The 72,089-nt window shown below is 41.8% G+C and overlaps 4 pseudogenes; 3 read left to right on the top strand and 1 right to left on the bottom strand.

Moving 5' to 3' along the window:
• Positions 1-31,528: 31,528 nt before the first annotated feature.
• Positions 31,529-41,445, bottom strand: LOC100614072 (angiogenic factor with G patch and FHA domains 1-like; annotated as a pseudogene).
• Positions 41,446-52,999: 11,554 nt separating this feature from the next.
• On the top strand, positions 53,000-55,796 carry LOC100613363 (protein FRG2-like-2; annotated as a pseudogene).
• A 3,469-nt stretch (positions 55,797-59,265) lies between these two features.
• On the top strand, positions 59,266-64,611 carry LOC134809766 (endogenous retrovirus group K member 8 Gag polyprotein-like; annotated as a pseudogene).
• Positions 64,612-67,159: 2,548 nt separating this feature from the next.
• Positions 67,160-69,258, top strand: LOC129144324 (endogenous retrovirus group K member 113 Env polyprotein-like; annotated as a pseudogene).
• Positions 69,259-72,089: the final 2,831 nt, after the last annotated feature.

Here is a 72,089-nt window from a genome sequence, read left to right as displayed (position 1 = left end):
TTAAGAAAACTGAAGTCACACAATGTAAATGAAACTAGAAATCAAAAGCAAGAAAAAGTGGCAAATATGTAAATAAGAGGAAATTAAGCAAAATTTTTCATATAGTCCTGCTCAAGTGTCATGTGACTTAATATTGTTAAGATGTCAGGGACGGTGCGTTGGCTCATGCCTATAATCCCAGGACTTTGGGAGGCCAAAGTGGGTGGATCACTTGAGGTCAGAAGTTTGAGACTAGCCTGGCCAACATTGCAAAACCCCATCGCTACTAAAAATACAAAAGTTAGCTTGATGTGATGGTGCATGACTGTAATCCCAGCTACTCAGGTGGCTGGGACTAGAGAATTGCTTGAACCTGGGACGTGGAGCCTGCAGTGAGCACAGCTCACACCACTGCCCTTCAGCCTGAGTGACTGACTAAAACTCCATCTCCAAAAAAAAAAAAAAAAAGTTGTCAGTACTACTCATGATGATATAAAATTGTAATGTAATTTTTATCAAAATACCAATGGTATGTTTCTTTGCAGAATTTTTGTGTATAATTCTAAAAGTTGTTTAGGAACTGTGACTAACCAAAGGCCCTTTAAAAGAACAAAGAGGCATTACACTTTCTGATTTAAAATTACGATACAAAGCTACAAAAATAAAAACAATATGGTGCTGCTACAAAAACAGATACATAGATGATGAAACAGAATAGACATCCCAGAAATAAACCCTTGCATACGTGATAAAATAATCTTCCATAAGCTTTCCATGACCACACAATAGAAAAATAAAATTCTCTTTAACAAAGAATTTTCAAAATTTAATATTTATAGAGAAAAAAAGTTGGATGCTTCCTTTGTACCATATATAAAAAGAAAAGTTTTTTTAATGGATTCAATACTTAAACATAAAAACTAATAAAATGCTCAGAAGTAAACATAGGGGAAAAGTTTATGACATAAGTCTTAAAACTCTTTGCTTAAGTATGACATCAAATTCATAAGCAACAAGGAAAAGAACAAAAAAAGGGACTACATTAAGCTTCAAGTATTCTACACATCAAAGAAAACATTTAGTGACATATAAATGTCACCTAATAAGTGGGTGAAAGCTGGGCATGGTGGCTCATGCCTATAATTCTAGAACTTTAGGAGGCCAAGGCAGATCAATCACTTGAGGCCAAAAGTTTGAGACTAGCCATGAAAACATAGCAAGACCCTGTCTTGTATAGGGTTATATATGTGCATACATACATACATACATACATACATATAACCAAAAAGAGTAAAAATATTTTCTAATCATCTATTTGGTAGGTGTTAATTTTCAAAATATATAAACTCCTAAAACTCAACAACAACAAAAAGTTAATACCTTGATTAAGAATGGGCAAATATTTGAAATGACATTTCTCCAAGGAAGACATACAAATGGCCAGGCATTTAAAAGGATAATCTATATTACTCTTTTAGAAAAATGCAAAGCAAAGTCACAATAATCTATCCCCTCAAACTGATTTTTAAAATAGTATGAAAGCTCTTCAAAAAATTTAAAATGAGATTATTATATAATCCAGCAAACCCCCTTCTGGGTATGTATTTAAAATATGCAACACATGGTCTGGAAAAGATGTTTGCATACCCAAATTTATTGCAGCACTATTAACACAAGCCAAAAGGCAGAAAGAAACCCAGATCTCCCTCGACCAATGAACAGATTAATAACAAGTGGCACATACACAAAGTGAAATATTATTCAGTCTTTAAAAAGTCACATTATATGATAATTCTTGAGAATATCATGTTAATTGAAATAAGCCAGGAACAAAGTGACAATGTATGATTCCATTCATAATCAAGTATCTTAAGTAGACAAACTCTTAGGAACAAAAATTAGAATGGTGTTTGTGAAGGGCTGAAGAGATGTTAAAATGGGCAATTGTCTTAACAGGCATTTAATTTTAGTTTTGCAAGACATAGAAGTTCTACAGATCTTTTGCATAACTATATGAATGTACTTAACACTACTGAAATATACACTTAAAAAGAATTAAGATGGTAAATTTTACATTATGTGTTTTTAACACAATTACAATTTTTAAAAGAAAAAAATATAGAGTTATACAGCTTTCCAAAAATTACATTTTGTTCACAGAAGATTTTCTCTCACACAAAGGAAGTATAGATTTGTAATTCTACATACGGTGAAATTAAGACTATTTTAATGACTACTCATCTACACAAGATAAGACAATCATTGAAAATCAGCCAAAAAATATAGAAGATAAGCCATAAGCAAAGTTGGGGACATATTTATAGAGACAAACAAACACATATATAATTTAATTTTGAAAACATATGACCAATTTATATTTTAATTAAACCCAACATTAGTTTCTTGAGAGAAATTTGGTTTTCAATTTGGGCAAATGAAGACCTTTCTGGGGTTAAAAGGATTCTTTCTTCTCTGTTTCTTGATATGGGCCTGTGCTGGGGACTGGTCAGCTGTTCAAGTGCAACACACTCAGTTTTGGTTCTGTGCCAGGATTAAACCTACGATATTTCACATTTCATATATAAACCCCGATGAAGTGTTTCTAGGAGATGGCTGCCCCATAACCTATGTTTTGCCAAATGTTTACTACGAGTTTCACTGTCATCCTCTTGAATGTGGTATTGTAACTAAAAATCTTCAGGAAATTCTGCTTGAAACTAAAATCAAGTATATCTCAAAAAACTTTCCTCTCTGATCTGAAATGCCTCTGTCATGTGTTGTCTGCAATCGGCATCCTCTTTTAAAGAAAGTAGAAAGGACAGATGAGGAAACTGATAGTGTTACAGAATGGGAGACAGGTGAGGATACACATTGAGGGTGAAAACATCGAAGTTATTTCTACAGTACAATCTTGTAGGCATCTGACTGCTATGCTCCCTTGTGTATCAAATGATGTACCTTTATTGCAAGAGAAAAAACTGTGCTGTTTACCTTGACACTGAGAGGCATTTTGGAATCTTCCGTGATTGCTTAGGACTGAGGATTTAATGTGCTATTTTGTGGAAATCTTAGAAGCAGGAATGGGATTTAATGACCTTAACTCTCATCTATCTGAAAAACCTACCTTGCGATTTTAAATAAAATGCCATGCTGCCTTCGGCTATTCCCTTTTCAAAACAGGAGCTGCCCCTGCTTTTAACTTTATGAAGTTTAATCTATGAATAGTTTGTATTATTAATTTTTTTAAAAAAATCCACATTGACTTGAGTGTACAGGCAGAGTTGGAAATTATAACATCCAAAATTATAATACATAGGTAAAACCCAAAATAACCTCAACTGCTGCCCTGGAACCTATTCTAAACAATTGAGACAGTAATATGGAATTGTAAAGAAAATTAAGAACAAATTTACACATAAAATCTTGTATGCAAACTTTTTTTGTTTGTCTGTTTGTTTTGAGACAGAGAGTCTCACTCTGTCACCCAGGCTGAAGTGCAGTGGCAGGATGTCAGCTCATTTCAACCTCTGCCTCCCGGGTTCAAGCCATTCTCCTGCCTCGGCCTTCACTGAGATTACAGGCACCTGACACCACACCTGTCTACCTTGCATGCAAACTTGATGTATCATTTATAAAAATATTTTTTCAGATAACTACAATATTCTACTGTGACTGTGCATTCATGAAGTTCAGGTATCTTGAATCATTGGCATGTAGTGTATGACAGTAAAATTTTACAGAAAATGAACTATAGCCATTAATAAAAGGCTCTAATAAGATAATTTTAATGCATAAGAATTTAAAAGACACCATAAACAATTTCCGTTATATTTTTAATATACCGATGCTATTCTTACACAAAATAAAAAGGCTAGGTAAGCTGTGGTCACTCACACCTGTAATCCCAGGATTTTGAGAGGCCGAGGTAGCAGATTGCTTAAGCCCAAGAGTTCACAACAAGCCTGGGCAGCATGGGCCTGTCTCTACAAATAATAATAATAAAAATACCCAAGTGTGCTAATACACCTTTGTGGTCTCAGTTACTCAGGAGGCTGAGGCCGGAGAATTGCCTGAGCCTGAGTGGTCAAGGCTACAGTGAGTTGATTGTGCCATTGCATTCCAGACAGACTGTGTGACACAGTGAGATCCTGTTTAAAAAAAAACAACAACAACAAAAAACTAACAATTAGCCAGGTGTAGTGGCAAGCACCTGTACTCCCAGTTACTTCAGAAGCTGAAGTTGGAGACTCATTTGAGCTTGAGAGTTTCAGTCTGCAGTGAGCCATAATTGAGCTACTGAACTCCAGTCTGGGTGACACAGCAAGGTCTTGTCATTCATAGATAGATAGAGAGAGAGAGAGAGAGAGAGAGAGACAGACAGATAGATAAAATATAGCTAGAGAAAGAGTAAATTTTTAAAAATGTAGTATGTAATTTTTAAAATAAACTGTATGTGTATACTTAGAAATTTATAGAACTTAGCCAGAAGAATAAAAAACAACTTCTTAACATTTTTTTTAAAACAGAAAAGTGAATTTGAAGAGAAGGGAATAAAGGGGAGGCTTTCAGTTATTATGTTTTCATTTTTTGAGGCAGGGTCTCACTTTATTGCCCAGATGGAAGTACAGTGGCACGATTACAGCTCACTGCAAACTTGGCCTCCCAGGCTCAAACAATCCTCCCTCCTCAGCCTCCCTAGTAGCTGGGAATACAGGTGTACATCACCACAACTGGCTAATTTTTTTATTTTTTTGTAGAGAGAGGGTTTTACCATGTCGCCCAGACGGGTCTTGAGCTTCTGAGCTTCTGGGCTTCTGGGCTGAAGCAATCCACCTGCCTTGGGCTCCCGAAGTGCTGGGATTGAGCCACTGGGCCAGCCAAGGCTTTTTGTTTTGTTTGGTTTGGTTTTTGAGATGGAGTCTCACTCTGTTGCCCATGCTAGAGTGCAGTGGCACGATCTCAGCTCACTGCAACCTCCGCCTGATCGGTTCAAGCAATTCTCCTGCCTCAGCCTCCTTGGTAGCTGGGACTTCAGGCACTCTCCACCACACCCAGCTAATTTTTGTGTTATTTAGTAAAGACGGAGTTTCACCATGTTGGTCAGGCTGGTCTCAAATTCCTGACCTCATGATCCACCCACCTTGGCCTCACATAGTGCTGGGATTACACGCATGAGCCACTGCTCCCGGCCACCAACCAAGACTTTTACTTTTTAAAGATATTTATGATGTGTTATTTTGTTTTTGCAGTATGTGTTGCATTTATAATTGGAGATACAGTAAAAGGTGATTGTTAATGTTTGGCAGCAAGGCAGTAATATTATCTTCATCAATATTTGCACTTCATTAGCAGGAACCTGTAAGAGAAAGCCCAGACAAAACTTTAAGGCAAAGAAATTACGCTTGTAAAAAGTGAGAGGATTATCTTTTTATAATAACCAATATTCCAGGTGAGGACTGGTCAGGATCTACCACTGCTCCATCTCACTGGATAACTCTCACACCTGCCAGGAGACGAAGGAGCAGAGAGAAGGAAAAATGCCAATGAGTTTTCTTTCCACTAAGGTCCTATTTGGCAAGTTTCCTATCATCAAGTAGAAGATGGACTAAGAATAAAGCATGTGCCCTTGCAGATGCTAGTAGAGAGGCACAAAATAGAAAAGGAGGTAAGCCCACACGCTGTGTTGTGTAAAGTTAAAAAAATTACTCAAATCTTGGAGCATTAGTTTCTTCCCATGTAAAATGGGGATCATGTGCCTACTTCATAAGTTGTTTTGACAATTAAATTCACAAAGACATTTAAAAGTTCCTCTTATGGCAAGTATCCACATGAAGAAAGTGGTATCAAACTTCATAATATGTGAAAGGTATTTTGAGTATTGTCAATGAGGCCAAAGACAACATGCCCAGCTTCATAATCAATCCCAGCAGCATTAGACTGAGGAGATCTACAAGTAACTATACATCTTCAACAAATTCCATTTGAGAGGAAGACCGTGGAGTCTGACAACATGACACAAATGTGACCAGTGTACACTGACTTAGGTAATGAGGGTGGGATCCCTACATATTCTCTGAATTGCCGTTACACAGTGAGTTCCCAGGAAACAAATGGAATAGAAAAGGCAATACAACAGATGCTACCATAAATGGGGTGCGCAGAGCAGGTTCACAACCACAAATCTAAGCACGAGACTCAAATCACAAGGAGAACCTAGATCTGTGAACAACAGCTGTGGTGGCATCAGGTTCAACATTCTGAGACCGCCGCTGTGGGCAGTGTCTTTGCAGGCACATACTCAACAGCAGTGTATCTGAACACAGATCCCAAGGCTCTTCTCTTCATTAATTATTAAGATGACAGATGATGGTTACAACATCCTCATTAACGCTGTGGACAAGTGAATTCAGAAACCCCCACCTAAATACACAGTGAAGATTAGGATGAGAATACTGCAGGATGGGGTAGGAATGCGGGCACTCGACCCCACAGAGTCTATTTAAAATAAGAGAACAGCCCTAGTATCGTGCTGTGGTTTCCCTATATACAATTCCTTATTTTTTCCAATTTCATAAGTCCCATACAGTTTTTCTTCCTTTCTTTACAAATGTGCTGATGAACCCATGTGTATTTAAACCTGGAGGGGTTAATTCTTCATAAAGTACAGTAACATAACTCAATTGCTATGACGAGGTTTTTCAGGTTTTTTTTATAGTGTTCCATCCTCACGAATCACAAATGAAAATTATAAGAACATGTAATATGAACAAGATATTCTTTTCACACAGAGTAATACCCAGGTTTGTACAGATTAGATGCATCATGAAAGCTGGTACCATCTGGGAATCAAAGGAACCATCCTGAGGACATCAGGAACTTAGGGCCATCGACTATTAAGAAACTACCTGCAAGTAGAAGTTCTTCTGGGTTTCTATTGTCAAGACAGGAAAATTCAACGGATAAGCCCCAGCACATTAAAGTACATCCCTAACGGCTGTGGGTGATTAACTTTCCATCCAAAGCAGAGATGTAAAAGATGATAGACTTCAAATGCTGCCCAAGTGCTCCGTACCTTGAAAGTCATTCCCACAAAGCTGGAGCACCACCTGTTCCTGAAGGATCAGGTCTCCAATTGTGGTTTTGAGACACTCTACAGTCAGGAATCAGTTGAGACGAGGCTGGTGATTTCAAGTGTAAAATATCTAAACCATCATCTTTAGGTAGATTCTTATGCCTGGGAATTGTGGTTTTCTCCTCTGTTGTTAGCAGATCCTGGGTAACCCAGTAAATATCCTCTCTCACGCGTCAACTTCTATTATCACAAGAAAGGCGCCGTAGAGGGTGACGTTTTCACGAAGGAGTCACAGCCCGCATCACCCCTTGAAAGCTCTGAAGTTGTGCGCGGGCCGGCCACGGAGCAGATGGAAGTCTCAGTTCCCATAGAGTTTAGCACAGCAGGCGGCTCCCTGGGCTCGAAGAGGCGCAATGCTCTGGAAAACCCCCCGGGTGTGGATGGGAGAGGACGCCGAGATGTGCAGCAGGCTGTGCGGTGAGGACCAGACCCCTTCGATTTGAATAAGGGAGGTGCACTTCGCAGCGTCACACCGTCGTCACCGCCCAGCCCAGACCTGCCGCTCAAGTCCTTCTTCTGACTCCCTTGGCGAGGGTGTGGCACAGAATCAGCAGGCGGCATCGCTTAGGAAGGGGCGAAGTCCACACCGTCCTGTCCCTCCCTCCAGGGCTGTGCACCACGGGGGAGGACTGACAGTGCATGCTGGGATTGTAGTCCGCAGGTCGGCGGCCAGTGGGCTGGAAATCGTTAAGAGACCGTAACTCCCAGCATGCCTAGCTAGGGAGGTGCCTCCCTATCCTTCCCTTTGATACTACACACCACCCCCAAACCCAGCGCATGCGGGGATTGTAGTCCGGTAGCCCCGCGACCCATGGGCTAGAAATAGTTAGAGAACTATGACTCCCAGGATGCCTTGCGAGGTACCCACCGTCCCGATCCTTCCTCTAGGGCTGCGCACCGCCCCCAAGGCCAGTACATGCTGAGATTGTAGTCCGGTAGTCCTGCGACCAATGGACTGGAAACTGTTAAGACACTATAACTCCCCGCATGCCTGGCTAAGGACGCACCTCCGTATCCTTCCCTCCAGTGCTACACACCACCCCGAAGCCCAGTGCCTGCTGGGATTGTAGACTGCAGGCCGAGGGACAATCGCTGGAAACCGTTAAGAGACCATAACTCCCAGCATCCCTGGCCAGGGACGCGCCTCGCTATCCTTCCTTGCAGCGTTACACACCGCCCCCATCCCGGTGCATACTGGGATTGTAGTCCAGTAGCCCTGCGACCAATGGGCTGAAAGCTGTTAAAAGACTATCACTCCCAAAATGCCTTGCGAGGAACCCACCCTCCCGACCCTTCCTCTAGGGCTGCGCACCGACCCCAAGCCCGGCGCATTCTGATACATTAGTCTGGCAGGCCGACGACCGACAGGCTGGAAACTAGTAAAGGACTATAGCTCCCTGGATGCCTTGCAAGGTACCAACTGTCCTGACCCTTCTTCCAGGGCTGCGCCCTACCCCCAAACCCGGTGCATGCTGGGATTGTAGTTCGGTAGCCCTGCGACCAATGTGCTGGAAACCGTTTAAGTACTATGACTCCCAGGATGCCTTGCGAGGGGCCCACCCTCTTGACTCTTCCTCTAGGGCTGGGCACCGCCCCTAAAACCGGCGTATGCTGGGATTATAGTCCGACTGCCGCGACCAAAGCCTGGCAGTGGATCTGAGACTATAGTTCCAACACTCCGGGGAAACTCTCGTCTTCTCCTCTGCCTCTCCATGCTTCCAGTGCAATTCCGCCCTGCTGAGCGGAGCCTTTCTGTTCCCAGACTTCTGCCTGTGAGGAGACAGCGTGGCCAGGGCAGGTGGTCTCACTTGTAAATGTGACGCAGTCTCCCCAGGTGCCAGTTGCATGGCTGCTTGTTCCTAAAGTTTGATTTCTGTCTGACAAGCGAGAGCCCGGGAGCCTCTCACAGCCTGCCCAAGGTTGCCATAACTCTTGCTCTAGGGGAGCTGGGCTCGCCCAGCCCTTTGCAGGACCCCTCCCTCAGCCCTGACCCTTCTCCTCGCCCCTCCAGTGCCACGCCCCTTTAGACCTGCAGGGTGCAGCCGTTCGGTGGTAGGGACCCAGGGCCCGCGGGCTGGCAGTTCTTGGGCTTCTCAGGATCCCTTTCAGAAAGCTGCCTTGTGTATGAAACCACTGCCATAAAAGAAAATTCCTGGTGCCTTGTGGCCTGGCACTTGCTTTTTCAAAGCCACCTTTTCTTCTATTCTCACTCCTTGGACCCCCGGGCTGGCTGTATGGCTCATACCTGGGTCAAACCTCTCAGAGGGATGCTCCTGCCACTGTAATAGAAAAAACCTAACAGGGGAAAGACCGAACCCCTGCTTCCTACAACTAGGAAACCCAGGACTTTGATATTCTAGTGCGGACCTTTTGGCCATACTTAATACAAGCCAACAGAATCAAGCCCCTTGGTCCTTCTCAAAACATTTAGGAAGTTAATGTAGTGAGGTAATACACAATGTCTACATTTCTGCCCTGAATAACGCTCCCTTGTAAACTCTTAATTTTCCTTTTAAAATACACTTTTGGAGTCACTTTTTATAATTTTCTGGTGGAACTTAACAGTGATAATTCTCAATTTATCTTTCTATTTAGTTTTTCAGGTTAATTCTAAGTACTCCATGGCTACATGCTTCTTATTCTGGAGTAGGCGCAGCCTCTGCTATATGCAGGGAAGATGCACAAGGGTAGAATATCTGTGAGACGTCTTTCTGAAGCATCAATATTACTGCACGATTTGGAAAAAGCAAATTTAAAGAGTTTCCAAAGTAAGAAATGAAAAACTTAGAAGACGGCAGGAAAGTCATCTGCCTTTAATAACAGTCATCTCTGCAAAACACACACACACACACACACACACACACACACAAACGACTTTGAGAATAACCTATCTTCCATTATATTTACTATTTATTTCCATAATATCCATTAATAGTAGCAATTAGAAATCATAGCAAGTCAAGCAAAAGCCCTTCCTTGCCAGTTTCATAAACCACAATATGGCCTTGCTGTGGTTTTATTTGTATTTTGTTTTGTATTTATTGACATTTTGGATATAAATATTTAGGTATTTGGACAGTTTTTGCAAGTGTTCTTCTACTGTTGATTTACTTTTGTTCCCCATTTAATTTTTTTGTCTCTCCCGTCTCCTCAGACTCAGTCATTCACAGGTCTCAAAAGCTCTGTTCATTTCCTGTAAACTTTTTGTACTGTTTTTTTTTTCCAGACTGGATAATTTATATTGCTGTGTCTTCTGTTTTAAATCTGCAGATAAACTCAAAAGTTTTTATTTCATTTCTTTATCTTTCTATTAGGTTTTTGTTGTTGTTTTTCTTTTTGTTATATGTAACTTCTGTTTCTCTGCTGAAGTTCCACATCTGTTTATTTATGATGATAATTTTTTTCCCATGGACATATTCATAAAAACTGTCTTCAAATTCTTGTCTGCTCATTGCAACATCTTGGGATAGCTTCTACTCCCTGTTTTGATATTGCATAAGGATTATATTTTCACGTTTCTTTACATGTCTTATGAATTTTAAAATTGTGTACTAGAAACTATGAATGATAATTATAGAGACTCTGAATTTTGTTGCTTTACCTTGAAGAATTTTGTTTTATAAACAGGTTTCACTGGGCTAGCGTCAAGCCGATACTTATCTTCCCTACAGTGGGCATAGCTGAAATCCTCATTCAGTTTTTATACACACGTATCATATATGTATTATGCATAGATGTTTTTCTATAAAAATATATTTTATTCAGGCTTCATCATTGTTATCTGTGACAGTTCAACAAGCTACTCCACCGTTAGTGGAAGTCGGAACCTCAGCTTTATTTGATTATTGCATTTTATATAAATGAAATTATAATATGTATACTTGTACATCTATTTTCTTTCTTTCCCTTTTTTTCTTTCTTTCTCTCTTTTCCTTCTTTCCTTCCTTCCTTCCTTCCTTCCTTCCTTCCTTTTTTCTTGTCTTTTCTTGTCTTTTCTTTTCTTTTCTTTTCTTTCTTTTCCTGAGGGTGGTGTGCAGTGGCATGATCTCACTGCAACCTCTGCTTAGCAGGCTTAAGACATCCTTCCACTTCAGGCTTTGGAGTAGCTGGGACTGCAGCCGTGCACCACCACGCCCGGCTAATTGTTTTCTATTTTTGGTAGAGGCAGGGTTTCACTATGTTGCCCAGGCTGGCACACCTACTTTCTTTTTTCTTTTTTTTTTTTTTTTGAGACAGAGCCTCACTCTGTCGCCCAGGCTGGAGTGCAGTGGCGCGATCTCGGCTCACTGCAAGCTCCGCCTCCCGGGTTCACGCCATTCTCCTGCCTCAGCCTCCCGAGTAGCTGGGACTACAGGCGCCGGCCACCACGCCCGGCTAATTTTTACTATTTTTAGTAGAGACGGGGTTTCACCGTTTTAGCCAGGATGGTCTCAATCTCCTGACCTCGTGATCCGCCCGCCTCGGCCTCCCAAAGTGCTGGGATTACAGGCGTGAGCCACTGCGCCCGGCCACACCTACTTTCTTTTATGCAACATTACATTTGTGATATTCACCCACATGTTGCAAATAGCTATAGTCTGTTCGTTTTAAAAAGTATTTTTTACATTTTATTAAAATATAAAAATACATAAAATTAACCATTTTAGTAATTTTTTGTGTGCAGTTTAAAGAAATTAAATACATTCACATTGTTTTGCAACCACTGTCCATGTTCATAGGAAACTTTTTTCAATCTTTCAAAACTGAAACTCTGTACCCAGTAAACAACAGCCCCCCACCACATTGCCCTTTCTGTAGTCCCTGGGAACTACTCTTCTACTTTGTGTTTCTGTGAACTTAACTACTCTAAATACCTCATATGAGTGGAAACATACAGCATAGCAAAAAAAATCATGAGAAAGAATAATACATACTATATTACATATGTTTATCTATTTGAATAAAAATGCTAGCAGAGATCAGTTCATGGTGATTATAGAGAAAGGTAAAAGTGAAAAGGGGATTAGGTGCATTACATTTATGACATGGTGCCTCAAGTGCCAGAGCAGGTCCCCCAGTTCTTCCCCAGCAGCTGGAGTCAAGGTGCAACAGGACCTGATGTCAGCAAGGGAACCATGGCCACAGGCTGTGTGAAGCTGGCTGCAAGAGAGGGTCTCCTCCTACCCTCTGCTCATCTGCTAGGTCTTTGCCTTTTATTCTGATTGTGCTGCTCCAGATACTGGAATCATACCCAAAATTCCTCTTGAGTCTGAAGATGATGATTTTTTCCAGCTATCTGGAATCGCTGCATCTACTGGAGGACTTTAATCTTCTGGAGCCAGAGGGAAGGACAGGATGCTGACAGGGCCTGGCTGAAAGATTCTACAGGGGCCTTGTGAAAGAGGAAGGGAGCAGGGCTGGTCTCTGGGCTTTTCTGTTAAGGGGCTCTCACCTCCCTTCCAATATCATGCAGCCCTAACTTGTTCTCAGAGTTGAATATAAACAGCCCTTCCTCTACGAACTTCTCATCAACTCCACTCCCCTAACTGCACCCTGCATTAGGATAGGTCTCCTCCTTCTCTGTGTATTACTCCCTTCCAATAAATCTTAGATGCAGAGGACAGGACCAAGGAATGTCCTGCCCAGGCTGATTTCTGATTTTCACCTCCACCCTCCCACAAAGTGAGGACTCCAGCTACTGCTCACCTTTCTGTTTTTCTGGGTTTTGATCACATTTCTCTGGAAGACAGCCAAAGACCATCAGAAAGGCCCCCTGGTCCATGACTAGCCTCCATTTCCAGTGCTTCCCAAGCTTCACCACCTCCAGGGCCACCAGGGTCAAGGAATGTGCACAAAAGAGGCCTTGCAGCTCTGCAGCTTCACCACTCAGGGAGTGGGACTGATGGATGCTGTGGAGCCTCTATCACTCATGGGTAAGATACCCCTGTTTGCGGGGTGGGGAGGGCTGTGAGGCCCTCACAAGGGAAATTTTGGCAGGGGCTGAGATCTACGAGCTCAGTTCAAGACTCTCTCCTCCCAGGCCTCAGGATTCTGGTCCCTGACCTGTCTGCTCCAGGCTCACTCACATCCACACACTCCTTCATGGCAGTGTCCAGCATCACCAGGTCAGTGAGCAATGTCCCCAGAGAGGGCATGACACCTGCACCATCAGAGTGGTAGTGATGAGGAGCACCTGCTCTCAAGTGCCCACCCAAGTCCTGTCCCCTGAAATCTCATAAACCCCTGCCTTCTGGACCACTCTACCTAGGTCTCCCACTTGGAGTAGCTGAGAACCCTCAGCTGCCTTTTCCCAATTCTCCATGTCTTCCCATTAGCTGGCCTCTATAGCCACCAAGCACCCGATAATTACCTCCTTGGTGGGATTTTAACAAGCCACAAGGTCATGTGGTCCTGGCTCCACCTGTTTTAAAACCCACACAGAGCCCACGTCTTCCAGGCCCTTGCTCTGGTCTCTCTAATGAAGGCATTTTAGGCACTGTGGCCCCAGGAGGAAAGGGCTGGAGTGGAAAGGCCCTCTGCTCTTTTGATTTGGAGGTCTCCAGCTGGGCCACAGGAATATCCACCTTCTGCTGCCACCGCCTCATCTGGGCTCTCTGGGGCTCCTCTACAGGGTAGAAAACTTGTAGGTCTCTACCTGAGAGGGTGAGGGACAAGGTCAGTGAAAATATACTTCTTCAGTTACGACTCAGCCACTTGGACACTGGATAAGTGGCCTGAGTCAGCTGGTCCAATGCTCTGACCACCTCCAGTGAGCTCTGATTCTAGACTCATTCCCAGCTCCAACACTCGCTGGGTGTGTCATTTTGGGCATGCAGTCGGGCTTCCCTGAGCTGTTTCCTGAACTGGAAAGTGTGGTGGGAGCCAAACTACCTCACAGGGCCCCTTAACACCTCAGTTTCATGTGGCTGTCACTATTGCTGTCACCATCATCCCTCTCAGGATGAGCCAGACACAAGACCCTGAGATTCTCTTCCTTCCTGATCCGCATCATCGCCTTGAGAGGCCTGCACAACAGGCTCATCATTCCTACATTTTCGAGATAAGAAAACAGAGGCCCAAAGGGGCAATGACCTGCCCAGGGCCCCATAAGAGAGGCCAACTCCTCCCTCAACCTGGAGGGCCTATCCCAGCTGCCTTCCCCCAACACTCCAGCATCACAACTGACCAGCATTCCATCCTCTAAACGCTATGGGTGACAATATTCACAGCCAGGCCCTATGGCGGCAGACATGGTTCTGAGAATTGGGAATGCAATGTGTAGGAAAAGTTAAATACTAAATTAGAACTGAAATGAACATGGACACAAACAATGGTCACCAAGTCCTGGAACAGGTTGTGTGAGCCCCTTGAAATGTTCATCCAGTGCTGTTTTGGAGAAATCTTTATTTCAATCTATTCCTATACATTAGGTATTGAAAAAACAACAATCGCAAAAACAAGTTGATCTTTTTGTGTTCCTAGAGCCCAGTTGTGAAGGGCACTTGTGACTGGGCCTCATGCCAAACAACTCGTTATAAAAAGAGCTAGGGTCCCAGACCATGCCAAAGCTTCATGAAACCTCCCCTCATCTATACATGGACAGGTGGCCAACTCTGGAGTCCAGGCTGTTGCTTCCCAGTTTGGTGATGAATCCTCCATAGGAGGATTTCCTTTTCCTTTCTCTCCTTCTCATTGCAATTTGCTTATTATATTATTTGCTTATCATGCCTGTATTGCCATATACTTGGGATAAAGGCTGTTTATCCTTAAAATTATTGTGGGTGCCTTTTTTTTTTCCCCCTTGTGCATTTCCCACACAGGAGCCCAGGTGATGGAATCTCGAAGTGACCTCACTTCCTTAGTTACAGGCTCAAAGAAAATTCAGAACTCTGGTAATCTGGAACCCTCATTCTAGAGACAGGCTTGTATTTACTAAGGAGACTCTAAAGACAGCAAGATGTTCTCCTGCTGTGTCTTGAATTTCTGAGGCTCTCATCTCAGGAAGGCTTGAAATGAGAGCCTTTTCTTACGTTGGAGACATTGGCTCATTCCTCACCGCTGGCTGTTCTGGCCATTTGGAAGGGGTTACCCATAGATAACACAAGGCCACCCATGGCAGGCCTATCCAGGCCAGGCCTCACCTTTGATATCATCTCGGCAGCCACACACCCCTCCTCATCACCACGTCTTGTGGGAAAGAAAGAGATAATGGGTCCTTTTTTCACAGGAGCAGGTTTCCAGAAATTGGGAGGCTAAAAGTCTGTTTATACCGTAGGTTACAGCTGGCAGGAGGGGAAGATGAGTGCTTGGGGGTCACCTTTGTCTGTTCAGACATTTATTCTAATACTTCAAGCTGTCATCTTGTTTTCTCCCTGGCTGGAAGTCTACGCAAATGCTCCTATGTGCCTGATATGGGGAGCAGGCTTTCTAACAGGAATTTCCCCTATGGGGAAAGCCAGGATGCCATTGATGCCTCTTGGCCAGGCTTCCAGCACTTTCTTTGCAGAACTCTATGCAGGAGATCCCTGAGGAGCTGTTTGATGAGTCCAACTACCCCATCTCATTGAACAAAAAGCAGGTGCACCATGCCAACAACCATGGCCAGTGCTGGTCTGGAGGCAAGGTGGACACAGAGAGGTCTCCAAATGGAAAAGACCAGGGAAGCCCAGGACCCAGACCCAAATGTGAGGATTCCCCAGAAACTATTTTAGGGCTTTCTCAGTTAAGGACCCACATTTCCTTCCCAGAGGAATCTGGCCTCCATTAGTCCATAATGGCAACTTAGGTGCACAGTCACCAGTCATATACTTGCAGGAATATCAAAACAAACACTTTTGTGTTGTTTTTACTCTACATTAGGCTGTGAGTGTCTTTGCATGTTGCTACTTTTTATTGTTGTAACTACCCACCCCAGACACACCCTGTAGCAGGCAGCTTTGCTGCCTTGCCAGACCTTCTTTAAGACTTAGAAGTTCACACTCTTACTAGAGACGGGTTTTACCCAAAAAATGGGAGTTACACAAAAGGGCCTTATGTGACTCTATGCATGTGTCCCACAGGGCCCATCTCTATTGCCCCAACAGGACAGGAGCTGTGCCCTTATATGTCTTCATAAAATTCCCTAAGTGGGGCCTTTCCCTCAGTAATTTAGTCTTTTAATACTGGTGGAGCCTGGCGTAATAAGTTCTATTTCCATCTGAGCCATGCTACAGGCAACATCTTATCTGTGTCCTAATAGGCTGTAACAGTTTGCTATGGCTTACATAATACAATACCACATGTTGAAGTGCTTTAACAACAAAAATTGAGTTTCTCACAATTCTAGAAGCTAGAAACCCAACCTTAAGCTACTGGCTGGGTGGTTTCTCTGAGGTCTCCATCCTTTGCTTGCAGATGATCATCTTCTATCTCTGTGTTCACAAGATCTTCTCTTGTGCTTTTCTGTCCTTACTGCCTCTTCTAAAAAGGGCTGCAGTCATGTGGAATTAGGGTGCACCCCAATTAGTTCACTTAACCTTAATTACATTTGCAGAGGCTAGATGTTCAAATGTGATCACATTCTGAGGCACTAGGTGTTAGGACATTAACATATAAATTTTAGGAAGGGAACACAATTTAACTCAAAACATTTACTACTCCCTTGTAGGTTGTAGTCTCCCAGGAAAGAGATTACTCCGTGAAAGAGTAGGAAAATGTAAAGTTTTAATAGGTAAAGCCAGAATATATTCCAAAAGGGCTGTGAAAGGTACACTGCCAGCAGTAGTTTCTGAATTTATCTGCTTTTATAGATTCAGACTCCCTTGGATGTTAACATTCTTTTAATTTTTGTCACTCTGCTATCTATGTGGCAAAAAAACTGTTTCTATTTCAATTTTTCAACTGATATGTTTGAGTTACCTTTCAGTTGGCTTAAACCTATTTTGGTTTTCTGTTCCCTGAGTTACCTGCTCAGTGGCTTGGCCCCGTGAGGGGTTTCTCCCACCTTGGAGTCCCCCAGCACTGACACCTTTTCCAGGTGTGGGGTTACTGTAGTCGTTTCTCAAGACTCCTTTTAAGGTTTTACAAGACCCAATTAGGTTGCTTTAAGTCAAAAGGCTTGTCTTAGGGTTTCTTGTCTTGTGCCCTGTCTTTAAAATAAAGAGAAAGTGAGGCTTCCCCATGCCCTTCCCTCTATGTCAGGGGCAGACATAGAGCCTTAGGTAGCTTAAAGGGAATTTCATGCAAGCCTCACCGTGGAAGATTCTCATTTTTACCTGTGTGTTTTTGAGCAGCCATTTGAAATCACAAAGCCTTGTTTTCTCATTTCTAGACTGAGAATTTTTTTGAGAATTCTCTGGGATAATGCTCTTTATAAAGATTATTAATACAGGTGGGGGCTGTTGTCTTACAGCTGATATAATATCGTGAAGGCCTTGAATGTATTCATGGATTTATTATACTCTACCTACACATTAAGTTTGACGTCAGAGGCCTAAAACCTTTTTCACCGTAAACACTCATTTCCTCCACATGCCCAAGTCTCTGAAGGATGGGGATTTCCTGATCTGAGCTCCATATTCCAATCCTCTGGTGTTTCATGGTCTTGTCATCAGGGTCTTGTCCCCTCCCCAGGAGGAAATGAGTCTATCCTGAACCTAGAGATCTGAATGATGCCAACTCCCCAAGTCAGGCACAAGGCAGAAAGTGATGAAGTCCCTGACAGCAGCCTTTCTGGGTCAAACTCTCTCCTTCTTTACCATTTTTCTGAACTTTTACCAGGACTTCCCAACCACTCTATAGTTCCTGGACCAGCTGTTTAGTAGGTGAGCATATGTCTTCTCCAAGGCACAGTGGTGACTCTGCCAGTTACTAACTGTGTCTTAGGATACCAGTGCATCTCTGTCAGCCTCAATTTGCATCTCTGTAGAGAATTGTACCTCTGTTCTGTACGGGAGACCCGCAAGGGGAGAAGAAAACACACACACACAATACCTTTAAGGGTAAACAATCTTTATCCCATGTAAATGGCACTGCAGCTTAAATAAGCAAATTGCAATGGGAAGGGGAGAAGGGAAACAATATATACATATTTACATTCACCAGACTATGGAGGATTCATCACCAGACCAGGAAGCAACAGCCTGGTCTCCAGAGTCGGCCACCCATCTGTGCACAGATGAAGAGAGGTCTTATGAACTTTCGGGGTGGCCTAGGGCCCTAGCTCTTTTTGTAATGAGTTGCTTGGCATGAGGCCCAGTTACGAGGGCCCTTCAAAACTGGGCTGAAGGAACATGAAAAGGTTAACTTGTTTTTGCGATTGTGTTTGTTTTTCAATAACTAAAATATAGAAATAGATTGAAATAGAGATTTCTCTGAAACAGTGCTGGACAAATGCTTCAATGGGCTCACACTACCTGTTCCGGAGCTTGATGACCATTGCTTGTTTCCATGTTCAATTGAATTCAAATTTAATATTTAACTTTCCCCAACAACCTTATATGGTTTCTGTGAGAAATGAATGGCATAAAACATGAAAAGTGGATCCCTAATGTTTGGCTTGGTGGAAAGTCTACTGGGGCATGCTTTGGTTGTTCAAGTTTATTATTTTTTTCTCTTCTTTCACCCCAGAGGCTAATGTCACAATGACTAATCTCCCTCTGTAATTGGAAAAGCATATGGAAAAAAACCTGTTCTTACATTTGTAAAGGGCACTTGAGCTTCCTGTTAGCTGGGCTTCGTCCTTGACACAGAGAGATTCTGTGTCCCTGCATGCTGAGAAAGGGGCCCCAGGCACACTCAGACATAGCTAAAGAGGTTGTAGTTAGGGTTTATTTATTCATTTTATATATACATATGTTATATATATGTAATATATATATGAAATATATATGTAATGTATATGAAATATATATGTAATATATGTACGTTTCCAAGTACTTTTCTAGACACTTGGCATGATTCAGTGAAGAAGACAGATGAGAGTTCCTGGGTCACAATTTACTTTAAGGAGTCAGACATTCACAATAGACCTTATAAACAGGCCGTGTTCACAGAATGTGAGATCTGATGTTCTCATGCTTTCCTCTAGGAATGGATGCACCTCTCAGCTTCTGATCAGAACAACAGACCCAGGACCAAGCATAATGTTTAAATAGATGATGTAGAAAACTTTTTTTTCTTCAAAAAGTAACATCCCTTTATGATAAAAACTCTCAAAAGAATTAGGTATAAAATAAATTCACTTCAACCCATTAAAGGCCATGTATTGCAAATGAATAGCTGGCCGGGCACAGTGGCTCATGCCTGTAATCCCACACTTTGGGAGGCCGAGGTGGATGGATCACCTGAGGTCAGTAGTTCAAAAGCAGCCTGGCCAGCATGATGGAACACCATCTCTACTAAAAGTACAAAGTTAGCCGGGTGTAGTGGCGCATGCCTGTAATCCCAGCTACTTGGGAGGCTGAGGCAAGATAATCCCTTGAACCTGGGAGGCAGAGGTTGCAGTAAGCTGAGATCATGCCATTGCACTCCAGCCTGGGAAACAAGAGGAAAACTCCTTAAAAAAAATTATTATACTAAATGAGACAAAGTGATAAGCTTTTTCTATAAGACCTGGAACAAGATAAGAATGCTCACTTTCATCACTTTTATTCAATTTAATATCATATGTTCAAGGCAGGGCAATTAGAGAACAAAATCAAAGGAATACAGACTAGAAAGGAAGTTAAATTGTCACTGTTTGCAGACCACATAATCTTATATATAAAACCTTAAAATCGGCCGGGCGCGGTGGCTCACGCCTGTAATCCCAGCACTTTGGGAGGCCGAGGCGGGCGGATCACGAGGTCAGGAGATCGAGACCATCCTGGCTAACACGGTGAAACCCCGTCTCTACTAAAAATACAAAAAATTAGCCGGGCGTGGTAGCGGGCGCCTGTAGTCCCAGCTACTCGGGAGGCTGAGGCAGGAGAATGGCGTGAACCCGGGAGGCGGAGCTTGCAGTGAGCCGAGATCGCGCCACTGCACTCCAGCCTGGGCTACAGAGCGAGACTCCGTCTCAAAAAAAAAAAAAAAAAAAAAAACCTTAAAATCTTCACTAAAAAACTGTTAGATCTAAGAAATTTAGTAAACTTGCAAGATATGAAATCAACATTAAAAAATCAGTACCATTTTTATGTACTAACAAGGAACTGTGTAAAACTATGTGAAAAAGAAATAAAAAAAAAATTCCATCTACAATAGCTACAAAATGTATACTCAGAAATAAATTCAATCAACAAGGTGTAATCTCTACATTAAGAGCTAAAAAAACTTTAAAAATTGAGGTCAAACAAATAAAAAACAAATAAATGAAAAGATGTTACTTATTCATGAGTTGGTGGAGTTAATACTGTTGGAAGTCTATATTGCATAAGATAATCTACAGACTTAATGTAATTCTTATCAAAACATCAATGACATACTTCACAAATATAAGATAAAAATTCTAAAATTTATATGATACCAAAAAGGCCCTGAAAATTCAAAGCAATCTAAGCAAAAAGAACAAAGCTACAAACATCACAGTACTTCACAATGTAATATGGCACAAAGCTATAGTAACCAAAACATTATGGCATGAACATAAAAACAGACACAAGGGCCAATGGAGCAAAATAGAGAGCCCAGAAATTCATGCAGTTACAGCTAATTGATTTTAGACAAAGGTGACAAAACACACAATGGAGGAAGACAGTCTCTTCAATAAAAAGTGTTGGGAAAACTGGAAATTCACAGAGAACAACAGAATAACACCTTCAGTTTAAACCATATGTAAAAATTAACTCACTATTCATTAAAAACTTAAATGTAAGACCTGAAACTCTGAAACTGCTACAAGAAAACATAGGGTGAAAGTCCCATGACGTTGGTCTCAGCAATGAGTTTTTCAATTTAACCTCAAAATTCCAGGGAACAGAAGTCAAAATAAACAAATAAGATTACGTCTAACTAAAGAAGCTTCTTCACAGCACCAGACACAATGAAATATTGAGACAATCTAGGAACGAAAGTATTTGCAAGTTATACTTCTGACAAAGGCTTAATATCTAAAATATGTAAGAAATACAACTGTACAACAAAAAGAAATAACTATTAAGAGTGAAAAAAAGACTTAAATAGACATTTCTTAAAAGAAGGCTTACATGTGGCCAACAGATACATGGAAAATTATCAATGTCAATAATCATTAGGGAATGGCAAATCAAAACCACTAGTAAATATCAACTCACTCTTGTTAAAGTGAGTTAAAAAGACAAAAGGCTGGGCGCGGTGGCTCACTCCTGTAATCCCAGCTCTTTGGGAGGCCGAGGCGGGTGGATCACCAGAGGTCAGGAGAACGAGACCATCCTGGCTAACACGGTGAAACCCCGTCTCTACTTAAAATTACAAAAGAATTAGCCGGGCATGGGGGCGGGCGCCTGTAGTCCCAGCTACTCGGGAGGCTGAGGCAGGAGATGGCATGAACCTTGGAGGTGGAGCTTGCAGTAAGCCGAGATCGCGCCACTGCACTCCAGCCTGGGCGACAGAGCGAGACACCGTCTCAAAAAAAAAAAAAAAAAAATATATATATATATATATATATATATATATAAATTAGCTGGGCATAGTGCAGTGTGCCTGTAATCCCAGCTACTCCGGAGGCTGCAGCAGGAGAATTGCTTGAAGCAAGGAGGCATAGGTTGCAGTGAGCCGAGATCTCCCCAATGCACTCTGGCCTGGGCGACAAAGAGAGACTCCGTCTCAAAAAAAAAAAAAAAAAAAAAAAAAAAACCATCTTGGCAAAAATGCAAAAATGTGGAGGAAAGGAAATGCACACACATGATTAGTGTCAATGTAAATGAGTATAGTCATTATGGAAAATAGAATGAAAATTTCTCAAAACCTTAAAGATGGAACTACCTTATGATACAAATATTTGAGATTTTGACCTAGATGACAGACTATAGGACCAACTATACCATTTAAATAGATGTAGAAAAGGGATTTGACAACGTTCAACATTGCTTGATGATTAAAACTCTCAATAAATTAGATATAGTACAAACGCACCTCAACCCAATAAAGGCCATGTATAACAAATGCATAGGTAAGATCATACTAAACAGAAAAAAAAAGCATTTTTTCTAAGAGAAAAAAACAAGACACTATTGTACATATATTCACATATTGTGTGTGTATATGTGTGTGTGTGTGTGTGTGTGTATATATATTTCTACAAAGCTCTTGCCTTACAGTCTTAGATGCTATACCTATTGACTATCTTTGGCAAAACCAACATCTGCTACTGGTTTTGTTCCGAATTCAACCCAGTTCCACACGTACTGAATGCACACTATGTACAGGAACTTGGTCATTCCACTGAAGATCATTTTCTTTGGAATTACTGTTTGATGAGAACGCCTAGGCTGCCAACTGCTCACTTCAGAATCCCTGCAGGAAAAGGTTTTGGGGACGCGCCAAGTGGACGGCCATTGAAAACCGTGGGAATGCAGCTGTAGCGATTCTCATGAATGCAGCTGGCCTGAAAAGTGTGGCGGCCAGATCAAGGGATGGCTCACAGTTCTGGAGGGTGACTCCTTTCTCAGCCAGCGCCTCAGCCTCCAGGACACCAGCACAGGCCACAGAGCGCCCCGCAGAACCCTGCTGCTCTGGGCTGCGCCTACTGTCCCCACTGGATGCCCGACTTCTTCCTGGAGTGTGGGCGTTCTGTTCTATTCCTTCTGGGAGGCGGCCGACAAGTTTTCTCCCAGCCTTCCCCAAATGCTTTTCTGGCCTGGGCAGGGCCAGAGATCTTTGCACATCCAGGGTATCTATGAAGCCAGGAGCCACACTGTAATGACAAGGAGGATGGCGAAGGGAGTGCAGATTGGGGAGGCAGAGGGGGAGTAGGAGGAGTAGGAGGAGGCAGCCTGAGGAAAAAAGGTCAGAAGGGACTGCCTTAGCCTGGGGCCATGGGGGTGGCCCGGGCAAGGCTGGCTGCTGCGGTGGGGAGGAGGGGTCCACGGTGTCACAAGTGGCCACCGTCCCCATCTCCAGCCATGGGTGACTGCGGGAGGATCCAAAAACTTTTGGAAAGCACTCACACCCTCAGTAAGAAGGAAACCGAAGAAGTGGCAGCTGGGGCGGCTATTCCAGGCTGTGGAGGGGTGATGCGGGACCGGCACCGAGTGCTGCTGGACCGTAGCCTGGAACTGCAGCCTGGACATGCAGCCTGAACCAAAGCCTGAACCTGCAGCCTGGACGGAAGCCTGAAGCCCAGCCTGTACCTGCGGCCTGGACCTCAACCTGGAGCTGCAGCCTGGACCGCAGGCTGGACCACAGCCTAAACCACAACCTTGCCCTACAGCCTGGACCTGCAGCCTGGACCTACTGCCTGGACCACAGCCTGGATTTCACCATGGCCCTGCAGCCTTGGCCTCAACCTGGGCCTGCAGCTTTGTTCCGTGGCACGGGTGACTGCGCATCCCACGCTGCCCACCCTCTTCTGCCTCCTCCTCCTCCCGCTGTGCAAAGGTTCGGGTGGCCTGATTTCTTTCCTGCTCCGGAAGAGTGCAGGAGCAGGGAGCAGGACATTGCCAGGAGACCTGCTCCAGTGCTGCAGCGGAGGAGGTGGCCATCTGGTTCTGCCTGAAGACACCCTGTCTTTTGAGGGGGCCTCCCATTCAAGTCCTATCTGGTCTCCACCACCCTCCACTTCTGGGGATGGAAAAGATGCAGCTTTGATTAGAGGGACGTGACCAGAGAGGTGCAAATCTCTGCCTTGAGGGACAGACATACTGACGGTCTAGGACCAGCGTCCGCGGAAGACAGTGAAACCGCCTGCCCGTGGACATGCACATGCGCAGCACCCAGACCTCGGCTGCAGAGCTGGCCTCGCCCTGGGTGTCTGATCTTGGCGCTGCTCAGGCAGCCTCCGCAGGAGCGCTGAGATTCAGCCAGACCTGGAGAGATCCTGGGCTCACACTGGCCGCTTGAGCCTTCAGCATCCATCTCCACTGGCCTTCAGAAGGCCCTGCCAGCCTCAGTGCGAGAGCCCAGGACCCTGGGATTCTCTCTGTGGAAGCCCCAGCTCACCACGCCCTGAATCGTCAGAGCTTCCTCTCAGTCCTTCCCTCATTGCCATGACGAGCTGCGCTGCAGCAGATACTGTGCGCTTCAATTTACAGTGTTCAAAGAAAGAGGTGCACGCGCCTCGCCAGGCACGCTGGTTTCCGTAGTCTCTTATCTGATTTCAGCTCATTGGTCACAGAGCTGTATCATTGTATTTGTACTTGTGAGATAACCCTCTTAGTAACGGCGTCTAACCTTTTTTTATATGTTGCTACATTCAATTTACTAGTACTTTTGAGATTATGTGTCTACATTCATAAGGGATATGGTCTATAGTTTTATTTCTTTCTTATGCTTTTGTGTGGCTTTGTTATCTGGATAATACTGACTTCATAAATTGATAAGTTGTTTTCTTTTCTTCTATTTTTAAATTTGTTTTTAGGAAAAATATAATTGCATATATTTACATGCACAATATGTTTTGCAATGTGGTTTCATTGTGGAATAGCTAAATCAAACTAGGTAACATATACATTATTTCTCACACTTATCTTCTTATGGTGAGAATACTTAAAATCTGCTCTCTCAGTGATATTCAAGACTATGAACACTTGTTATTAACTATGGTCATCACGTTATACAATAGATTCTGAATTTACTCTTCCTAAGTTAGGTACCCCTTGGTCAACATTTCTGAGACCTCACCCTGGCCCCTGTTAAATACCATTCTATGCTCTCATTCATATTTTTGGAGTGATAATGGAGCGTTGGTATTAATTCTTCACTCTATGTTTGGCAGAGCTCACCAGTGAAGACAACTGTGTCTGGGCCTTTCTTCATGGGAAGACTCTTAATTAATTTAATATCTTTATTTGAATATATTTCATTTCTTAACATATGTCTATCAATACATTTGTTCTTCAGTTTACTTTTATGATCTGTTTCTACCTAGGAATTTATTTCTAAGTTTTGGTCTTCTATGTTTGTAGATTTTTGTGGTGGTTTAAATGAAGAAAGGGAAAATTTAAAAATAAAATAAAAATGAGGGTTTTGACAATCCAAGATGACTCAATGTCTCTCAGGGTCCTATTTTGTAGGGTAGAGATTACTGTACCTTCTGTACTGAATGTTTATTGTTTGAGATAAATATAGTATAGAATCTAAAGTAAAAGTGTCTACTCAGGTTCTTTGCTCATTTTTAAATCAGTTTATAAGGTCTTGGGGGGGGTTGTTTGTTGCTATGGAGTTATGTAAGTTCTTTATATATTTTGATATTAACCCTTATTATATATATGGCTAGCAAGTATTTAAATCCATATGCCGTTTTTTTTATTTCATTGACTGGTATTTTTGCTATGCAGAAACTTTCCAGTTTGGTATAGTTCTACTTGCTTATTTTTGCTTTTGATGTCTGCGCTGTTAATGTCCTATCCAGAAATGTATTGTCTAGCCCAATATCAAGGAGATTTTTCTCCAATGTTTTATTCTAGGAGTTTTACACTTTCAGGTTAAATCACAATGGGATATCATCACACATCTGTTAGAATGGTGGTTGAAAAAAGACAAGAGATATCAAATGTTGGTGAGCATGTGGAGAAAAGCCCTTGCACACTGCTCATGGGAATGTAAATTCAACCATTTGCACAGAGAGAGAGAAGCCAGAAATCTAATTGGCAAGAAATTACCCTTTTGCCAGCATAACAGACTTCTGGGTTCCATTTCCCTGAGCAGCCCTAGTGATCCAACTTGTGGCACCATCATGCTGGGGGCCAACCTGAATCATAAAGGAAAATTATTTATTGTTTTTCATCCTGGTCAGAGCAAAATACATGTAATAAAACATAAACATTAGCCACTCTGCTTAGCGCCCAATATCAAACTGGCAAGCCTTCAATTTGCCCCCAGGTGGGCCTCCTCATCTTCAATCCAACCTCTGACTTGGAGTTTCAACATGTGGTCTCTGGGAAAAATGGTCACCATGAGTAATAGAAAAGTTAGAAAAGGTAAAAGAGAGAGAAAAGCATTGCCTGTGTCAGGGTGGGGAAGACGAAATGATCAGGGAGGCCAGAGAAAGACTCACCCACTGCAGCAACACTCAAAAGTTCAGGCAGCTGCGGCTGGTGTCTGGAAGGGATTTTTTTCCAGCAGTCCCATCAGCTCTTGAGTTTCCCCTTTCAGGGAGGAGAAATCTCCCCACATCCCAGGATCATGTACATGCCCAACCCTTTTACCCACAGCCATCACCAAAGACTGCAAGACAGATGAATTCAAAGAGAATAGCAGTTAACATCCCATAGTGCCAAACCTGTTCTTAGCTGAGAGGGAGTTTACTGAGAGGGCCCTCTAATCCCTAAATCTTATAAGGGACTCTAACCTTCCTAAGTTGGACCTCTAACCCAAGGTTGGTCAAAGTCTTTGCCTTTTATTAAGAGGGGTCTCTAACCCACTCTTTCGTAGGAGAGACTCTAACTCCCCTTAGTTGGGCCTCTAACCCAACCCCATTCTTTTTTTTTTTTTTAGACAGAGTCTCGCTCTGTCACCCAGGCTGGTGTGCAGTGGTGCGATCTCAGCTGACTGCAACATCCTCCTCCCAGGTTCCAGCGATTCTCCTGCCTCAGCCTCTGGAGTAGCTGGGATTACAGGTGCACACCACCACACCCTGCTAAGTTTTGTATTTTTTTGTAAAAACGGGGTTTCACCCTATTGGCCAGGCTGGTCTTGAACTCCTGACCTTGTGATTTGCCCACCTTGGCCTCCCACAGTGCTGAAATTACAGGCATGAGTCACAGCTCCTGGCCCCCAATCCCATTATTTACCCGAGTACCCCACCACTTACCAAAAGTCATCTAATCAGCGCTGCAGTCTATTGTCTTTGGGTCAGGGGTGTCCTCAGTATTGTCCCTTCAGGATTCGCCAGAAAGATATTACTGGACCCTACCACTTACCCAAAGTTAGCCTTTGGGTCAGGGGTTTTCTCAGTATAGTCGTTTTCATGGTCACCACAAAGATGTTACAGGACCCCAATGCTTACCCAAAGGTAGCTGTTGGGTCAGGGTTTCTACACTGTAGTCCCTTCTTTGGTCACCAGAAATATGTTGCAGGAAAGGGGTCCTGATCCACACCTGAAAAAAGAGTCCTTGGATCTCACGCAAGAACGAATTTGGGACTAGTCAACAGTGCAATGTTAAAGCAAGTTTATTAAGAAAATAAAGGAATAAAGAATGGCTGCTCCATAGACAGAGCAGCCCTGAGGGGACATTGCCATGGCTTTTGTAAACTGTCATAGTGCTGGTGGAAGTGTAGCAGTGAGGACGACTAGAGATTACTCTCATGACCATTTTGGTTTTTGTAGGTTTTGGCCGGCTCCTTTACTGCAAGCTGTTTTATCAGCAAGGTCTTTATAACCTGTATTTTGTGCTGACCGCCTTTCTTATCCTGTGACTTAGAATGCCTTATCCATCTGGGAATGCAGCCCCATAGGTTTCAGCCTCATTTTACCCAGCTCCTATTCAAGATGGAGTTGCTCTGATTCACATGCCTCTGACATGGCTGTGGTCTGATGCACATCAGTTCTAGGGCAAGAGACCCAGGGCAAGGAGAGTCTCTCACCCATGGTTTTTACCCTTTCCAGCCACTTAAACAGGTGTGGTGGTCTGTCTGAGGCCCTCAGCCCTCAGGTGGGATTTTCATCTTGTGGTGCAGTGGGAGAAACTGTGGCACAGAGGCTGAGAATGGTGAAGTCGGGGAGACTCTGTGACTGGAAAACATGCGCCCCCAGTTCCAGCACAACTTCTCCAGGACTCACAGCACTTGGGCTGTGCTGGTGGGCTGTTCTTGGCATATGACATCCTGGTGGGGGTCAGCACCTTGTTGAGGTGGCAGTGAGTTTGCAGAAAGTAGCAGATTATGTAGAACCCACAGGGGTAAGGGGACATTTCCTTTTGTTCCTAAGCAGATAGCTACAGATAGAAGGCCAGATATCTCCACAGGTGACCTCACTCACCCTGACAATGTAAATTAACAGCTTATCTTCACAGTACAAGACAAGACTAGAACTTGTCCCTCCCCTCCACCCTTCCCAGCCCCCCACCCCGAGAGGAATACATATTTGATTCTTTCTCCACTGTGTGTTTGCTTTATCTTGTGTAAAGTGCAGATTTGCTGAGCATTTGCTAAATATATCCCTCTACTGGCTCCTTTTCACATGCAATGTGTGGATTCAGCAAGCCTGATGGAAGCCTCACAGTAATGTGGCCACACCTTCCCTCTTATTTTTTCTTTCCGCTTCTCCCTCCTGCCTGCTGTACCCCTTTTAAAGACTGAAACCCTCAAAATCCTCCTCAGAAAAAGTAGAGATCACAGACCCTACTTGCTTTAATTGTTTCACTGCATCATACTACACGGTACAGTGTGATGCAGTGAACATCACACTTTGCTCCGTAAACATGTATAATTTTCATGTCTTAATTATATGATGTTTAACTGCATCACATTGTACCATATACACTGTACAGTGATCCAACAAGAGTAATTAGCATGTTTAACACTTTAAACATTACTTCCTGTGCTAATAAAGTTCAAAATCCTCTCTTCAAGCTACGATAGAATGAACAGTACATTATTATTAGCTATAGTCATTGTACTGTGTAATAGAACATCACTATTTATTCTTCCTAACTGTAACTTTGTACCCAATGACAAAGCTCTCCCCATTCCCTCAGCCTTCTGCCATCGCTGACCTCTGGTAACCACCACTCTGCTCTCTAATTCTATGAGATGGACTTCTTCAGATGTCACACGAGTGATGGCACATGGTCTTTTTCTTTCTGTGCCTGACTTATTCCGCTTAACATAATGTCCTCTAGGTTCATCCATGTTGACACAAATGATGGAACTTCATTCTGTTTTATAACTGAACATTATTCCAGTGTGTGTGTGTGTGCGTGTGTTTGTGTATATATAACATTTTCTTTATTCAATCTGTAGATGGGCACTTATACACTGTTGGTAGGAATGTAAATTAGTACAATCATTTCCCATTTCTATAGGGAGAACAGCATGGAGGTTTTTCAATAAATTATACATCAAACTACCATACGATCCAGCAATCTGATTACTGAGTATATATCAAAAGGAAACAAAATAAGCATGTCAAAAAGATAACTGCACTCTCATGTTTATTAAGTAGCATTCACAATAACCAAAACTATTATTTCTTCTAAGTATTTCTTAATTTACTTTTTTTCATGTATTACACCCTAAACTTTTAAAGGATTCATGTATGATTTCCAGTTTCTGAAACTTATGAGTCACTGATTCTTTGACTATTGCTTTCCTATTTAGAGAGTCTGGTAAAACAATTAAATGCTTTTTATTTCTTCTCAATCTAATCCTCATATATAAATATATTTATATTTTCTGTTAATTTCCCTTCTGTAACTTATATGACTACATTAATTGTGATCAGGATTTCACTTTACTGGTCCTTTTTTTGGCTCAGCCTATTTTAATATGTAATTTGTTGGTTGTACATTAAATTGTTTTACAACACTTTCAATACTTTACTTTTCATTTGCCTATTTTCCAAAGATAGCTTGACAAGCTCATAGATTCTTTCCACATTATTTTGGTTTCTTGTTTTTCCATTTTATTGACTTAAACATTTAAATATAAACTCAATATCTGAGATTTATGTGCCATATTTCTTCTGATGCTTCACTCCAGTAGTTCATCTCCTTGTGTGCAACATAATTTATAATTTAATCCTCACATATGGGAGACACCACATTCTGACACCTGCAGGCAGTTTCTCTTTGTTTATTCCATTTGCCTTGTCAGAAGGGAACAACCCACATGGACCTGACATCCTTGTGATCAGACACATCTGAGTGGAGCATGGGCCTCTTAGATTGATTACTTCTCTGGATCATTATCTTTATTTACTTCCAGTCCTGGGAAGTTTTTTTAATTTCCTTTCAAGTATATTAGGCATTCTGTGAATTCCTGCATCTTCTTGGTGATTTTAATTGTCGGGATTAAGTGTTTAAAGTATATTATTTTTCTGAAAAGCAGAAATATCAATAGTTGCGTATATGAGTGAAATATTTTACATAGATTTTCTGTGGCATCTATCACCACCTCATGAGAAATTCCAAGTTTTTTCATTTGAAACACCCCTCCCATCAATAGATCATATTGTAATAATTCATAGAATATGATTACTTTTATATCACTAGAAAATTAATTATCTATTATGTACATATTTTTGAAATACTCCACTGCAATAAATAGTATATGGTCAGAAGTATTGTTTTCTCTAACATAAAACTAATATGAGTAAAGTTATTTACCTGAATTCAGATCTTTTGGCTTCAATTGCCATTCTGTCTCATTAGCACTTCCCTAACCCATAAAAGATATCATTTGTATTTTTTGTTTAATTCATAATTTATTGAAATAAGTTATTTAATGTTATAATGTTTTTATGGCAATTTAGGACATTTTCAATAAATATATTGAGCTTGAGTCCCCGGCTAAGTATTCCTTTTGTACTAGAAATCAGATTTTTCTGGCACAACTTCTTTGCCTTCAATAGTACTTATAAAATACATGAATGCCAGCATATGACTATTTCAATACTGTACTCAGTTATTCATGTATAAATATTCATTAGCTATGAAACAAACCAACTACAAATCCTGAATGCATAGTACATATAAACAAATTCAGATTCTTCACAGAAGAAAACAATAAAAGACTAATTTTCTATGACATGTCACCTGTTCATTAGTTCTTCAATATGATTTAGGCTATTCCAAATATAAGAAAATGTATGCCTCACTAACCATGTTTTCTCAAAATTTTTTATCTAAGTCCTTAAGGGCATAAAAAAGGATGTATATTTTCAGATTTACTTTTGTAGACTTTCGATATTTCTTTTGCTGTGCATCTTAGTATGAATATATGGAGCATCTTATATTCAGTTTCTGTGCATCTTAGTATGAATATATGGAGACAAAGACAAATGTACATTTAAGTGGTTATATGAATTTTGCTTATATGGCTAATTGCCTATATGGATGTTGTAAATGACAAGATACAATAGTAAAGTTTGATAAACTCATCAGTGCCCAGTGAACTTTAGTTTACTTACTGTACAACTTAATTCAGTCACTAATAATTAGTCTAAAAAGTGTTTTTTAAAAGCTGCAAACCGCATTTTATTACACATTTCTGAATCAGGAAGGGGTAAACTGTGACATAGTTTCCTTGTGCCGCTGACTTTTTTGGGGAAGAAACGTTCTGCAATAAAATAAGAGTTTCCAAGCTATTTTTAAAAAAGCTTGAGTTTTCTTCTCTGATTAGCCTTCACTCCTCAGTCCCTTTTACCCAAGGATTGGTTCCTAGGTCATCTTTTGGAAGTTTAGTTTCTGGAAAGTTTTCAGCAATCCTCTCCTGTGCTTTGTCCTAGTTTACATTGTTTTTGTTTTTGTTGTTGTTGTTGTTGTTCTTGTTTAGGAGAAGGTGAGCCTCTTTAATTGAGGATGGTTTGTCTGTCTCCAATCCTGCTTGCGTTTGCCGAAGTTGAAGCTGTATTGGAGTTTTTATTCTCCCACCATCCTTCCCCAGGCCTACTAATGTTTTCAACACATCTTCTTCAACATCTTGTGACCTTTGTTGCTATCAGTAATTTCAGAATGAACAGATGCAGGAGCATCATCTCTTTGGAAATTTCCTTCACTTCTAATCTGTTCCCTATGTTTTCCAGCTCTATCTTTATATTTTAGATTCTCCAATATCTTATCATCTTTGTAGTCTGTATTCTGTAAAGCATATTTTACTAATATATTTTTAAAATCCTTTTTTTTCCCAACTCCTTTCCTTCTTAGTTAATGTTGGACCAACAAATGATTCATCTTTCTTATCAAGGAAAGGTGAGATCTAACCTGCACTGGTTCACATCCAACACAGCTATTACTGCCAGGGTGAATATAATAAGATAACACAGTCTCTCCAATTTTTGCTTTATCTCCATGCTCAAGTACATAAGGGTCACATTTAGTTTTCAGCTGAATAATCCGTTTTTCATTAACAATTGTTCCATTTTGACTGCCTGATCCAAAAGGACATAACTTTGTAAGTCATGGTCAAAATAAATTTGTGCATGAAACTTACTGACACCAACTGCAGGGATTCAAAGAGTATGCTCCATATCATTTTCTCTTTCAATTGTAGCAGGTTTTACAGCAGTAATGATGAAGAGTGATCCTGTCTGTAACAGCGGTGATCTAATGACAATTACTCTTATACATGGGGGCCACATTTATTCCTCATCTTTCTCCTCAGTATCTTTTGCAGTTGCATTGCCTTCACTGGTGATGTCTTCATCATAACTACCCTCGGTCTGAGAGTCTGTGATTTCACCTTCTTCTGATTCACTATCACTGCCTGCGACTTTCTCATCTTTAAATAAAGTTGAATTGAGATGTTTTCATTAAGAGGAGATTCCATAGTATTTCCACTAACTGGACCAGTGAATTTTGGGGGATTATTTTTGTGATGAATGCCTATTTTGGCCTTTCTTTCACATTTGTAAAATTGTCTTTCCCATTTCAGCTCGTATGTTCAACACTGAAGGCTTTTTGATCCTCTGAATTCAAATCCTTTTCCTCATTTTTTTTTTTGTAGAAGAATCTGGATCCTCTCTTTTCTCAATTTTTTATCTTTGCTTTATGCTATAAGTCTGACAAGGTGGCAAATCTACTTGAGAATGAAACTGATAGCGAGCACTTTCCACCTCACGGTAGTAATAAATTGAATCATAATATATTTGATTCTCAGAATCTTAATAGAAACCAGTGCTGTGGTAAAAATACAGTCCAGTATTTTCACTATAACTAAATCCAGTCTGTGATACAGCCGCTTCAGAGGCAGCTCTCAAACTTCCAGCTAATGAAGAACCTTCTAAGGACGTATCTTTTGCTGCTAATGCAGATGCTGACTCCTGTGAATTTGAGGCAAATGACCTTTTTGTCTACATTTACCATTTGCTGTTCTATCAGTGCCAGGGTGAGCATCATATTCTATTTATAACTAGTCTTTAGAATTCAGAGCAGGAGTTTCAATATCCTGATCTTGCTGATCTGACAGTTCAGTCACTCACTTTATTTGGAAGACTAACATAATTAGAGTAGGACTAAAAACAATGTGAGATTGACCAAGGAGCATGGTTTTTTGTGAGTACTTCTACATCAGACTTTTATTATCTTCATTTCTCCCACAGTGGAGTACGTTACTGAGCTCTTCCAGCTGCGTGCAGAGCTCCTGGCCTTTGCTCTTGCTGCTCTGGAGGAGCCCTCCTGTGCGAGACCAGCTACGCCCATTCCCGCACCTGCCACGTGCAGCTCCGCGTTAGCGTTTCAGCTTCTCCGCCTTCCATCTCCGCTGGGCCCACTGGAGCTTGGGGAGGGGGAGGGGCGGCCACAGCGAAGGCGACGGCGGCTGGGACCGGGCTCCGAGGCCGTGAGTTCGGGCATGAGACGGCTGCGTCCGCGGAGTGGCTCCGCGGGGCCGAAGCAGAGGCCGCAGAGCCACAGGCCACGGGGGCGCGCGAGCAGTCACAGGCAGCCTTCCTGGCCGGGAGGCTCCCAAACGCGGAGCCTAACGGGAATGCGGCAAGGAGCAAAGGGATGGCGATGGCCCTGCCAGATCTGTGCAGCATGGAATCCTGGGAATGATTGTACCTTCCCCAGCTACTGGGACAGCGGGAGGAGCGTCGAAGTCCACGGGCCAGAAGCACTTCCTTCGTTCCCGAGTTGAGCTGGAAAGAGTGGCAAACAGTGTTTTAAATTGAGTATCCCTGTGGCTAGATATGACCTGCTGGTTACTCTTAATTTTTTTCCACATTTATTGAGCTATGATTGACAAACTGAAAAGTGTACATTTTTAGGGTGTACAATAGAATGTTTTGAGACGTCTGTACACCTTTAAATTATCTCAATTAAGCTAGTTAACATATCTATCCCTTCACATAGTTAATATGTTTCTGTATATGTGGTGAGAGCACCTGAGATCTACTTTCGTAACAAATTTCAAGTACACATTAACTATAGTCACTGTTCTGTACATTAGGTCCCCAGCAGTTACTCATCTTATAACTGAAGGTGTGCCCCTTCCATGGATAACTCCCTGCTTTTCCCGCTTCCTAGCCCATGGGAACCACGTTCTACTCTCTGTTTCTATGTTTTTTTTTTTTTATTTTTTATTTACTTTTTTAGATTTTACATACAAAAGAGATAATGCAGTATTTGTTTTTCTGTATTCGGCTTATTTCACTTAGCATAATGTTTTCAAAATTTATCAGTATTGTAAATGGAAGAATTTCATTTTTTATTAAAGCTGAAATTATATATCTCTCAGTTTATCTATTTATCTGTATCAGAGCAGTGCAGATACCCTTGACGATACTGATTGTATGTCCTTGGGCTATAGACTCCAAATTGGAATAAATGGTATTTCTTGTTTAAAAATTGTAAGGAACCTCAATACTCTTTTTAATAATAGCTGCACCAATTGACATCCTCAGCAACAGTGTACAAGTGTTCTCTTTTTCTGCACACTAACACTTTTTATCTTTTGACTGTTTGATAATAGGTATCCAAACACCACAATAAGGTGACACATCCTTGTGATTTTGATTTTAATTACTCTAATAACTAGTGATGTTGAGCATTTTTTATATATCTGCTGGCCATTTGTAAACCTTTGGAAAATTGCTCTTTCTATATTTTGCCCAATTATTAATCAGGAAATTGCTTTTAATTCTGCTGTGGGTGGGGGGGCAGGCAAGATGGCCAAATAGGAAATGCTCCCGTCTACAGCTCCCAGCGTGAGCGATGCAGAAGATGGGTGATTTCTGCATTTCCATCTGAGGTACTGGGTTCATCTCACTAGGGAGTGCCAGACAGTGGGCACAGGACAGTGGGTGCAGCACACCGTGCGGGAGCCGAAGCAGGGCGAGGCATTGCCTCACTCGGGAAGCACAAGGGGTCAGGGAGTTCCCTTTCCTAGTCAAAGAAAGGGGTGACAGACAGCACCTGGAAAATCGGGTCACTCCCACCTGAATACTGTGTGTTTCCGATGGGCTTAAAAGACGACGAACCACGAGATTATAGCCCGCACCTGGCTCAGAGGGTCCTACCCCACGGAGTCTCGCTGATTGCTAGCACAGCAGTCTGAGATCAAACTGCAAGGCGGCAGCGAGGCTGGGGGAGGGGTGCCCGCCATTGCCCAGGCTTGCTTAGGTAAACAAAGCAGCCCGGAAGCTCGAACTGGGTGGAGCCCACCACAGCTCAAGGAGGCCTGCCTGCCTCTGTAGGCTCCACCTCTGGGGGTAGGGCACAGACAAATAAAAAGACAGCAGTAACCTCTGCAGACTTAAATGTTCCTGTCTGACAGCTTTGAAGAGAGCAGTGGTTCTCCCAGCACACAGCTGGAGATCTGAGAATGGGCAGACTGCCTCCTCATGTGGGTCCCTGACCCCAGACCCCTGAGCAGCCTAACTGTGAGGCACCCCCCAGTAGGGGCAGACTGACACCTCACACGGCCGGGTACTCCACTGAGACAAAAAATCCAGAGGAACAAACAGACAGCAGCATTCACGGTTCATGAAAATCCACTGTTCTGCAGCCACCACTGCTGATACCCAGGCAAACAGGGTCTGGAGTGGACCTCTAGCAAACTCCAACAGATCTGCAGCTGAGGGTCTTGTCTGTTAGAAGGAAAACTAACAAACAGAAAGGACATCCACACCAAAAACCCATCTGTACATCATCATCATCAAAGACCAAAAGTAGATAAAACCACAAAGATGGGGAAAAAACAGCAGAAAAACTGGAAACACTAAAAAGCAGAGCACCTCTCCTCTTCCAAAGGAATGCAGTTCCTCACCAGCAATGGAACAAAGCTGGATGGAGAATGACTTTGACGAGTTGAGAGAAGAAGGCTTCAGATGATCAAACTACTCTGAGCTACAGGAGGAAATTCAAACCAAGGCAAAGAAGTTAAAAACTTTGAAAAAAATTTAGACGAATGTATAACTAGAATAACCAATACAGAGAAGTGCTTAAAGGAACTGATGGAGCTGAAAGCCAAGTCTCGAGAACTACATGAAGAATGCAGAAGACTCAGGAGTCTATGCGATCAACTGGAAGAAAAGGTGTCAGTGATGGAAGATGAAATGAATGAAATGAAGCGAGAAGGGAAGTTTGGAGAAAAAAGAATAAAAAGAAACAAACAAAGCCTCCAAGAAATATAGGACTATGTGAAAAGACCAAATCTACATCTCATTGGTGTACCTGAAAGTGATGGGGAGAATGGAAACAAGTTGGAAAATACTCTGCAGGATATTACCCAGGAGAACTTCCCCAATCTAGCAAGGCAGGCCAACATTCATATTCAGGAAATACAGAGAATGCCACAAAGATACTGCTTGAGAAGAGCAACTCCAAGACACCTAATTGTCAGATTCACCAAAGTTGAAATGAAGGAAAAAATGTTAAGGGCAGCCAGAGAGAAAGGTCGGGTTACCCTCAAAGCGAAGCCCATCAGATTAACAGCAGATCTCTCGGCAGAAACTCTACAAGCCAGAAGAGAGTGGGGGTCAATATTCAACATTCTTAAAGAAAAGAATTTTCAACACAGAATTTCATATCCAGCCAAACTAAGCTTCATAAGTGAAGGAGAAATAAAATCCTTTACAGCCAAGCAAATGCTGAGAGATTTTGTCACCACCAGGCCTGCCCTAAAAGAGCTCCTGAAGGAAGCGCTAAACATGGAAAGGAACAACTGGTACCAGCCACTGCAAAATCATGCCAAATTGTAAAGACCATCGAGACTAGGAAGAAACTGCATCAACTAACGAGCAAAATAACCAGCTAACATCATGACAGGATCAAATTGACACATAACAATATTAACTTAAAATGTAAATGGAGTAAATGCTCCAATTAAAAGACACAGACTGGCAAATTGGATAAAGAGTCGAGACCCATCAGTGTGCTGTATTCAGGAAACCCATCTCACATGCAGAGACACACACAGGCTCAAAATAAAAGGATGGAGAAAGATCTACCAAGCAAATGGAAAACAAAAAAAGGCAGGGGTTGCAATCCTAGTCTCTGATCAAACAGAGTTTAAACCAACAAATATCAAAAGAGACAAAGAAGGCCATTACATAATGGTAAAGGGATCAATTCAACAAGAATAGGTGCATATATAACTATCCTAAATATATATGCGCCCAACCCAGGAGCACCTAGATTCATAAAGCAAGTCCTGAGTGACCTACAAAGAGATTTAGACTCCCACACAATAATAATGGGAGACTTTAACACCCCACTGTCCACATTAGACAGATCAATGAGACAGAAAGTTAACAAGGATACCCAGGAATTGAACTCTGCACTGCACCAAGCGGACCTAATAGACATCTACAGAACCCTCCACCCCAAACCAACAGAATATACATTTTTTTCAGTGCCGCACCACACCTGTTCCAAAATTGACCACATATTTGGAAGTAAAGCTCTCCTCAGCAAATGTAAAAAAACAGAAATTATAACAACTGTCTCTCAGACCACAGTGCAATCAAACTAGAACTCAGGATTAAGAAATTCACTCAAAACCACTCAACTACATGGAAACTGAACAACCTGCTCCTGAATGACTACTGGGTACATAATGAAATGAAGACAGAAATAAAGATGTTCTTTGAAACCAACGAGAACAAAGATACAACATACCAGAATCTAGCAACATACCAGAATCTCTGGGAAACATTCAAAACAGTATATAGAGGGAAATTTATAGCACTAAATGACCACAAGAGAAAGCAGGAAAGATCCAAAATTGACACCCTAACATCACAATTAAAAGAACTAGAGAAGCAAGAGCAAACACATTCAAAAGCTAGCAGAAGGCAAGAAATAACTAAAATCAGAGCAGAACTGAAGGGAATAGAGACACAAAAAACCCTTCAAAAAGTTAACGAATCCAGGAGCTGGTTTTTTGAAAGGATCAACAAAATTGATAGACCGCTAGAAAGACTAATAAAGAAGAAAAAAGAGAAGAATCAAATGCAATAAAAAATGATAAAGGGGATATCACCACCGATCCCACAGAAATACAAACTACCATCAGAGAATACTACGAACACCTCTACACAAATAAACTAGAAAATCTAGAAGAAATGGATAAATTCCTTGACACATACACCCTCCCAAGACTAAACAAGGAAGAAGTTGAATCTCTGAATAGACCAATAACAGGATCTGAAATTGCGGCAAAAATCAATAGCTTACCAACCAAAAAGAGTCCAGGACCAGATGGATTCACAGCCGAATTCTACCAGAGGTACAAGGAGGAACTGGTACCGTTCCTTCTGAAACTATTCCAATCAATAGAAAAAGAGGGAATCCTCCCTAACTCAATTTATGCGGCCAGCATCATCCTGATACCAAAGCCGGGAAGAGACACAACCAAAAAAGAGAATTTTAGACCAATATCCTTGATGAACATTGATGCAAAAATCCTCAATAAAGTACTGGCAAACCGAATCCAGCAGCACATCAAAAAGCTTATCCACCATGATCAAGTGGGCTTCATCCCTGGGATGCAAGGCTGGTTCTATATAAGCAAATCAATCAATGTAATCCAGCATATAAACAGAACCAAAGACAAAAACCACATGCTTATCTCAATAGATGCAGAAAAGGCCTTTGACAAAATTCAACAGCCCTTCATGCTAAAAACTCTCAATAAATTAGGTATCTCAAAATAATAAAAGCTATCTATGACAAACCCACAGCCAATATCATACTGAATGTGCAAAAACTGGAAGCATTCCCTTTGAAAACGGGCACAAGACAGGGATGCCCTCTCTAACCACTCCTATTCAACATAGTGTTGGAAGTTCTGGCCAGAGCAATTAGGCAGGAGAAGGAAATAAAGGGTATTCAATTAGGAAAAGAGGAAGTCAAATTGTCCCTGTTTGCATATGACATGATTGTGTTCTAGAAAACCCCATGGTCTCAGCCCAAAATCTCCTTAAGCTGATAAGCAACTCCAGCAAAGTCTCAGGATACAAAATAAATATACAAAAATCACAAGCATTCTTATACACCAATAACAGACAAACAGAGAGCCAAGTCATGAGTGAACTCCCATTCACAGTTGCTTCAAAGAGAATAAAATACCTAGGAATCCAACTTAGAAGGGATGTGAAGGACCTCTTCAAGGAGAACTACAAACCACTGCTCAATGAAATAAAAGAGGATACAAACAAATGGAAGAACATTCCATGCTCATGAGTAGGAAGAATCAATATTATGAAAATGGCCATACTGCCCAAGGTAATTTATAGATTCAATGCCATCCCCATCAAGCTACCAATGACTTTCTTCACAGAATTGGATAAAACTACTTTAAAGTTCATAGAGAACCAAAAAAGAGCCCACATTGCCAAGTCAATCCTAAGCCAAAAGAACAAAGCTGGAGGCATCACACTACCTGATTTCAAACTATACTACAAGGCTACAGTAACCAAAACAGCATGGTACTAGTACCAAAACAGAGATATAGACCAATGGAACAGAACAGAGCCCTCAGAAATAACGCCGCATATCTACAACTATCTGATCTTTGACAAACCTGAGAAAAATAAGCAATGGGGAAAGGATTCCCTATTTAATAAATGGTGCTGGGAAAACTGGCTAGCCATATGTAGAAAGCTGAAACTGGATCCCTTCCTTACACCTTATACAAAAATTAATTCAAGATGGATTAAAGACTTAAACGTTAGACCTAAAACCATGAAAACCCTAGAAGAAAACCTCAGCATTACCATTCAGGACATAGGCATGGGCAAGGTCTTCATGTCTAAAACACCAAAAGCAATGGCAACAAAAGCCAAAATTGACAAATGGGATCTAATTAAACTAAAGAGCTTCTGCACAGCAAAAGAAACTACCATCAGAGTGAACAGGCAACCTACAAAATGGGAGAGAATTTTCGCAACCTACTCATCTGACAAAGGGCTAATATCCAGAATCTACAATGAACTCAAACAAATGTACAAGAAAAAAACAAACAACCCCATCAAAAAGTGGGTGAAGGACATGAACAGACACTTCTCAAAAGAAGACATTTATGCAGCCAAAAAACACATGAAAAAATGCTCACCATCACTGGCCATCAGAGAAATGCAAATCAAAACCACAATGAGATACCATCTCACACCAGTTAAAATGGCAATCATTAAAAAGTCAGGAAACAACAGGTGCTGGAGAGGATGTGGAGAAATAGGAACACTTTTACACTGTTGGTGGGACTGTAAACTAGTTCAACCATTGTGGACGTCAGTGTGGCAATTCCTCAGGGATCTAGAACTAGAAATACCATTTGAACCAGCCATCCCATTAGTGGGTATATACCCAAAGGACTATAAATCATGCAGCTATAAAGACACAGGCACACGTATGTTTATTGCGGCACTACTCACAATAGCAAAGACTTGGAACCAACGCAAACGTCCAACAATGATAGACTGAATTAAGCAAATGTGGCACATATATACCATGGAATACTGTGCAGCCATAAAAAATGATGAGTTCACGTCCTTTGTAGGGACATGGATGAAATTGGAAATCATCATTCTCAGTAAACTATCACAAGGACAAAAAACCAAACACTGCATATTCTCACTCATAGGTAGGAACTGAACAATGAGAACACATGGACACAGGAACGGGAACATCACACTCTGGGGACTGTTGTGGGGTGGGGGGAGCAGGGAGGGACATCATTGGGAGATATACCTAATGCTAAATGATGAGTTAATGGGTGCAGCACACCAGCATGGCACATGTATACATATGTAACTAACCTGCACATTGTGCACATGTACCCTAAAACTTAAAGTATAATAATAATAAAATAAAATAAAATAAAATAAAATAAAATAAAAATTCTGCTGTGGGTTCTTTTTTTGTATTGATTAGTATGACATACATTTTGGATAGTAACATAATATCCTACATGTGGTTTAAAAATATTTTCTCCCACTCCTTATAATGTCTTTGTATTTTGTTGATTTTTTCCTTTATTGTGCAGAAACTTTTTACTTTGACATAGTTCCACTTGTTCATTTTTGCTTTTGTTGACTGTGTTCTTGGTGTCAAATCCAAAACATCATTGCCACGACCACTGTCAAGGAGGTTTTTCCACATTTTTTAGAGGATTTATGATTTCCATTCTTATGTTTAAGTCTTTATTTCATTTCAAATTCATTTTGTGATGATAAGAGAGAAAGGTTCACTTTTTGTCTGTGCATATCTAGTTTTTCCCACACCACTTATTGATGTGTTTATCCTTTCTCCATTCTGTGGGATGGATTGATTGTATATTTGTGAGTTTATTTCTGGGTCCTCTATTCTGTTCTATTGGTTTTTATGTAGGTACTATACTATTTTGATGACTATAGCTTTGTAATACTGTTTGAAATCAGGAAGTGTGAGGCTTCCAGCCTTTTTGTTCTTCTCAGTATTTGGCTATTTCAGGTCTTTTGTGGTTCCATGCTAATTTTAGAATTGTTTGTTCTACATTTTTAATAAAAAGGCATTAACATTTTGATAGAAATTTATTTATCTCTGTAGATCACTTTGTGTATTATGGATATTTTGACAATACTAATTTTTAGAATCCATGAACACAGGATATATTTCCCATTTTGTATACCGTAATTTCTTTCCTCAACATTTTATACTTTTCAGTATGCAGATCTTTCATATTCTTTGTTAAACTCATTCCTAAGTATTTCATTCAATTTGATAATATTGTAAATGGAATTATCTTTATTCCTTTTTCAGATATTTTGTTGTTACTTTAAAAAAATGCAACTGATGTTCATATGTATCTTGAAAATTTACTGAATTAGTTCGTTAGCTAAAACAGGTTTTTTTGTTTGTTTGTTTTTGGTAAAATAGTGGGTATTCTGAACTCCGGTTAAACTTTAAATTGATAGTTGCTATTATCATTTCAAAATTCTTTAAAATATAATCAGACGGATTCCTGCTTTCATGAATTCAATCTTCTCATTTAAAATAATTTTGTCTGGTTGACTTGGGCCCCGGAGATTGGGGGCACCCCATAGGACCCAGGAGATTTGGTGAAGGGTGGGAGGGAGATGCGGTCAGTGAGGGGACTGAGCTGGGGAAGCCCAGAGGGGCTCCGGGGACATCAGGGAGGAGAGGAAGTCATGTCGGAGACCCAGTGGGGAGAGAGAATGGGCCAGAAAAGAAGTAAGGGTGAGAGTGGGCAACAGGACTGCTTCCCGGTGTGGCAGGGAACTTTGCTGAAACTGTGGGCCCCAGGGAACAGTGCGGGCAGGGTGGGAGGGAGTGGAGAGGACCCCAAGGTCAGTGTGGAGAAAGGGACATTTCCTGGTTCCTTCGCCTCTGCCCAGGTTTCTATGTGCATGGCCCCCCCCCCCCCAGAGGCAGGGCAGGGGAGGAGGTGGCTCCCAGTGGGCTTGGAGAACTAAGTGGGGCATGCACGCTTCACAGGGCTGGAGTGACAGGGGAAGCCTGAGGTGGCTGCGGATCTCGCTGTCCCTGTGGGTCTGCGAGGGGGGCGCGGGGAGTGTCGAGCTCACGGGGCCAGTGCTGGGACCTGCAAGTGGCCCTGGAGGAATCTACAAGCACCCACCCGTGCAGCAGGCCTTCCTGGAGTGTGAACAGTGCCATGGACATGCTCTTCCCAGCTGGAACATTTGTGAGGCTGGAATTTAAGCTCCGGCAGACAGACAAGCGGCCGGAGGAAGGACTGGAAGAAACCCAAGTGCAAAGTCCAGTCCAAGGGGAGGAAGCAGAAATGCCTGACCTGCGTCCAACTTGGCTGTGAGGATAAAGGTCTGGTCAGGATGGTTCACTGTCATACAGAGTCGCAGACTCGGCGGGAGCCTGAGGAGCACCAGGAGGCCCGATGCAGCTGGGTGGAGCGGGCTGTGAGGACCCCACAGCTACTGCTTCCCTGCACAGTTTGCCTTCTCCAAGGCCCAGACCCCAGCTGAGCCCAGCACTGAATAGCATGGCGCCTCCTGAAGCACTGCCGTGGGTAAACAGTGGAAGATCCCACCTCCCAGGGAGAGGACCCCACTATATCCCCACATAATAAAACTGTTCTCTCCCCAACAAAAAATAAATAATTTTGTCTGGTCTTTGAAAATGTGTATCCTCTGTCTAATGGTCAAAATGCTGCCCATTTATCTATCTGCCTAATTAGTCAATCTTTTTAATGAAGTTATTTGACTTTTTATTATTATGAAACAAAATAGTAAATTTATTAATGGTTTTAATATCATCTAACATGATTGAAAATATGTCAATTTGTCATTGCCAATGAATCTTTGTGTTATTGATTTTATTCTGTTAGATATTCTGTTCATAAATGTCTAAGTGGCTTAGAATCTTGCCTAACATATTTTATGTGCTAGGTACTAACTACTCTAATTCACCAAATTATCTTTCTGTACTATTCTTATAATACATTATTTTTTATTAAAATTATTTTCTGCCTAATCTAATTTTTATGAAAATTATAAAGTCTATTCAGTTCACCCATTTTATAAAAGCCAAAGTGGTTTTCTCTCTCTCTCTTTTTTTTTTTTTTTTTGAGAAGGAATCTCCCTGTATCCCAGGCTGGAGTGCAGTGACACAATCTCGGCTCACCACAACCTCCACCTCCTGGGTTCAAGTGATTCTCCTGCCTCAGCCTCCCGAGTAGCTGGAACTACAGGAGGTTTCCACTATGCCCAGCTAATTTTTGTATTTTTACTAGAGACGGGGTTTCACTATATTGGCCAGGCTGGTCTTGAACTGACCACGTGATCCGCCTGCCTCGGCCTCTCAAAGTGCTAGGATTGTAGGTTTGAGCCACTGCGTCCAGCCTTTATTTTCCTCTTTATTAGTATGTTAGAGAGTACAAATGCAGCTCCCTCACAGAAGCATGTTGCATAGTGATGAAATATGGGCTTTTGGCGTGACAGTCATCTGAATGCTGTTTATTTTCCCAATTAGTTATTTTCTCATTCCTAAACCCTCTGCCAACCTCCCATCTTTCTGAATCTCCAGTGTCTATTTTTCCAGTCTCTATATCCAAGTGTATGCATAATTGAGTTCCCACTAACAAGTGAGAAAATGCAGAATTCGATTTTCTGTTTCTGAGTTTTTTCACTTCCAATAATGGCCTCCGGTTTCATTCATGTTGTTTCAAAAGACATGATTTTATTCTTCTTCATGGCTGAGTAGTATTCCATGGTGTAAATGTATTAGCACGTTTTCTTTATTCGATTATTAATTGATAAATTTAAATTAATTTCATATATTGGCTATTGTCAATAGTGCTGTGATAAACATATGAGCATGGGTATTTTCTTTATGTAATAAATTATTTCCTTTGGGTAGATACCAAGTAGAGGGAGTGCTGAATCAAATGGAAGTTCTAGTTTTAGTCTTTTGAGAAATCTCCATACTGTTTTCCATAGAGGTTGTAGAAAGTTACATTTCCACAAACAATGTATGAGTGTTCTCTTTGCTCTGTATCCTTGCCGATATCTCATTTTTCTGCTTTTTATAATAGCCATTCTGCATGGTGTAAGTTGGTATCCCATTGTGGTTTTTAATCAGTATTTCTCTGACCTTTAGCAATGTTGAGCATCTTTTACATGCTTGTTGACCATCATTGTCTTTTTTTTTTTTTGAAAAATGTCTGGTCATGTTCTTTGCCTGCTTTTTAATGAAGTTCCTTGTTTTATTTTTGCAGAGCTGTTTGAGTTCCTTGTATATTGTGGATATTAGTTCTTTGTCACATGCAAAACTTATAAATATTTATCTCATTCCATAGATTTTTTTCTCGTTCTGTTAATTAAAAAGCTCGTTTTCAGGAGCTTTTTAGTTTCATCGAGTTCCTTTTGTTTATTTTTGTTATTGTTATATCTGCTTTTGAGATCTTAGTCATAAATTCTTTGTCCAAGTCAATGTCCAGAAGAGTTTATCCTAGAGTTTCTTCTAGCATTTTTATAGTTTCAAATGTTACATTTTAGTCTTTTAATCCATATTGAGTTGATTGTTGTATATGGTGGGAGATATGTGTCCCATTCCATGCTTCTGCATATGGCAATATAACTTTTCCAGCACAATTTGTTGAATAGGATGTCATTTCTCCAGTGTATGTTTTTGTTGACTTTGTAAAATATCAGTTGTTTGTAGGTATGTGGCTTTATTTCTAGGTTCTGTATTCTGTACCATTGATCTATGTGTCAATTTATATCAGTACCATGTTGTTTTGGTTACTAAAGCCTTCTAGTATAATTTTAAGTCAGGTAATGTAACATCTCCAGCTTTGTTCTCTTTGCTTAGATTTGCTTTGGCTATTCAGGTTCTATTTTTGGTTCCATGTGAATTTTAGAATTTCTTTTCTAATTCTATGAAAAATAACATTGGCATTTTGGTAGGAATTGCCTTTAATATGTAGATTGCTTTGGGTATTATGGCCATTTTAATGATCAAAATTCTTCCAACCCATGAGCATGGGATGTTTTTCCCATTTGTGTCATGTACAATTTCTTTCATCAGTGTTTTGTAGTTTTCCTTGTAGATATGTTTCATCTCTTTGACTAATTGTATTTCTAGGTATTTAACCTTTTTTATAGTTATTGTAAAAGGAAGTGACTTTTTAATTCAGTTCTCAGCTTGATCATCATTAGTGTATAAAAATGCTACTAATTTTTGTACATTAATTTTTGCATCCTGAAACATTATTACATTTATTTATCAAATCTAAGAGGCTTTTGTGGTCTTTAGATTTTTTGTGTATATGATATTATGCAATTATCAAAGAGGGACAATTTGACTTTCTAATTACAACCACATAGATGCTCCCACCAAGACCAATAGACAGAGTCTCTGGGGAGGGCACAGGTGATAGTATTTCTTTAAGCTGGCCATGTGATTATGATTGGAAGCCTGGGCTGACAGTCACTTAGCTAAGCATTGCCTGTAAAGTTTCTAAGTTTCTTTTGTTTCTTTTTTCTTTTCTCTTGCTTTCTTCTTTCCTTCCTTCTTTCCTTCCTTCTTTCCTTCCTTCCTTCCTTTCTTTCTCTCTTTCTTTCTCTCTTTCTTTTTTTTTTTTTTGACAGACTTTTCACTCATTGTCCAGGCGGGAGTGCAGTGGTACGATCTCAGCTCACTGCAACCTCTGTCTCCCAGGTTCAAGTGATTCTCCAGTCTCAGCCACCTGAGTAGGTAGGATTACAGGCACCAGTCACCACACCTGGCTAATTTTTGTATATTTTAGTACAGACACGGTTTGGCCCTGTTGCCCAGGCTGGTTTTGAACGCCTGACCTCAGGTGATCTGCCCACCTTAACCTCCCAAAGTGTTGGGATTACAGGTGTGAGCCACCACACCAGGCTGCCTCTCAAGTTTCAATGTGCATATAAATTATTTCCGATTCCAGGCCTCTCTCTTGGTAATGTGATTCTGCAGGTTTGGAAGGGGCCCATAAATTGGCTTCTTTAAAAAGTCTTCTCTTAATGCTGATGTTTCTCCCACTACATTCAATATAGTAGCACTCAGCTAGAGAAAGTAGACACAGCATAGTGTTCCTGACACCCAACACTCTTCCACAGCACAAATCCTTTGGGCCAAAATGGAAACCACCTATCAACATTTTCAAACATGTCATTTTCTGCTGGCTCTTAACAGTTTAGAAAGCCTAGAGAATGCATCAATGTTTGCGTAAGTCTGCATTTGGAAAATATGTACACAAGAGTTAATACGATGTTTATTGAGCACATACTATGTGTTCAGAAGTCTGTTAGAGAGCACTGTTCAGGAAACATCACATGATGTGAGTTAATCCTCATAGCACCCTGGGAGTTAGGTGCTAAGTTTTCTGTAATTTTCAGGATTTACGTGAAGGGCCTAGCATTTCTACTTTTTCTTCCATTTTAAAAATTACTTATCTGAAAAAGAAAATGTGCAGAATAAAATCTATATAAACAGATGAGAGGGATAGAGAAAAAAGGGTGGACTGCTCAGAGGGATTTTTTGGGATCACATGTGATGTAGTTTTGATATCCCCTCTAAATCTCATATAGAAGTTTAATATTCAGTGTGGCAGGTGGGGCCTGGGGAGGAGGTGGTTGAATCACGGGGTGAATCCCTCATGGCTCTGTGCCATTCTTGTGATAGTGAGTACTCGTGAGATCTAGTTGTTTAGAAGTGTGGCCCGTCTCTCCCTCATCTTTCTTGTTCCTTCTTCTACCATGTGAGATGCCTGCTCCACTTTCACCATGATTGTAAGCTTCCCAAGGCCTTCCCAGAAGCAGACCCTGATGCTATGCTTCCTGTCCAGCCTGCAGAACCATGAGCCAATCAAACTCTTTTCTTATAAATTACTCAGTCTCAGGATTTTTTTAATAGCTATGCAAGAATAGATTAATACATCATATGAAAAGAAAGCAATTAATATATTCATCTGTTTGAGTCTCCAGGCCTCTGCCTTGCTTTCACTCAAATAGCAGGAAGTGAGCAAACCCCATCTACTGCTCTTGAACATGGGAGAATTTTCAGTTTATCTTAAAACATTTCAGGTCAAAAGCCCCATGTTTTATGTAGAAGAATGAGGGTGTCTGAAAGAACAGTTCTCTTTTATTTATTTTTATTTCTGAGACAGGGTCTCTTTTCCTGTCATTCTGGCTGGGGTGCAGTGGCTCACTGCAGCTTTGACATTCTGTGCTCCAGTGATTCTCCCACCTCAGCCTCCTGAGTAACTGGGACCACAGGTGCACACTACCACAACCGGCTAATTTTTGTATTTTTGACAGAGATGAGGTTTTGCTATGCTGGGCAGGCTGGTCTTGAACTCTTGAGCTCAAGTGATCCTCCAGCCTCCACCTTTCAAAGTGCTGGAATTACAGGTGTGAGCCACCACACCAGGCAGATGGGTCTTAACTGATTTTAATCAGGGTACCCGAGCATGGAAGACATGTCCTTAATTTTTTCCTAATACAATATTTGACAATTATATAACTATTATTTTTTTATTCCTGTGATTCATAAGGATATGATCGCAAAAGGCCTTGAAAGCCTTTGGGAAAAAGTGCTATATTGTGCTTGAAACCACCTTTTACTCCGAAAGCAAGTGTCATCCTGATACATCTGTTGAGAAGATATTTTCTCCTGTTGCATTTTAGCCAAACAGATAAGTGTGTCTTGTAGTTGTTTTTTGACTTTGTAACAGGTCAAGTGTATTTTCTAAGACCCCAAACTCAGGAGTGGCCATGGGGCAAATCACCACTGCACACAGGAAATGCATACACAGCAAATGCAATTCTCACCCCGAACCAGGGGTTGTTATCCGTGGATGCACATGGGAATCACCAGAGAGGCTTTTAAAATTACCTAAACTCTAAAGGTGATAGATAAATTAATTCATCTCTGTGTGTGACTATGGGTTACAACCAAACCCCCAAACTGCTGCTTTAAATCTATCTCTTCTGGCGAACTAGTGGCAAATGGTTTCCTGAAATGAATGGAAAGATTTGCTGCTGAGTTGTGGTCTTCCGATATTACCTGCATTACCTACTTTTCTTTGCAGACTGACTTCTGCTATACATTTTGTTCCTGGTTCAATCCAGTTCTACTCATACCAAATGCATAGTACGCGCTAGGTGTCCTTGTACAGCTGAACCTCATCACCGTGAGGAGAGGACTTTGCTGAAGAATAATTGCATCCTAAAAAAAACTCAAAATACTGGAATCAAATGATTCTCCTACCTTGGCCTCCCAAAGAGCTGAGATTGTAGGCATGAGCCACAGTGCCTGGCCTATACCCTAAAAAATTAAAACTATCCTTCTTACTAAACTGATGTAAACATGGAAAGACCTAGAAAGTCACCAAAGTGTTAGGACATGAATAAATACCTTGGAATATTAATATCCATCTGATGATGTCCTGAGTAAATATGTCCCACTTTAAAACAACACAAAACAGTGCTATTATTCTGAGATATTAAGTTAAAATTTTGTGCAAATAGGTAACATTCAAATTTTTATATATGTGTAACATTCATGCAGAGTGACATATATAAAGAAATCACATAAAGCTTAAGCAATTATTACAAAGTGAACACACTTGTGTAACCTAGAAATAGAACCAGGCTCACTGATGCCCTGGCAACCACTTTCTCTCTTTTTGCTCCATCAAAGTCACTAAGATCATAAGAGCTAACACTGTAGATCAAGTTTGTATTCTTATACATGCTTTATTACAGAAAATTTAAAACATATACAAAATAAAAGAAACAGTGCAATAGGCCTGTTACCCAGGCTCAACAACAACTAATAACATGCCAATTTGTATTATCTCTACTTCAACCCATTTCTCACACAGACTTTATTCTTTATTATTATTTTTTCTGATATAAAATATGTGCTCATTGAAAGTAAAATCTTGGCTGAGCACAATGGCTTAAGCCTGTGTAATACCTCCTGACAAGGCAAGAGGAACATTTGAGGTCAGGAGTTTGAGAGCATCCTGGGCAGCATAGTGAGACCACATCTTTATTAAAAATTTTAAAAAAAATCAGGCATGGTGATGCACGCCTGTAGTTCCAGCTACTTTGGATGTTGACTAGCAGGATCCCTTGCTTCCAGGAGTTTGAGGCTGCAGTGAGTTGTGATTGTGCCACTGCACATCAGCCTGGTGACAGAAGGAGACTCTGTCTCAAAAAAAAAAAATAAAATAAAGGTTCAATCTTCACTAGCTTTTTACACATAAACACACCCATATAAACAATCCCTCTTTTAACAATAGAAGTACCCAAATTAAAAATTATTAATGTGAACCAATTTTTAATTCAGACTTTATGTTTTAATCAGTTTTTTTTTTAGATAAGATGTGCATTCATTGAAAGGTCTCATCTTGGCTAGACATGGTGGCTCACATTTGTAACCTCACCACTTTGGGAGCCAGAGCTCAGGAGTTTGAGACAAGCCTGGGCAATATAACAAGACCTCACAGGGGCAAGATAGTAAGACCTCATCTCTACAACAATTTTTAAAAAATTAGTTCAGCATGGTGGCACACACTTGTAGTCCCAGCTATTTGGGAGGCTGATTTAGGAGGATCACTGGAGTCGGGGCGGTCAAAGCTGCAGTGAGTTGTTATTGTAGCACCACACTCTACCCTGAGTGACAGAGTGAGGCTATGTCAAGAAAAGGTACAATCTTAACTGTTCATGTTTGACACATCAACACATCCATATAAACAATCCCTTTCTTAAAAATAAAAGTACCAATTTAACAGTCATTAATAGTCATGGGAATTACCTAGAAATGTTTTGTTTGCTTTGGTTTGGATTTTTATTAAAAGGGGACACCTAGAAACGTTATCTAAAGTCTAGATATTGATCAAAATAAGCATGAGTTTTTTTTTTTTTTTTGAGATGGACTTTTGCACTGTCATCCAGGGTTGAGTGCAGTGGCGTGATCTTGGCTCACGGAAACCTCCGCATCCCAGGTTCAAGCGATCCTCCTGCCTCAGCCTCCCAAGTAGCTAGGATTACAGGTGTGCACCACCACACCCAGCTAATTTTTTTTTTGTATTTTTAGTACAGGCAGGGTTTCCTTATGTTGGCCAGGGTGGCCTCGAACTCCTTACCTCAGGTGATCTGCATACGTTGGCCTTGCAACGTGCTGGGATTACAGACAGGAGCCACCGCACCCAGCCAGGCCTGAGTTTTGCCTGATAATTTCCCTTTCTAACAAAGTGCAGCATATGGCAGCTACAAGGTCTCTTTTATCTAAAATAAATAGAATTTAATTAAAAAATTTAAACAATTTATCTGAGATTAAAGGACAAATCAAGACACCTGTGTAATGTGTTATCTGTAGGAGTATATTTTAATAATGACATAAACTATTAATAACAAATAAATGTTATAATAATTTATTAACCCAAAATGAACAAAATTCCTGTTACGATATCTATGAAAATGATTAATTAGAGTAAAATATTTTCATATCTTGAGAGCGCACTGGTTAAAAACAGCAAAGATTTGGAAGTTGATGTCTTATCAAGTACTTATTAAGTACTTATTTATCAAGTAAGTAGCAGACCCCCCTTCATACCTTTTATAGTTATTCAAAAAGCAGTCATTTACACAAGAGCAGATAATTTTCCTAGCTTTCTATTGAGTTTATATGTTAATGTAGTTACAAAATTTAACTCAATTTTCTCATAAAATTACCTGACAAAATTTTATATATTATGATATCAGAATATATCAAAATTTATTATATGCCAAATAAATTTTATGATATCATATTATAATATATAACGATATTATGATAAGTTCCATTTACATTGAGACAATTTCACTAGGCAGTGTTTGTCTACCACTAATTTTTTTTTTGGTTCCACTATTTGCACAGACAGCACAGCTGGGAAAACACAGACTCACCAAACACAGTCTTTCTCCTCCTCAGGGAATCAATTCATCAGTCAGTCATTTGGGACTGGAAGCTGAGTACTCCCTAACTTAGAAGGTCTTATTCCTGAATGATTTCCTCAGAAGACTGGGAGACAAGAAGGTCCTTTTAGGGGACACTTGCTGGGAAATGAACTAACCCTTCTATAGTTTGAGGGCTCTGACCTGCAGAGACAGACTCTGCCACAGTAGGAAGGGATGAGGCAGCTGTTCTGAACCTGGAGCTCCACCACACTTTGTCTCGCCTCACTGAGGCAATTTTGAGAGGCTGCTCTGGATATGTCTTGATGGTGAGTGTTGAGAAACAATGTGGGCTTTAATGGTATTCAGGTGGTGTCTGTGGTGTAAAGACAGGAGCTGAATGTTCAGAATCTAGGCTGTTTTTCTTGTGATCAGTTGGATTACCTCTTTGGGAACAAGTCCATTTTTACTAGAGAGGCTAAATAAATTCCACAGAACACAGTGGTGCTCCCAGGAAGACTGAGGCAGGGTGAGAAAGGGGGGTAGCTTTTCCACCTACACTTTTTGCTGCCTCAGGAATCAGTGTCTGATTAGGTTAGCATTGGCTCTAATCTAATCAGCTCAATTTTAGTGCTTTTGATTTAATTATCTTCCCCATTTTTAAGGTAGAAAGGGCCATTTTATTTGGTATTTAGATTTTCCCTGAAATTTTATTTCATCATATATGTGTGGATCTAATACAATCAACCATCATTTTACATTTGTTGTTTCCAAGCATTTGAGAAATTATAATATCTGCGTATGTAATGTTAATACTATGTATAATACATTTTCTTTCTGTGCAAAATATATATGTCAATATAGATATGTTTAATTATACATATGAACTGGATCATACATATTTCCAGGTAGGAACTGGGACAGAAATCAGAAGGAATGATTCCCCAATCTTCTGATCCCTGTGCTCCAGGGTATTTGTTTTCTTGTCACTATGACAGGATCCTGAAAATTGTCTCTCCTTAACTGTGTGTGGGTCCCCAGTAGAACTACAGCAAGAAAGTTTTCTTATTGAGGCTCAATTAAGTGGCAAGAGGGATAAAACTCTTCAGCCAAGAAGATTAAGCCAGACCCAGCCAAGGGACGTATAAAAGGGAGGTCTAGCAGAATAACCCACCCTCTGCCTTTGGACGTGTAAGATAGTAGAGAAGGGTCTCTGCTATTTAAGTAGTAGAGGAATAAGAGAGAGCACCTGTCTCTTGAGCTCCGACATGGGAAAGGGAAATGAAGACCCCGATTCCCACTGCTCCTCCATCCAATGCTCCACTGACCAGCCCCCTTTTCAACAGATCTCCTTTACAGAAAAGGGCTCAGATGAGAAGAAACCATTCAAAGGAAAAGGCGAGACTGCCCCTCCCATTCCAGTGAGAAACACAAACAAAAGCAAGGTAAAGCCTTGGGCTGCTCCTCTGGAGGCTAGAAGGAGGAATGGAATCAGGGATACTGACCTATGTGTCTTTGGTAGGGTTCTATTTTGAGATTGGTGATGGGAAATGGCTTAGCACCATCAGGGGTCTTTGAGAAATGTGTTCACGCATGATACTGGCAGAAGAGCTTCACTTGGAAGACTGATCTGCAAAAATGCATCAGAGATGGAATATGGGACTCTACCTAGGGAGAGGTGAGTCACCTAAACTTTCTTCTGCAGTAGGACCGGAGCCCAATCCAAATGAGGAGGAGAATTCTGAGGAAATGAAGCACTGCCGGATCAGGTAAGATTTGACTCTTTCAAGGTGAGAAGGGACGGGCCAGCAACACAGGCTCCCAAGGGAAGGAAACTGGGAGCTCTTCGGCAGCCAGAGTCGTACAGATCCTGGACACTGGAGAACAGAAGAGAGTTGGGGTTTGGTGCTTACCTCAGCTCCTGTGTGTCTAGGATGGACTAGGAATTTCGGGGTGTTCAGTTGAAGGCACTTTCTCAAACTCTCATTGTATCCACAGAACCAGAGTCCAGCTCATATCGGGGAAACTGCAGGAAAAGAAAAATCAGTTTCAAGGAGAGCTGCCAAGACAGGGCAGGTAGAATCTTGGAGTTTTTTGTTGTTGCTGTTGTTGGTGGTGGGTTTTTTTTGTTCTTTTTGATTTGCTCCAAAAGGCAAATAGGAAAATTTTATACGAGGCTTGAGCAGGAACGGAGTTACTTAGTGACAAATTTTTTTTTGAGATCTTGTGGAGGAAAGGAAGAGAGATCAGACTGTTACTGTGTCTATGTAGAAAAAGGAAGACAAAAGAAACTCCATTTTGATCTGTACAAAGAAAAATTTTTCTGCTTTGAGATGCTCTTAATCTGTAACTTTAGCCCCAACCCTGTGCTCACAGAAACATGTGCTGTATTAAATCAAGGTTTAAGGGATTTAGGGCTCTGCAGGAGGTGCCTTGTTAACAATATGTTTGCAGAAAGTATGCTTGGCAAAAGTCCTCGCCATTCTCCATTCTCTATTAACCAGGGACATGATGCACTGTGGAAAGCCACAGGGACCTCTGCCTGAAAAAGTCTGGGTATTGTCCAAGGTTTCCCCCCACTGAGACAGGCTGAGATATGGCCTCGTGGGAAGGGAAAGAACTTACCGTATCCCAGCCCGACACCAGCAAAGGGTCTGTGCTGAGGAGGATTAGTAAAAGAGGAAGGCGTCTTTGCGGTTGAGGTAAGAGCAAGTCCTCTGTTTCCCGCATGTCCCTGGGAACGGAATGTCTCAGAGTAAAGCTGACTATTCATTCTATTCTGAGATACGAGAAAACTGCCCTGTGGCTGGAGCCAAGATATGCTGGTAGCAATACTGGTCTGTTATTGTTTGCTACACTGAGATGTTTGGGTAAAGAGAAGCATAAATCTAGCCTACATCCACATCCAGGCACAGTACCTTTCCTTGAAGTTATTTATGACGCAGATTCCATTATTCACATATTTTCCTGCTAACCTTCTCCTCGCCATTACCCTGTTCACCCTGTTCTCCTGCCGCACTCCCCTTGCCAAGATAGTGAAAATAGCCATCAATAAATACTGAAGGAACTCAGAGACCAGCACCAGTGCAGGTCCTCGCATGATGAGTGTGCCCGTCCCCTGGGCCCACTATTTTTTCTCTATACTTTGTCTCTGAGTCTTATTTCTTTTCTCAGTCTCTCATCCTACCTGACGAGAAATACCCACAGGTGTGGAGGGGCAGACCCCCTTCAAACTTAGCATCCAGAATATATTTGGTGACTCGGAAGGGGTTCAGTTTCACTTCCTTCCAGCACTGAGATGGTCAGGAAGGAGTGGGGGAGACAAGTGGGATTCACCTGGGTGCACAGGAGGTTCTGGAAATGGGGGTCTGTGGGAACTGCTCTGGCGAGTCTCTCACATGCTTTCTCTGCAGGGAACTGTGCAGAAGAGGAGTGCAGCTTGACGTTGAAAAAAAATATCAAAGTCCTCCACTGCTGTGCACAACAGCAAAATCCAGGAGAGCTGTGATGTCCACTATAGGGGACATTCGAGGGCTTGCACTGGGCGCAGCAAGTGGCACAGGTCTCGGGCCCTAGGAGTCCAATCGTTGTCACTTCGAAAAAGCTTGGTGATCTCAGTGCGAGCTATGTCAGAGGCTATTTATCAAGACATAGCCCAGGTGTGGGCACAGCAGGTCCATTCTCCACTAACCTGGGAGCAGCTGACACTGCTCCCTCAGCTTCGGGGGCCTCTGTGTGCCCAAATGCAGACCTTCTATTCCATGGCCACCCAGGCAGCTTATGTCTTCCCTGCGGAGGGCTTGCTTGTTCCAGCCACACTGTGTGGTCCTGGGGATTCAGCCCTGGATAGAGAAGCCCATCCCTTCCCTGGGCAGGAAAGAACTGAGCCTGTCAGTAGATCAGATGAACCTGAGATGGAAGCACCCTGACCCTATTCAGCAGAGGATGCAGCTCTGGGAATGAGAACAAGTACCTGCTACTCCTCAGATTCTTCCAGATGACCAGCAGCAACAATTTTAGATGCATTGCGTTAATAAATGACAGAACTGAAGAAGTCATAAGAAAGAAACTTGATCGATATACTCAGAATGGTGAGCCCTGCGTTTGGCAGAGTGCTAAGGCTATAGACAAATTTTATACTTTGTGTTAGACATTTGATGCCTTTTGGATGTCTGATGACAGTCATGCATTTCTACATAATTAGAAAAATATTAGAATGTAATCATATGTATTTGCATATTTTAGATTATAGAAAAGTAAATATAAAATTATATGCTCTTTTTTTTTTTTTTTTTTTTGAGACAGTCTTGCTATGTTACCCAGGCTGAAATGCAGTGGCACAACTTTAGCTCACTGCAACCTCTGCTTCCTGGGTTTGAACAATTCTGATGCCTCAGCCTCCCAAGTAGCTGGGACTACAGGTATGTACCACAATGCCTGGCTAATTTTTTTTCTTGTATACGTTAGTAGAGACGGAGTTTTGTCATGTTGGCCAGGTTGGCTTTCAACTCAAGTGATCTGCCAGCCTTGGCCTCCCAAAGTGCTGGGATTACAGGCATGAGCCACCTTACCAAGAAATTGCTCCTCTTTTAATTCAGAAAATGTTGTAGGCTCTCACTCTTCCAGCCTGAACCCATGGAGTACTAATATCCACAAACCATTAATAGCAATCCCTATGGGAAAATGTCTATACATTTTTACAGTTTGATATAATTATAGTAAAATTACTATGCAAGCTGTTTACTTTTAATATTTCTACATAAAACTTAAGATATAGTAAATGATAAATGATTGTACTTATTTATTCACCTGTCTCATATTTCATTTCATGTTTAACATCCTAAATTTAAATTCTATTGTATTTTATACATTTCAATTGATGGTATTGTATTGCAGGATATGGAGATTCCATCACATACTACAATACAGTGTATTTTGTTATATTTGACTTATATTCTACTTGTATTTTGTACTGAGATCATACAATCTTTCATTATCTAAGTGTATTAATTACTTGTTTGGTCGCTTTATAATTTTAATTTTATGTAATAATGAGATAAACACTAATGTTGTTTGGAATTTTAAATTTCAAGATAATTTTGTCCTTCTTTTATAAGGAATTTGTATTTACTAAAGATGTGAAAAAGAGTATGTCTTATCTTCACTTCTGCATCATCTTAACCCTGACCTCCCCAGAGCCCATAGCTCTTGTCATAGTCAGGAAATAGTGTTCTATCACTCCAGTAAATGGGGCCAATTCAATGATAATACACAGATCTAAATTGCAGATATAGAGATTTTGTTCTCGACCACTGCAATAGAAAAGAATCATAGTCATATGAGTCACACAATTTTCGGGTTGACACTGCTTATAAGTGTCAACTATGCTGTATAATAACTGTGAAATAAATGTATATCTATTAAACAAATATACATAAATAACGTGTCTAAATAACAATGTACATACCTTAATGAAAATGAACTTTATTGCTAAAAAAATGTTATCACACAGGTACACAAAATAGGATCATATAATGTTGAAAAATAGAGATGGGGAAAGGAAACAAGACAGGGAGAAAAGGAGGAATGGAGTGAGAAAAGGACAGATGGACAGAGGGACACTGGAAAGGGAAAAGGGGATAGAGGGGGAGGAAGGGACGTAGGAAATGGGAGGGAGGGAGTAAGGGAAGGACAGAGGGAGAAAGGGAGCAAGAGACAGAGAGAGGAAGACAGAGAGAAAAGCGGTCTTCTGCCTCCAGGACCAGCGGGACCTCGTGCTCCGGGAAAATGCAGGGCTCCCAGTGTGGGCTAAGGACTAGGCCCACAGCTGCATCAGCCATCAGGGTGCTCACTGGCCCTCCAGATCGCCAGCCTGAGTTACTTCATCCCGGAGCCATTCAGATGAATCCCATCTCCCAAGGAATGAGTGAATTCCCTAGAAAGCAATGAGCTGAGAATTGGGTGGCAGTCCATTTTTCATCCACATGGTTCACTGATGACATGTTCCCACGTTGAGCCCTGCAGCAGAGCGGGAGGTGGGTAGTCCCATGCACACAGGAGTCACACTCAGGCCGACTGAAGCATGATTTCAGATTCCACGTTTCTTTGCCCTTTGCAAGGGTGCCTGTTGCTCACGTGTCTCTGGGCCCGGAAAGCGTGATCATGTTGATGATTTGTTTCCCAAGCTCTGAGGGGACAAAGAAACCTCTAGGAAAGCATGGAAAATCAGCATCACGTTGGTGCTCTCCTTTCCAGTTTCCAAACAAGCCACATTGGAGACTCCCCATGTTTCAGGAAACAGGAATCTGTCCTCAAGCCATCATGTTGGGGACTTTTCTTTTCTCTGTGGTTTCTCTCTCATTTTCTACATGAAAATGAACGACATCCACACACCTTTGTGTGTGCGACCATCATGGCAATGGCGACACCCACAGATATTGCCACCTTCACTGAGAGGGCCTGGGAAACTCAAGACTGTCATGGAGGTTCACTTCCACACTCCACCCTTCCAGGGTGGTTTCTACCTGAAAATGTGTGCAAGCCCCGAGAGAGGCTTCCAGTTTCCATAGAATTACTGGAGAACTCCAGACAGCCAGCCCAGAAGCCCATCTTTCCCATCCAATCTGGCCCTACAGCCACCCGGCCCACAAGGCCCTGATACCGGCAGTTTTCCGCACCCGAGGGCGGGCTACTCTGGGCCGAAGGATCCTGGAGTTCATGCATATTCATGAAAGGGTGCAGGTGGTAGGTCTTTATAAGAGCCGCTGGCAGGGCCGGCCTCCTGCCTGGGCCTTCCTGCAGGACAGAGGCCGACTGAGGCCTACGTGAGCCGGCCAGCCTCTCTCTGCCCATGCCTGTCTATGAAATTATGCCAAGTGTCCCAGTGACGGCTCTCCACACACCTTCTGACAACCGTTTCCCCACGGAAGCTCAAGGACGAGGATGGTGAAGGAGACTCGTTTGTACCCAGAGCCAAAGGGATGTGAGCATGCTTTGAACGGAACACGTAGCCGGGGCATCGCCACCAGAGAACAGTTGGCCTCAGCGATTGGCATTCTGGAGCCAAGGTTTCAGGAGAGATCACGCCTGCTGAGGCAGCATCGGCTGGGGTCTCAGCCCTGGCCTGGGAATCACAGCCCACAAGAAGGCAGGCGAAAGCGGACCGCCATCACCTGATCTCAGACCACAGTGCCCATCTGAGCCTTTGAGAAAGATCGCTTTCCAGGCATCGCCACCAGAAAGAAGCTGGCCAGAGAGACCAGCCTCCCAGGGTTCAGGATTCAGATTTGGTTTCAGAATCGAAGGGTCAGACATCCAGGCCAGGGTGGCAGGACATCCACACATGCAGACGGTTTGTGCAATGCGGCCCCTGGCGGGTGTCACCCTCCTCCCTCCTCAGTCCCCCTCACCCACACGGGGGCATGGGGAATGGAGCTTCTCACACCCCATATGCCCTGCGCGCCTGGGGCTCTACCACAGGAGGCTTTCATGAGCCAGGCAGCAAGGGCCGTCCGCATCCTACAGCCCACCCAGGATGCGCAGGCAGAAGGAATATCCCAACCTGCCCCCACACCTGGAGATTTGTGTTCGCTGCCCTGATTCTTCCAGAAGTGGGGCTGTCCCATCCTCAGACTCCTCAGTGACTTCCGCACCTGAACAGATGCCAGTGGGACAAGGACCCGCCGCATGGTGGCCTGCTGGACGCGTGCTCAGTGGGACAGCTTGGGCCAGCTCAAGCTGAGTCACAGGGGCAAGGTGTGCTTGCCCCACACATGTCCCACCGGAGTTCGTGGTAGGGCTAAAGCCCCAGTCTGCCAGGGTGGCATGGGAACCCAAATCCTGGGTACCTCCACCTCCGGAGCCCGAGACCCCGGAGGCCTCCGTGTGTCAAGCACAGATGCAAGCCATCCAGGCACCCTCCCAACCACTCCAGGAGCCTCAGCGCTCACCTGCACTCACCTCCAGCCTGTTAGATGAGTTCCTGTCGACCCCAGAGGTTCTGCAAAAGGCACAACCTTTCCTAGATCCGGAGTCACTGAGGGAGCTGAAGGACGTGGAAGAGCCCTCTTTGTTGGAACCACTCCTCAGCCAGAAATAATACGGGGCTCAGCTGGAGGAGCTTTAGGACAAGGGGTTGGGGTGGGGTGGGGGCAGTGCGGCAGCCTCTGGCCCAGTATGAAAAGGCGTGTCTTCCCTTCCAGTTCACCTGTCTAGGATCCCTGAGTTCCAGGTCCAGAGGAGGGCTGTCATTCTTTCCTGAGCATTCTGGGGATCACAGAGCCGGCCCTAATACTGAGAGTTGGGCCATCTATGGTGCATGCGTGGATCCGCAAACAGCCGCCTAGGCTTTCGGGACAGCCCAGGCAGAGCTCTCATCCCTTTTTCCCCTCTAGGTTATTCAGTGGAGTTGGGGGCAGAGACCTCAGTCCTGCAAAACACTGGGCCTGGGCAGAAGCCAGGCCTGCTCTCCTTTCAGTGGCTCGACTCCTCTGCCTCTTCGCTCCATGGTCACCCACCAACCTGTGTCCCGCCGGTCTCCTCGCCAGCACTGTGGAGCAATTTGCAACTAAATGGAGACCCCGAGACACCACAAAACCGGGGTGCTGCCCTTTCCAGGCAAGAGGGAAGGCAGGCAGAGATGGGGAGAGGAATGGAGACAGAGTGGGAGAGAAGGATGGAGGATGAAATGGCTGGATGGACGGAGGGACTGTGGAAGGGAGAGAAAGAGGGAGGTAGGGAGAAAGGGAGGGAAGAACAAGGGGAGTGAGGGAAGAACAGAGGGAAGGATGGACAGAGGGAGAAAAGGTGCAAGAAACAGAGAAAAGAAGGCAGAGAGAAAAACGGTCTTTTGAAGTCCAGGATTCAGATTTGGTTTCAGAATTGAAGGGCCAGGCATCCAGTCCAGGGTGGCTGTGGGGGAAAGAGAGAGATCAGACTGTTACTGTGACTATGTAGAAAAAGGAAGACAAGAAACTCCATTTTGATCTGTACTAATAAAAATTGTTCTGCTTTGAGATGTTAATTTGTAACCTAAGCCCCAACCCTATGCTCGCAGAAACATGTGCTGTGTTGACTCAAGGTTTAATGGATTTAGGGCTGTGTAGGATGTGCTTTGTCAAAAACGTGTTTGCAGGCAGTATGCTTGGTAAAAGTCATCACCATTCTCTAGTCTCGATTTACCAGGGACACAGTGGATTGCAGAAGGCCACACGGACCTCTGCCCAAGAATGCCTGGGTATTATCCAAGGTTTCCCCCCACTGAGACAGACTGAGATACAGCCTCGTGGGAAGGGAAAGTCCTTACTGTCCCCCAGTCCAACACCCGTAAAGGGTCTGTGCTGAGGAAGAGTAGTGAAAGAGGAAGGTCTCTTTGCAGTTGAGATAAGAGGAAAGCATCTGTCTCCTGCTCGTCCCTGAGAATGGAATGTCTCAGTGTAAAACCCCATGGTACAGTCTATTTACTGAGATAGGAGAAAACCGCCTTATGGCTGGAGGTGAGACATGCTGGTGGCAATACTGCTCTTTACTGCACTGAGATGGTTGTGTAGAGTCAAACATAAATCTGGCCTATGTGCACATCCAGGCACAGCACGTTGCCTTATACCTATTTATGACACAGAGTTCTTCGCTCACATGTTGCCCTCTCCCTACCACTACCCTACAGTCCTGTCACATCCCCCTCACCGAGATAGCAGAGATAGTGATCTATAAATACTGAGGGAACTCAGAGACCAGTGTCTGTGCAGGTCCTCACTTGCTGAGCGCCAGTCCCCTGGGCCCACTTTCTTCCTCTATACTTTGTCTCTGTGTCTTATTTCTTTTCTCAGTCTCTCATTTCCACCTTTTAAGAAATACCAACAGGTGTGCAGAGGAGGCCCCCTTCATCTGGTGCCCCATGTGGGTGCCTTTCTCTATGGTGAAGATATGCTAGAGTGTAATCGTTGAGGACAAGTCGACGAGAGATTCCGGTAAGCTTGTGCACTCGGGGGAACCCAGGGTAACACTGGGACAAACTGAAAGTAAATATACCTCTTATCTCAGCTTTATTAAAATTATTTTAAGAAGAGGGGAAGTTAGAGTCTCTACAGAAAATCTAATCACGCTATTTCAAACAATAGAACAATTCTGCCCATGGTTTCCAGAACAGGGAACTTTAGATCTAAAAGACTGGGAAAAAACTGGTAAAGATTAAAACAAGCAAATAGGGAGGGTAAAATCATCCCACTTACAGTATGGAATGATTGGACCATTATTGAAGTAGCTTTGGAACCGTTTCAAACAGGAGAAGAGTTTCAGTTTCTGATGCCCCTGAAAGCTGTGTAATAAATTGTGAAGAAGAGGCAGGGACAGAATTCAAGAAAGGAACAGAAAGTTCACATTGTAAATATGTAGCAGAGTCTGTAATGGCTCGGTCAACGCAAAATGTTGACTACAATCAATTACAGGAAGTAATATATTCTGAACCATCAAAATTGGGCAGAAAAGGTCCAGAATTATTGGGGCCATCAGTCTAAACCACGATGGCCAACTCCTCCTCCAGCGGTTCAGCTGCCTGTAACATTACAACCTCAAATGCAGCTTAGACAAGTACAAACCCCAAGAGAATGTCAAATAGAAAAGGATTGAGTCTCTATCATGGCAATGCCAATCCAGATACAGTATCCACAATATCAGCCAGTAGAAAATAAGACCCAACCGCCGGTAGCCTATAAATACTGGCCGCCAGCCGAAATTCAGTATCGGCCGCCCCCAGAAAATCAGTAGGCACAGCCAGAATGTTTCCAGCTCTGCAGGGCAAGGCGTTATATAGCCTCAGCCGCCCACTATGAGACTTAATCCTATATCACCACCTAGTAGACAGGGTAGTGCATTACATGAAATTATTGATAAGGCAAGAAAACAAGGAGATATTGAAGCATGGCAGTTCCCAGTAATATTAGAGCCCGTATCACCTGGAGAAGGGGACTAAGAGGGAGCGCCTCCCCAAGCTGATGCCAGATATGAGTCATTTACTATGAAAGTGCTAAAAGACATGAAAAAGGGAGTAAAACAGTATGGACCCAACTCCCTTTATCTGACAATATTATTAGATTCCATTGCTCATGGAAATAGACTTATTCCTTATGATTGGGAAATTCTGGCCAAATCATCACTCTCACCTTCTCAAATTTTACAATTTAAGACCTGGTGGATTGATGGGGTACAAGAACATGTCCTAAAAAATAGAGCCTCCAATCCTCCAGTTAACATAGATTTAGATCAACTATTAAGAACAGGTCAAAATTGGAGCACTATTAATCAACAAGCAGTAATGCAAAATGAGGCCATTAAGCAAGTTAGAGCTATCTGCCTTAGGGCCTGGGAAAAAAATCCAAGACCCAGGAAACGCCAGCCCCTCATTCAATACAAGAAGACATGGCTCTAAAGAGCCTTACCCTGGTTTTGTGGCAAGACTCCAAGATGCTGCTCAAAAGTCAATTACTGATCAGAATGCCCATAAGGTCATAGAGGAGTTGATGGCATACAAAAACGCCAATCCTGAGTGTCAATCAGCCATTAAGCCATTAAAATGGAAGGTCCCGGCAGGATCAGGTGTAATCTCAGAGTAGGTAAAAGCCTGTGATGGGATTGGAGGAGCTATGCATAAAGCTATGCTAATGGCTCAAGCAATAACTGGAGTCACTTTAGGAGGACAAGTTAGAACATTTGGGGGAAAATGTTAAAATTCTGGTCAAATTGTTGTTGCTTATTTGAGAATTGCCCAGTCCCAAATAAGCAAAATATAACAACTCAAACTACTATGACAAAAAAATAAAGAGTCACCTGGCCTATGTCCAAGATGTGGAAAAGGAAACCATTGGGCTAATCAATGTCATTCTAAATTTGATAAAAATGGGCAACTGTTGTTGGGAAATGGGAAGAAGGGACAGCCTCAGGCCCCGCAACCAACTGGGGTGTTCCCCATTCAGCCCTTTGTTCCTCAGCATTTTCAGGGGCAACAACCCCAGCTGTCACAAGTGCCTCAAGGAACGAGCCAGTTACCACAATACAACAATAGTCCCCCACCACAAGCAGCAGTGCAGCAGTAGATTTATGTACTATACAAGCAGTTTCTCTGCTTCCAGGGGAGCCTACACAAAAAATCCCCACAGGGACATATGGCCCACTGCGTGAGGGGACTGTAGGACTCATCTTAGGAAGATCAAGTTTAAATCTAAAGGGAGTTCAAATTATTACTGGTGTGGTTGATTCAGACTACAAAGGAGAAATTCAATTGGTTATTAGCTCCTCAATTCCTTGCAGTGCCAGTCCAGGAGACATGATTGCTCAATTATTATTCCTACCTTATATTAAGGTTGGAAACAGTGAGATACTAAGAACAGGAGGGTTTGGAAGCACTGATATGGCAGGAAAGGCTGCATATTGGGAAAGTCAGGTCTCAGAAAGCAGACCTGTGTATAAGGCCATTATTCAAGTAAAACAGTTTGAAGAGGTAGGAGACCCCGGAGCAGATGTCTCTATCATTGCCTTAAATCAATGGCCAAAAAATTGGACTAAACAAAAGGCTGCTACAGGACTTGTCAGCATAGGCACTGCCTCAGAAGTGTATCAAAGTACTATGATTTTACATTGTTTAGGGCTGGATAATCAAAAAAGTACTGTTCAGCCAATGATTACTTCAATTCCTGTTAATCTGTGGGGTCGAGATTTATCACAACAATGGGGTGCGGAAATCACTATGCCCACTCCATTATACAGCCTCATGAGTCAAACAATCACGACTAAAATGGGATATGTAACAGGAAAGGGACTAGGAAAGAGTGAAAACGGCATTAAAGTCCCAATTGAGGCTGAGGAAAATCAAGAAAAAAAGGAATAGTGTATCCTTTATAGGGGTAGCCACTGTAGAGCCTCGTAAACCCATTCCATTAACTTGGAAAATAGAAAAACCAGTATGGGTAAGTCAGTGGCCACTACGAAAACAAAAACTGGAGGCTTTGCATTTATTAGCAAAGGAACAATTAGAAAAGGGACATACTGAGCCTTCATTTTTGCCTTGGAATTCTCCTGTGTTTGTAATTCAGAAAAAAATCTGGCAGATGGCATATGTTAACTGACTTAAGGGCTGTAAATGCCGTAATTCAACCCAAGGGGCCTCTCCAACCTGGGTTGCCCTCTCCCACCACGATCCCAAAAGAATGGTCTTTAATTATAATTGATCTGAAGGTTGCCTTTTCACCATTTCTCTGGAGGAGCAGGATTTTAAAAAATTTGCTTTTACTATATAAGCCATAAACAATAAGGAACCAGCCACCAGGATTCAGTGGAAAGTGTTATCTCAGGGAATGCTTAATAGTCCAACTATTTGTCAGGCTTTCATAGGCCAAGCCCTTCAACCAATTAGAGACAAGTTTTCAGACTCTTTTGTCATTCATTATGTTGATGATATTTTGTGTGCTGCAGAAATGAGAGACAAATTAATTGACTCTTACACATTTCTGCAAGCACAGGTTGCCAACACAGGACTGACAATAGCATCTGATAAGATTCAAACCTCTACTCCTTTTCATTATTTAGGGATGCAGACAGAAAATAGAAAAATTAAGCCACAAAAAATAGAAATAAGAAAAGACACATTTAAAACATTAAATGACTTTCAAAAATTGCTGGGAGATATTAATTGGATTCAGCCAACTCTAGGCATTCCTACTTATGCCATGTCAAATTTGTTCTCTATCTTAAGAGGAGACCCAGACTTAAATAGTAAAAGAATATTAACCCCAGAGGCAACAAAAGAAATTAAATTCGTGGAAGAAAAAATTCAGTCAGTGCAAATAAATAGAATAGATCCCTTAGCCCCATTCCAACTTTTGATTTTTGCTACTACACGTTCTCCAACAGGCATCATTGTCCAAAATACTGATCTTGTGGAGTGGTCATTCCTCCCTCACAGTATAATTAAGACTTTTACATTGTACCTGGATCAAATAGCTACATTAATTGGTCAGGGAAGATTATGAATAGTAAAATTGTTTGGAAATGACCCAAACAAAATAGTTTTTCCTTTAAACAAGGAACAAGTTAGACAAGCCTTTATCAATTCTGGTGCATGGCAGCGTGGTCTTGCTAATTTTGTAGGAATTATTGATAATCATTACCCAAAAACAAAAATCTTCCAGTTTTCAAAATTAACCACTTGGATTTTACCTAAAATTACCAGAAATAAACCTTTAGAAAATGCTCTGACAGTGTTTACTGGTGGTTCCAGCAATGGAAAAGTGGCTTACACAGGACCAAAAGAACGAGTCATCACAACTCAATATCAATTGGCTCAAAGAGCAGAGTTGGTTGCAGTCATTACAGTGTTACAAGATTTTAATCAACCTATTAATATTGTATAATATTCTGCATATGTAGTACAGTCTGCAATGGAGGTTGAGACAACTCTAATTAAATATAGCATGGATGATCAGTTAAACCAGCTGTTCAATTTATTACAACAAACTGTGAGAAAAAGAAATTTCCCATTTTATATTACTCATATTCAAGCACACCCTAATTTACCAGGGCCTTTAACTAAAGCAAATGAACAAGCTGACTTACTCGTATCATCTGCATTCATAAAAGCACAAGAACTTCATGATTTGACTCATGCAAATGCAGCAGGATTAAAAAAGAAATTTGATGTCACATGGAAACAGGCAAAAAATATTGTACAACATTGCACCCAGTGTCGAGTCCTATACCTGCCCACTCAAGAGGCAGGAGTTAATCCCAGAGGTCTATGTCCTAATGAGTTATGGCAAATGGATGTCACGCATGTACCTTCATTTGGAAAATTATCATGTGTCCATGTAACAGTTGATACTTATTCACATTTCATGTGGGCAACCTGCCAGACTGGAGAAAGTACTTTCCAAGTTAAAAAAAACATTTATTATCTTCTTTTGCTGTCATGGGAGTTCCAGAAAAAAATGAAACTGACAATGGGGCAGGATACTGTAGTAAAGCTTTCCAAAAATTCTTAAATCAGTGGAAAATTACACATACAACAGGAATTCCCTATAATTCCCAAGGACAGGCTATAGTTGAAAGAACTAATAGAACACTCAAAACTCAATTATTTAAACAAAAAGAAGGGGTAGACAGTAAGGAGTGTATCACTCTTCAGATGCAACTTAATCTAGCACTTTATAGTTTAATTTTTTTAAACATTTATAGAAATCAGACTACTACCTCTGCAGAACAACATCTCACTGGTAAAAAGAACAGCCCACATGAAGGAAAACTGATTTGGTGGAAAGACAGCAAAAATAATACATGGGAAATAGGAAAGGTGGTAACGTGGGGGAGAGATTTTGCTTGTGTTTCACCAGAAGAAAATCAGCTTCCTGTTTGGATACCCACTAGACATTTGAAGTTCTACAATGAACCCATCGGAGATGCAAAGAAAAGTACCTCCACGGAGATGGAAGCACCACAATCGAGCACCATCAACTCACAAGATGAACAAAATCGTGATGTCAGAAGAACAGATGAAGTTGTCATCCACCAAGAAAGCAGAGCTGCCAACTTGGGCACAATTAAAGAAGCTGACACAGTTAGCTAAAAGAAGCCTAGAGACCACAAAGGTGACACAAACTTCAGAGAATATGCTGCTTGCAGCTTCAATGATTGTATCAATGGTGGTAAGTCTCCCCATGCCTGCAGGAGTAGCGGCAGCTAGTTATACCTACCGGGCCTATGTGCTTTTCCTACCCTTAATTTGGGCAGTCAGGTGGATGGATAATCCTATTGAAGTATAAGTTAATAATAGCGTATGGGTACCTGGCCCCATAGATGATCATTGCCCTGCCAAACCTGAGGAAGGAGGAATGATAATGAATATTTCCACTGGGTATCGTTATCCTCTTATTTGCCTAGGGAGAGCACCAGGATGTTTAATACCTGCAATCCAAAATTGGTTGGTAGAAATACCTACGGTCAGTACAACCAGTAGATTTACTTATCATGTGGTAACTGGAACGTCACTCAAGCCACAGGTAAATTACTTACGGACTTTTCTTATCAAAGATCATTAAAGTTTAGGCCTAAAAGAAAGCCTTGCCCCAAGGAAATTCCCAAAGGATCAAAAGGCACAGAAGTTTTAGTTTGGGAAGAATGTGTGGCCAATAGTGCAATGATATTGCAAAACAATGAATTCGGAACTATTATAGATTGGGCACCTTGAGGTCAATTCTACCACAATTGAACAGGACAAACTCAATCGTGTCCCAGTGCACAAGTGAGTCCAGCTGTTAATAGTGACTTAGCAGAAAGTTTAGACAAACATGAGCACAAAATATTACAGTCTTTCTATCCTTGGGAATGGGGAGAAAAAGGAATCTCTACTCCAAGACCAAAAATAATAAGTCCTGTTTCTGATCCTGAAAATCCAGAATTATGAAGGCTTACTGTGGCCTCACATCAAATTAGAATTTGGTCTGGAAATCAAGCTATAGAAACAAGAGATCATAAACCATTTTATACTATCCACCTAAATTCCAGTCTGAAAGTGCCTTTGCAAAGTTGTGTAAAGCCCCCTTATATGCTAGTTGTAGGAAACATAGTTATTAAACCAGATGCTCAAACTATAACCTGTGAAAATTTCAGATTGTTTACTTGCATTGATTTGACTTTTAATTGGCAGCACCATATTCTACTAGTGAGAGCAAGAGAAGGCATGCGTTTGGATCCCTGTGTCCATGGTCCAACCGTGGGAGGCCTCGTCATCCATCCATATTTTGACTGAAGTATTGAAAGCCATTCTAAGTAGATCCAAAAGGTTCATTTTTACTTTAAGTGCAGTGATTATGGGATTAATTGAAGTCACAGCTATGGCCACTGTGGCAGAAGTTGCATTACACTCTTCTGTGAAAACAGTAAACTTTGTTAATGATTGGCAAAAAAATTCTACAAGATTGTGGAATTCACAATCTGGTATTGATCAAAAATTGGCAAATCAAATTAATAATCTTAGACAAACTGTCATTTGGATGGGATATAGGCTCATGAGCTTGGAACATCAGTTTCAGTTACAGTGTGACTGGAATATGTCAGATTTTTGTATTACATCAAGAGTTTATAATAAGTCTGAACATCAATGGGACATGGTTAGATGCCATCTAAAGGGAAGAGAAGATAATCTTACTTTAGATATTTCCAAATTAAAAGAACAAATTTTTGAAGCCTCCAAAGCCCATTTAAATTTAGTACCAGGAACTGAGGCAATTGCAGGAGTTTCTGACGGCCTCACAAATCTTAACCCTGTCACTTGGGTCAAGACCACCGGAAGTTCAACTACTGTAAATTTCATATTAATCCTTGTGCATCTGTTCTGTCTGTTGTTAGTCAGTGTAACCAGCAGCTCCAAAGAGACAGCGACCATCGAGAATGGGTCATGATGACAATGGTGGTTTTGTCAAAAAGAAAGGGGGGAAATGTGAGGAAAAGAAAGAGAGATCAGACTGTTCCTGTGTCTATGTAGAAAGAAGTAGACATAAGAAACTCCATTTTGTTCTGTACTAGAAGAAATTCTTCTGCCTTGAGATGCTGTTAATCTGTAACCCTAGCCCCAACCCTGTGCCCACAGAGACATGTGCTGTGTTGACTCAAGGTTTAATGGATTTAGGGCTATGCAGGATGTGCTTTGTTAAAAATGTGTTTGAAGGCAGTATGCTTGGTGAAAGTCATCACCATTCTCTAATCTCGAGTACCCAGGGACACAATACACTGCAGAAGGCCACAGAGACCTCTGAACAGGAAAGCCAGGTATTGTCCAAGGTTCCTCCCCAGGTGATAGCCTGAGATATGGCCTCTTGGGTCATCCCCCAGCCTGACACCCATAAAGGGTCTGTGCTGAAGAGGATTAGTGAAAGAGGAAGGCCTATTTGCAGTTGAGATAAGAGGAAGGCATCAATGTCCTGCTTGTCCCTGGGAATGGAATGCCTCCATGTAAAACCTGATCATACGTTCTATTTACTGAGACAGGAGAAAGTGCCTTATGGCTAAAGATCAGACATGCTGGTGGCAATACTGCTCTCTAATGCACTGAGATGTTTGCACAGAGTCAAACATAAATCTGGCCTACATGCACATCAAGGCACAGCACATTTCTTTAACTTATTTATGACACCGAGATGTTTGCACAGAGTCAAACATAAATCTGGCCTACATGCACATCAAGGCACAGCACATTTCTTTAACTTATTTATGACACAGAGATCTTTGCTCACATGTTTTCCTACTGACCCTTGCCTCACTATTACCCAATAGTCCTGCCACACCCTGCTCTCCAAGATGGTAGAGATACTGATTAATAAATACTAAGGGAAATCGGAGACCAGTGCCAGCGTGGGACCTCAGTATGCTGAGCGCAAGTCCTCTGGGCCCACTGTTCTCTCTCTACACTTTGTCTCTGTGTCTTGTTTCTTTTGTCAGTCTCTCATCCCAACTGAGGAGAAACACCCACATGTGTGGAGGGTCTGGCCCCCTTCACTGTTCAATAAAAAAAAGGTTTGACACTGTGAGATGAAAGCACACATATGAAAGCAGTTTCTCAGAATGCTTCCTTCTAGTTTTTCTCTGAAGATATTTCCTTTTTTCCTATAGGCCTCAATGTGCTCCCAAATATCCCTTCGCAGATTCTACAAAAACAGTGTTTCCAAACTGCTGTCAAAAGAAAGGTTTAACTCTGTGAGATGAACACACTCATCACAAAGCAGTATCTCAGAAAGCTTCTTTCTAGTTTTTCTATGAAGATATTTCCTTATTCACCATAGGCCTCAATGTGCTCACAAATATCCCTTCCCAGATTTTACAAAAACAGTGTTTCCAACTGCTCAATAAAAGAAAGGTTTAACTCTGTGAGATGAATGCACACATCACAAAACATGTTCTCAGAAAGCTTCTTTCTAGCTTTTATCTGAAGATATTTCATTTTTCGGTTTAGGCCTGAAGGCACTCCCAAATACCCCTTCACAGATTCTACAACAACAAAGTTTCCAAACTGCTCAATCAAAAGAACATTTTAACTCTGTGAGATGAATGCACACATCAAAAAGCAGTTTCTCACAAAGCTTCTTTCTAGTTTTTCTCTGAAGATATTTCCTTTGTCACCACAGACCTCAATGCACTCACAAATAGTCCTTTACAAATTCTACAAAAACAGGGTTTCCAAACTGCTCAATGAAAAGAAGGGATTAACACTGTGAGATGAATGCACTCATTACAAAGCAGTTTCTCAGAAAGCTTCTTTCTAGTTTTAATCCAAAGATATTTCCTTTTCACCATAGGCCTCAATGCACTCCCAAATATCCCTTCACAGATTCTACAAACACAGTGTTTCTAAACTGCTTGATCGAAAGAAAGGTTTAACTCTGTGAGATGAATGTACACCTCACAAAGCAGTCTCTCAGAAAGCCTCTTTCTAGTTTTTATCTGAAGATATTTCCTTCTTCACCATATGCTGGAATGGGCTCCCAAATATCCCTTCACAGATTCTACAAAAAGAGCGTATCCAAATTTCTCAATCAAAAGAGGTTTAACTCAGTGAGATGAAAGCACACACCACAAAGCAATTTCTCAGAAAGCTTCTTTCTAGTTTTTATCTGAAGATATTTCCGTTTTCACCATAGGCCTCAATGCACTCACATATATCCCTTCCCAGATTCTACAAGAACATTGTTTCCAAACTGCTCAATCAAAAGAAAGATTTAACTCTGTGAGATAAATGTACACATCACAAAATGGTTTCTCAGAAAACTTCTTTCCAGTTTTTATCTGAAGATATTTCCTTTTTCACTATAGGCTTCAATGCACTCTCCAATATCACTTTGCAGGTTCTACAAAACAGTGTTTCCAAACTGCTCAATCAAAAGAAAGGTTTAACAGTGTGAGAAGAATGTATACATCACAAAGTGGTTTTTCAGAAAGCTTCTTTCTAGTTTTTCTTGACACATATTTCCTCTTTCACTCTGGGCTGCAATGCACTCCCAAATATCCCTACACAGAATCGAAAAAATAGTGTTTAGAAACTGATAAATCAAAAGAAAGGTTTAACTCTGTGAGATGACTGCCCAAATCACAAAGCAGTGTCTCAGAAAGCTTCTTTCTAGCTTTTATCTGAAGATATTTGGTCTTTCACTGTAGGCCTAAATTTGCTCCAAAATATCCATCCACAGATTCTACAAAAACAGTGTTTCCAAGATGCCCAATCAAAAGAAAGGTTTAACTCTGTGAGATGACTGCCCAAATCACAAAGCAGTGTCTCAGAAAGCTTCTTTCTAGCTTTTATCTGAAGATATTTGGTCTTTCACT

Source organism: Pan troglodytes, chromosome 1 (assembly GCF_028858775.2).
Source record: "Pan troglodytes isolate AG18354 chromosome 1, NHGRI_mPanTro3-v2.0_pri, whole genome shotgun sequence".
Taxonomy (NCBI): Eukaryota; Metazoa; Chordata; class Mammalia; order Primates; family Hominidae; genus Pan; species Pan troglodytes.
This window is presented reverse-complemented; position numbering and strand designations above follow the sequence as displayed.